A 72,089-nucleotide genomic window follows, 5' to 3' on the forward strand; every position below is an offset into this window, starting at 1 on the left:
GGATGCGGGGGCTCATGCCGAATCTTTTCAGTCTCCTGAGAAAGAAGAGGCGCTGCTGCGCCTTCTTCACTGTTTTGTTTGTGTGTACTGACCACGTAAGATCCTCAGCCAGATGTACTCCAAGGAACCGGAAGCTGCTCACTCTCTCCACAGCAGTGCCGTTGATGGTGATGGGGGTGTGTACTTCTCTGCACCTCCGGAAGTCCACTATCAACTCCTTTGTCTTTGCGACGTTGAGGGTGAGATGGTTGTCTTGACACCAGTGGGTCAGGGCGCTGACCTCCTCCCTGTAAGCCGTCTCATCACCGTTGGTGATAAGACCCACCACTGTAGTGTCGTCCGCAAACTTCACAATGATGTTGGAGTTGTTAGTGGCTGTGCAGTCGTAGGTGTAGAGTGAGTACAGGAGAGGGCTCAGTACACACCCCTGTGGAGCACCAGTGTTCAGTGTGACGGGGGATGAGGTGATGCTGCCCAGTCTGACCACCTGGCGTCTGTCAGACAGGAAGCTAAGGATCCAGCTGCAGAGGGAGCTGCTCAGTCCTAGATCCTGCAGTTTCCTGTCCAGCTTCGAGGGAACGATGGTATTGAATGCTGAGCTGTAATCTACAAACAGCATCCTCACATACGTGTCTCTCTTCTCCAGGTGTGACAGGGCAGTGTGTAGTGTCAGGGCTATGGCATCATCAGTGGACCTGTTGTGGCGGTATGCAAACTGTAGAGGGTCCAGTGAGTCGGGTAGTGCAGAGCAGATGAAGTCCCTGACCAGCTTCTCGAAGCATTTGCTTACGATGGGGGTCAGGGCTACAGGTCGCCAGTCGTTCAATAAGGAGATGGTGGAGGATTTGGGTACAGGGACGATGGTGGCCATTTTGAAGCAGGCTGGGACTACAGACAGAGAGAGGGAAAGGTTGAAGATGTGCGTGAACACTCCAGCCAGCTGAGCCGCGCATGACTTGAGGACGCGGCCGGGAATCCCGTATATATGTTATATATATATATATATATACATCGCGATGATGTTATTTATTACATTGCTCTCTTCTTTTGCTTGTTTTGCTTCTTCAGCTTCTTCCACCAGGCCATCAGACTGCTGAACACGTCATAGACACCTCAGCTTCACTACTGGAACTTTAACATTATGCACTCCATACTGTACAGTAATGCCACTGTTTTGCACATGTCTCAACTCTGTATATTTTTATATATTTTATTTATTGTTTACTCTATTTAATTTGTAAAATATGTGTACACACACACACACACACACGTAGAAAAATATTTAGTATACAAATCCAGAAATGCATATACTATTATATATTGTACATATATTTATTAGTTTCAGATGTAGCCATTCTTGTATTTTGCTTGTTTACATTATTGTATTTTGCACAACTCTGTTGCTTGTGAAGCTCGCACACAAGAATTTCACTCACATGTGCTGATACTAAACGCAATGTACCTGCACATGTGATGTGACAATAAAAGTGATTTGATTTGATCTTCTTTTTTCGCTCTCTCTACAGATGATCCAGGTGATTGATATATATATATCTATATATCTATATATATATCTATATATCTATATATATCTCTATCTATCTAGATAGATATATATATATATATATCTATATATATCTCTAGACTATCTATATAGTATATATCTATATAGATATCTATCTATCGGATATATATATATATCTATATATGCTCATATCTATCCTATCATCTATCTATATATAATATATATATATATATATATATATATATATATATATATATATATATATATATGATGTTATAATAAATAACATCATCGCGATAATCTATGTGTATATAACAGTAAATACTAAATATTGCTAGCGGAGCGCTGCTGACTTCGACTGAGAAAAATTTGGGCGGTGGAAGGAATACTTCGAGGACCTCCTTAATCCTACTGACACATCTTCCAAGGAGGAAGCAGAGTCTGGGGATGAGGGGGATGACCCGCCAATTTCCAGGGGTGAGGTCACTGAAGCAGTTAAACAGCTCCTTGATGGCAGAGCCCCTGGTGTGGATGAGGTCCGCCCCGAGTTCCTGAAGGCTCTGGACGTTGTAGGGCTGTCCTGGTTGACACGCCTCTACAAAGTTGCGTGGAGATCAGGGGCAGTAGCCCTGGACTGGCACACCGGGGTGGTGGTCCCCATCTTTAAGAAGGGGGACCGGAGGGTGTGTTCTAACTACAGGGGGATCACACTCCTCAGCCTCCCTGGGAAAGTCTATGCCAGGGTGCTGGAAAGGAGAGTGCGTCTGTTAGTCGAACCTTGGATAAAGGAGGAACAATGCAGTTTTTGTCCTGTCGTGGAACACTGGACCAGCTCTTTATCCTCTTGAGGATACTTGAGGGTGCATCGGAGTTTGCCCAACCAGTCTACATGTGTTTTGTGGACTTGGAGAAGGCATTCGACTGTGTCCCTCAGGGTGTCCTGTGGGAGGTGCTGTGGGAGTATGGGGTGTCTGGCCAATTGCTATTTCACTGAGGGAAAAGGGAAAGAATGTTAGCCAATGGAAGAGGAAAGGGATCAAACTTAGTAGATATAATGTAATAAAAAGTTCAAAACATATAGTTTATTTATGATGTTTCACTTAGTGATGGTGACATGGCAACAGATTGAGATATAAGGTATCAAGACAGTTTCAACCCAATAAGATGAAGAAAATGCATATGGAATTATTATAGTAAATAAGTAACACGTGAAGGTAAGATGTGCAGTGGAATTGTTAGATTTTCCTTTTAGGGGGAAAGAAGTTGAATTAGGTGCAAGTATTCTCTTCAATAAAGTTAATGTCCACAGGGCATGGTCCAGTGCTATTTTGCTAACACAGGTGTACAAGTGTGTGCAGTGGCGGTCCTAGCCTGTTTGGCGCCCTGGGCGAACCCCCCCCCCCCCCCACACACACACACACACACACAAAACATATTAAGGATTGTACATTAACAAAAAACTGTTGTACACACACACACATGTGAAGAGAGAGAGTGTATGCATAGTATGCAAATGGACACCAAACAAACAGCCATCATAATTCGTCATACAATTAGAACAGGGCAAATCAACAATTAACAATGACTAATTAATATTAAAATCTGTAATATAATGTATTGTTTGGAGTTTAGTCTGTTACTGTTGCTATTTTTACCATTTCTTCTTGGAGCAACTGTAACCCACATAATTTCCTTAGGGATTAATAAAGTATTCTGATTCTGATTGTTTCAGGATGACCTGCCATTATCCAATGACACATCTGCTTACCTGTATCTTTTGCTCGTTTCTCCTCCTCTTCTTTTCTCTTTTTTCTAAACTGAGCATCTGATGGCTTTGAACTTTTCTTGTCCATCTTCCATTGGTTTTAATTTTGCACTCCAGTATGAACACCCATCCCTCAACCCGAGGATCACCACAACATGACCTAATAGACCTACACCTTAGTTCACAGATTCACTTTGTCTAGGGTTTATTTCTGGGTTTTCACACAACCCAAGGTTCAAATCATGAATACATAATGGGCTTGGATTTACAACATTATAAATGAAATGTGCTCTATTTGGAAGCAGCAGGTCTCCTTCCCCTTTCGACTGGTTGTGTGTGAGACTTTAAATCATCAAACTGTAAATTTTAAATTGTTATTGATCCCTTTACCCCGAGTCATAAAGTGTATATTTATTTTCTTACTCTTCTTATATATATTATTTGTTTACTTGCACTGCTGTAACTGGAGCCTCGTCGTCTCGTCTCTCTATATACTGGACTGTATGTAGCGAACAATAAAGTTTACTTTGACTTCAGCAGCAAGCAGGCGCACAGAGAGTTTTCGCGCTCACTTTTTGTGTACAGGATTTCGAAAAAACATCGGTGCAAATTATAAGTCTGTATTATAATGTCTGGTGTTTTCGTGTTTGTTGGTTTGTTTTTATTTTGCGAGTTGATTATTATTAGATGCTGCTCCAACCAGCCAGAGAATCCCCCGCCGCCCCGCCCTCTCCTCCCCGTGCCGGAAGCAGCAGGAGGGCGCCCTTACCCCCAGTAAATGGGTGATAGAAAACCGATCGGTGCCTGTGCTGACGTCGGGGCAGCATGAGTTCGAGCATTTTTTTTTTTTGCCGATGCCCGTGATGCCACCCCCCACCACGATGCCGCCCCGGGCAACCGCCCGTGTCTAAAACCGCTACTGAGTGTGTGCTCTGGATTCAGGAACAGAAGTATAGAGCTTTACTCCTCCATTCAACAATTGGTATGCCGATTACATCGAGAGGGAGAGGTCCCCGTAGTCTGCAAGCCAGTGAAGTAACCATTCCAGGCCAGAAGGTGGCGCTTGTCAAAGGTGTCTGGCACTCATGCTATGAAACGGTGTACTCTTGGGGCATGCAAGAGGCATACGCTTGTTTTTCTTTTATTGTTCTTCTGTGAACCATAGCGGAGACATGGATGTTAGTGTAAATTCCTATTGTACCGTGTTGGATAAAACAAGCCAATCTAAATTCCTTTGTTACACTCGCAGGAAAGACGGAATGCTTAGTGTCTGGTGAGTCAGATGATGTTATTAGCCGGAGTTCATTTGAAATTTAAATCTTTTTTATTCGGAAAAATACGTTTGTGCTTGGACATAAGCTAGGAAATGGAAGTATTAGTAGTTTGTTGATGTTACGGCCTTTCTCCCGGTGGTATAAAATTTAGTTTTAACTGACAGTGAAAGTCTGACGGTGAGCGCATTAGTTTAGGCACACATGCGCACTAAAACATCGTGTGCTGTAGTCTGACAGATGCTGCAAATGTCTGGAGTGTGGAGTACACTAAGGACAGTCTGAAGCACCTTGTAAGTATTCTGGGTTTCTTCTCATTCACTCAGTATACTGTCATAATTTCTGTCTTCCCTGTGTGTTCAGGGGCAGCGGTTTGCCTTAAAATCTACAGAGGATTATGTCTTAAAACTCAGGTGAGACCACACTGTCAACTCCTGCATGCATCACTTCTTGCATGGGACTATAAAAAGCTGTGGTCAGGTAAGTGAGGCTGAATATATCTCTATTTTCCTCAGGGCATCCTGCAATAGTGGAGATGTGTCTGTTTCCGTGCATGAGGTTGGTGCAGAGCTGCGTTTGGGATCCAGTCCAGGAGACCTGAGTGTAACCCTGTCCAGACTGGAAGGTCCACAGGCCACAGACAAGTTGAGGGAGCTGCTGTTCACAATGGCTGACAGCCTCACACAGCTTGACAGTGAATTCACTTTGTAGTTGTGACTCTCATTTTATGCAGAATTAAAACTAACTTCCTTTTAGATCAGTACTGACTGTAACATGTCCCCTCACAGGTGGGCCCTCAAGTGGACCCCCCTCAGCCAGTCCAGTGAAAAATTTCCAAAGACGGCCCACAGGTATACATTTGTGAAATGGCTCCTGGCTTCAAATAACCACCATGACATTGGCCAAACTCCAATACCAAGGATTCAAAATCTGAATGTGATGTCACACTGGCTGTGGCCAACTTTTCTATACAACCTAATGGATGTTTGCTCATAAATGATTCCATTGATGCATGCTTTCAGTCAGGAATGTAAAGCAGGACACTCTGCAGGTTAGAAACATGATTAAACCACAACAGAGGCTTCCCGTATGTGTAATCCAGTATGGTTATGGTAGCAGAAGTTGGCTTGGATCAGGAGATGCTGCTCTTCATTTTCATGTGTAAAATTAAATTACAAGAGGCTGTACAACAGATCATGTTGTGATCTGTTGTGAAATCCATAATAATTTTTTGCTGCAACCAAAATACCTGGGAAATGTCAAATGGGTATATCTTTTGTAAAGACAATGGAAATTACCAGAAGGAAAGTAAGATTTTGGGGCTACAGGTGTACCTGTTAATAGTGGATCATATTGGAAGTTTCCCTTGTTCTCCATCATGAATAAGAAAAGCTTTATTCATCCCAAAGGAAAACTCATATGATGAGGAAGAAGTAAGGGGAAAAAAAATAAAACAAAACCAAATAAACGATGGTTGCCGTGGACATCTGTAAACAGTTTCAAACACTCAGTTTGACTGTACTACAAATATTTATTCGCCATTATGCCTTGACTGGAGTGGTTGTTCTGCATGTTTTGTGAAACTGGCCCACTGGTACAGAACCCCAACACATAGATGTGGTTCTGCAAGTGTGGACTACCAGTCACAATAAACTTTAATCTTGAAAGAGGCTCAAATTTTCTTTAACATCATAATAAATGATAATAAATTTGCTTTTATTTTCAGCTGTAATGCAATCTCTTCTAAATATATTAAAACTGTTTTAAGTGATTTTAAAATGGGATTTTCTTAGTGTTGGGTAATTTTGAGGTAAGTACTGAATACAATAATGATCTTATATCCGGTGCTTATATGTACATTGAAGTATTCCATCTTTTTCAGTAAAAGGAGACATGTAAATGTCATGCTTAAAAAGGTAATTGGGCAAATAAACGTTTTCATTAATGCAGAACTGTTCTCCTTTAGAGTTTGAGCCCTGGCAGCAGCAGAGCAGCGCTCCAGCAATGACCATGAAGAGAAGACTTCCGGGGTCCTCGCTCATCAACCCTGGGGTTAAAAAGTATGGTGTCTCTTACAGGACTTCAATAGAGCAGTGATGCTACTAATGTGAGTGAAAACAAGCCACTGTCCATGTGTGTTTGCAGAAAGCAGCAAGCGACTGGCGTTGCCTTTGATGATGCAGATGAAGACTGATCTTCCTCCTTGTACTCATAGTCCTGCTGCGCAGCCAGAGATGAATGATCTTTTAATCCACTAACAGAACATGAAAACCTCAGTGCATATTTATGGGATCAAAGCTTAAACTTTAACTGCTTTTTATTAAACACTGACTTTTAATGCTATATAATGGTTGTCTCCAATAAATGATTGAATGATAATTTGTAATAAAATGACATAGGAAACACATTTGCACACTTTTAATTCCCCCCCCCCCCCCTTTTTCAGGACTTGTTCTTATATTGTGCTTTTCTACTCTGAGAACAGCACTTTACACAACTTGCCTTATTCTCACAAGTACTTGTTTTGCTGTGCAAGTGCTTCTAGCATTCACACTCAAATGCATTGGAGAGCAACTTGGGGTTAGTATCATGCCCAAAGGATGGAGATAGGGGGTCAAATCAAATCAAATCAAATCACTTTTATTGTCACATCACATGTGCAGGCACACTGGCACAGCACATGCGAGTGAAATTCTTGTGTGCGAGCCCCACAAGAAACAGAGATGTGCAAACACAACAACACAAACGAGCAAAATACAAGAATGGCCGACCTGAAACTAATAAATATATGTACAATATATAATAGTGTATGCATTTCTGGATGTGTATACTAAATATTTTCCTACGTGTGTGTGTGTGTGTGTGTGTGTACACATTTTTACAAATTAAATAGTAAAAAAATAAAAATAATAATAAAATATATAAAATATACAGAGTTGAATATGTGCAAAACAAGTGGCATTTATATACAGTGTGGAGTGCATAATGTTGAAGTTCCAGTAGTGAAGCTGAGGTGTCTATGACGTGTTCAGCAGTCTGATGGCCTGATGGAAAAAGCTGTCTCTCAGTCTGCTGGTACGGGACCGGATGCTGCAGAACCTCCTTCCTGATGGAAGTAGTCTGAACAGTTTATGGCTGGGGTGACTGGAGTCCTTGATGATCCTCCCCGCTTTCCTCAGGCAGTGCTTCCTGTAGATGTCTTGGAGGGAGGGAAACTCACCTCCAATTATCCGTTCAGAACACCGCACTACTCGCTGGAGAGCTTTGCAGTTGTAGGCGGTGCTGTTGCCATACCAGGTGGTGATGCATCCAGTGAGGATGCTCTCAATGGCACAGTGATAGAAGGTCCTGAGGATGCGGGGGCTCATGCCGAATCTTTTCAGTCTCCTGAGAAAGAAGAAGAGGCGCTGCTGCGCCTTCTTCACTGTTTTGTTTGTGTGTACTGACCACGTAAGATCCTCAGCCAGATGTACTCCAAGGAACCGGAAGCTGCTCACTCTCTCCACAGCAGCGCCGTTGATGGTGATGGGGGTGTGTACTTCTCAAACCACCAGCCTTCAATTTAATAGGTGATCTGCTCTACTTCCTGAGCTACTGCCAGCCAAAATATGGCCTGTATTTGTATAGGCTTTACTAATCACTAAGGACCCCAAAGCGCTTTACATATCCACCCATTTACACACTGGTAAAGCTGCAAGCTACATTGTAGCCACAGCCACCCTGGGGTGCACTGAGAAGCGAGGCTGCCGGACACTGGCGTCACCGGGCCCTCTGACCACCACCAGTAGGCAACGGGTGAAGTGTCTTGCCCAAGGACACAACGACCGAGACTGTCCAAGCCGGGGCTCGAACCAGCAACCTTCCGATTACAAGGCGAACTACCAACTCTTGAGCCACGATCGCCCCCGAGCTGCTTTCTTGTCCACTTTGTTTGATAAGATGTAGCATTGAACTCGATTTAAGTTATTGCTGTTTGTGCTGGGTGTTATCTAGGGAGGAAAGTTCCCAGTAGATGTCCTATTGAGAGTGCTGTAACTAAGATTAAGAATATAATTAATCCAGTGTTATTATCTTTGTGGAGAGAAAGCTACCTGAACTACTCCCACATAAATCGATTGTCTTTTTAATAGGATTTACACTGCATATTACTCTGGATAAGGTCGCTCTCCTGAAAAAGCCTTAAATCAGAAGTACTTGACATCCTGGAAATAACTCTCTAATGCACATCTTAAAGCAGATGATGTGTAAGCTGCAGAGGAAATGGCATCTTGCTGATTTAGAAGATTTCCATTTAGCCTCAAAAAAAAAATAGTTTGTAGCATTAACAAAAAATCCATCACTTGACCCAGGTGTCCTACGTACAGTTATGTACAACATAACAGTGTGTTAAAAACAGAGGAAAAGGTCCATGTTGTGCTATGCAAATTCACTCTCAAATGAAATCATGAACAATTATTTCTTTTCTTTATTTTTACTAAAAAATGAAGAAAAAGAATATTAGGTTGTTCAAAAAAAAACAAAAAACAAAAAAAAAAAAAAACAGTGTATTTTCATTTACAAACTGGAATATTTACAGTCAACTAGCATTTGACACCTTCAAACAGAAGTTGCAGCCCAGGCTAACTGGACCACATTCCACAGATTTTCTGTATTCTTGGGTTTTGCGTCAAAAACAGAATTTTTGAGGTCACACCACAAATTTTCAATCAGATTGAGGTCCAGGGATTGGGCTGGGCTCTTTTTGGTCTGCAACCAGGATGTTACCTGCTTGCTGGTGTGTTTGGGGTCATTGTTCTGCTGAAACACCCATTTTAGGGGCATTTCTTTCTCTGCGTAAGGCAAAAAACAAAACAACCCAACAAATTATATTAAGTTTGAAAAATATGTTAAAAGTTTCGATCAAGTACCTAAAAATACTGGAAGAGTATTTTTAGGTACTGAAACTGGTCCATGGTGCCTGTTATGTGATAAATGGACCCAACTCCAAAGTATGCGAAACATCCCCAAACCATTATGCTTGCACCTCCTTGTTTTACGGTCTTCACAGTGTACTGTGGCTTGTATTCAGTGTTTGGGGGTCGTCTCACAAACTGTCTGCAATCTTCAGACCCAATAAGAACAATCTTGCTTTCATCAGTCCATAGAATATTGTGCCACTTCTCTTTGGGCCAGTCAATGTGTTCTTTGGCAAACTGTAACCTTTTCAATACTTTTTACGAGGTTTCTTGGAAATAATTTGGCTTCACATAGGCATCCTCTCCTCTGATTGTTAAAGTACTCACAGGTAAATGGAGATCTTCTTTGATCTCTCTGGAGCTGATCACTGGATGCTTCTTTTCCATTCTTGTTATTCTATCATCTAGGCAGATGGTAGTATTCCTTTTTCTTTCCCATTTCAAAACATTTGAAATCTTTTTAGCTGAGCAGCCAATTATTTCCCCCTCTCCAATCAACTTTTGATTAAAGTTCTTTCTCCCCCAGTGCAATGTCTGGAACAACTCATTTTACTCACTGAGTAAGGGCTAAAACCAGCAGGTACAACAGCTGCTGCCTTCCTTCCTTAAATAAGGGCCTTAATTGACACCCATTTCTTCACAGATTGAATGACCTGAAATCCACACTGCTATTAATTTGAACACACCCCTTTCATTGAATCAGTCAATTACCCCCAATTAGCAGAATGCATCTCATGTGTGTTAAGTCTGTTGGTTGGCCATTACTCTGCTACACCTAGTCATGAATTTGTTCCCATGTTGTATCATCATTTTGCCGAAAGCAGTACTTAAACACATTAGTAATGTAAGACTGCTATAATTTTATTCTGTAATTATACCTTCCTTTTATGTGAAAAATTCTTCAAAGAGGAAAATCTGCAGTGAAATAGTTTAAATGAAGATCAAGTAATTAAACTACATGTAAAATAAACTTTTTCACAATTGTTTTGGAGAATGCTGATTAAATAATGACAAAATGTTAGCCTGTTTACAATGCCAGTAGCAGTTTATAAAAAGTTAAAATTAATATTGAGATGAATTTAGTTAATCTCATTGGTGCAGCCTGGTTCTGCTGGAGGTTTCTTCCTTTTAAAAGGGAGTTTTTCTTCTTTCGCCAAAAGCATTTCCTCATAGGAGTGGTGTTTTCTCTGTACAATACTCTATATTGTTGGGAAAAGGCCCTACAATACTACAAAGTGCCTTTAGGTGATTGTTGTTGTGGTGGCTTTAAGTGTGAATAATAGATAAAAAGTGCATAGAATAAAGTCATGTGTCTTTTAGGTGCTTAGTAACAATGACAAATGGTTCTAGTTCTTATATAGTGCTTTTTTAACTTTACCTGACCACTCAAAGCACTTAACAAAATGGGAAAAAATGATTTAAAAAAAAAAAAAAAAACCATTTGTTGTGTATTTATGGGGCGATCGTGGGCTCAAGACTTGGTAGTTCATGTTGTAATCGAAAGGTTGCCGGTTCGAGCCCCGGCTCCGACAGTCTCGGTCGTTGTGTCCTTGGGCAAGACACTTCACCCGTTGCCTACTGGTGGTGGTCAGAGGGCCCGGTGGCGCTAGTATCCGGCAGCCTCGCCTCTGTCAGTGCGCCCCAGGGCAGCTGTGGCTACAATGTAGCTTGCCATCACCAGTGTGTGAATGTGTGTGTGAATGGGTGGATGACTGAAAGTAGTGTAAAGTGCTTTGGGTTCAATAGAGACTAAGTAAAGCGCTATACAAATACAGGCCATTTACCATATTTAGATTCATTATCAGAAGAAAACCAGTTCATGTAATGACATGCAAAAGGACAATATACACACAGAAACTATACAAAATAAGCAGCTAGGGCAGCCATTTTATCTTTAGGTTTTTTAGCATTGCCACGACGTCCACGTCCACGTCCACGTCCTCCTCTTCTCCCACCCCCACCACGGTACATGGAATGCCGCATGGTGGCATGCTTGAGCTCCACCAAATCCTGAAACACTGGATCACAAAAAACACAGCCAGTGTGTTGGGTCTCACTGGCAGGAAGAGGAGTGCGAGTCTTGTTAAAGTCCACTGCAACCAGAGAGGCATCACAGACATCACAGCTCTCCTGAGCAACCTGAGAAAAAAGCATTAACAAAAATAAATAAATCAAGGAACTGGGGTACTGTTTCATACTTTCTTCGGTTTCAGTAATGCTATAGATCAAAGATGCTTGTATGGAAAAAACTGAAAATATTTCAGTTTGACCTCTCTGTGAGCAGGTTACATGCTCTCTGTACTTAAAATGGGCTTTCTCCCACAGACAAACAACATGGGTATTACGAAATGACGATTCTACCTTGGCATTAGGTGAAGATGCAACGGCAATAAAGAGTGTAAGTGCATAGAATGAAGTGCTGTATGAATATGTGAGAAAGGTTGAACGTTACTGTAGTATAGAGTGTGGTCAGTTTGAAAACATCTAGTACATGCCAGTCCATAATAGACAATAATAAAGTAAGACAATAGGTAGGTAAGACAATCATTTTCTTACCTGCACTTTGTGTGCATGTTCAAAGAAGTGCACCACCACATTGCATTTATTACAGGCCATCCTCCACTTTGGTCCAGATGTGGGGTCCAACACTAAAACTCCACTATCACACTCCACACATTGTCCAATGCCCAACGAGTTGAGAGAGTGCTGACATGATGGATGGGTACATTCATTGCATCCCATACCTGAGAAAAGCAGACAGCGCCACAGTGTCAGAGGGGCCCATGAGACCAGAAAGCACAAAGAAACAGGGTCGCTTTTCCTAAGACAGTAGTGGGTGTATTGTATGTATTGTGTTGTGTGTATTGAGCTCCTTCAATTATTCATTCATTACACAGTCAACTTCAGTTCCAATGAAGGGATAACCAGCATGTAAATATCTTGTAGTTTCCTCACTTTCTCTCAGTTTCCCTTTGATTCTGTGGTTTCATTGGAGCATGCTAGAAGAGTTGACACACTGTCCTCAAACATGCCTAAAACATTGATTAACTATTTAACACAGCAATCTTACAGAGGCAGCTGTTGTTAAGACAGTGTTGGTACAATCTTAGAAATATCATATGTCTGAGATTTTAGGGCCAAGTACAATAACCTCAGTTTTATGTGACTTTAGAAGAAGAAAATTAGAGATCATACAGGTCTTTATGTCTTTAAGACAATCCTACAGTCTAATTGGTGAGTGTTATCTGGCTTCATGGATAGATAATATAAGTGTAATGTGCTTGAGTTCAGCTGAACCACCCCCAGACCCACCTCAAGAAGAGGACCAGGGCACAGTATGCTTAAATAGAACTAGGCAGTAATCCTACTACTATAGTACAGATCACCTAGTTTAAGTACTCTGGAATAGAGCAGGGCGATATGACCAAAAATATTTATCACAATATACATTTGAAAATTTGCGATAACGATATAATTGACACTAGACAAAATACTTTACAACTCCACAACTTTATTAGTGCAAAGAAACCCAAACAAACCATCAATGTATTTTCACTTAAACAAGCAGCTGTTTTTTTATGTGCATTAAAGTTAAAGGCATTTTCAGTGGAAATTGGCCGACAAATCCTCAGCATAACCATGTATAATATCCACAAAACTTAAAAAGAGGTTATACACACACAATACGGTAGTATTATGTTGAAGCACAGTACGTATCACTCAGTGAGGCTCCTGACCACAGTAGCCGTAATGCTCCTACAATCCATCAAGCAGTGCGGCTTCGTAGCTTAGCAAAGTCGTGCTAAAACATTTGACAGATTTTCGAGCACCGTGTACCACATACAATCGTTTCGAGGTCAGTAAACACAACCAGAATTCATACATAAGGCACACAGGATTATAAGGGGCACTGTTGATTTTCAGAAAAATCAAAGGATTGATTTTAAGTGTGCCGTATTTTCTAAAAGAAAAAAACAAAAAACACGGGAATAACAACGGCCCGCTAGCATGCTCTACCAAAAATAGTGCTTTGTCATGTATCTGACAAAAGCTTAACCAATTCCACACCACTGGAGTTGCAACATTTTTACAAACCAATTCTGGTTCATCCGTTTCATTCAACGATCCGCTTTCGCCCTTCTCATTCTCTGTCGCCGCCATGCTTTTCCCGCCATGTGCGTATGAAAACAAAGGCACTGCACATGCGCGTTTTACCCATATTCTATCGCGATATTTCATTTCCTTATCGTTGCCCAACATTATACAGGTATTACCGTGAACAGTATGATATGGCCCAGCCCTACTCTGGACCTCCATTTTCAAAAAGGTATTTCTGCGAAATGAAACACTCTTACAAACTACTTTCCGCTGCTCACAAGGGGCTGCCACAGCAGGTGGCTCTGCATGTTTTATTTGCCACATTTTTAACATGGATGCCCTTCCTAACACCCCCAGGATCGAACCGATAAGCTCTTGCATTTTTAGGTGAATGTGTAAATACCGTGAACAAAGGTTTAAAAAATACTATTAAAAAACTTTCAGAGCTCAGTTGATTTCAGCGCCAGTGGAAGTGTAATTGATAAGCAGAATCAATGGGCAAGCAGACTGAAATAATGGGAACCAGTTCTCTACAACATCTGGTTCTTAGTTCCCTTCCCTAACCTTCACTGTGGCTCCCTGATGCCCCGTCTTTCTCGGCTTTTTTGACCATACCTGATTGACCATGCTAACCTTTTAGTGTTAAAAGAAAGAAGCAACTCTGTATTTTTGAATTGTTTAAAGTTGAGCATTGTCCATCTTGATTAAATGATTTTCAGGTTGAATGTAGCTCAGGAGGTAGAGCAGGTCTTCCACTGATCAGAAGGATGGTGGTTTGATCCCTGGCTCCCCCAGTCTGCATGCCAAATATCCTTGGACAAGATACTAACCCCAAGTTGCTCTCCGATGCTGCATGAATGTTACCTAGGAAGCACTTAATGTATAGAAGTATAGAAGTGCTTGTGTGAATAGGTGTATGTGGCATGTTGTATAAAGCTCTGTGAGTGCTCCAGGAGAGTAGAAAAGCGTTATATAAAAGAATCAGTCCAGTACCAGAAAATTATATTACGGATTAGTTTGATTCTTAGAGGGTTTCAAGGCTCATGCTAGTTAACTATGGTTGGTGGGCAGTGGTTAACATAACATTCCCATTCTGCCTTACCTTTCTTCATGTCCCTGAATGGCGGGTTGCTGAAGCAGTAGGGGCACAGGGGGTAGCTCTTTCCCCGCGCCCCTGAAGTCCAAAGCACAAGCTCAAAGTCATCCAGTGGACACCGGAGCTCCTTGTAAAGCTTGATGGCTCCATTCTGGGGAAGACTATAGGTCTCGTCACAGTGAGAGCAGTGGAGTCTGCTGGGCTTGGCCTGCATGCACATGTTTGGTTCATTTCATTTAAGAATCACTCACTGCCACTCATGGGCAGTTACACATTTTACCATAAAGTGGCTAAAGGCCACTTCAGATCAATATCATCATCAAGTCTGAAAACACACATCTATGTCTTCGCCGCTTCAAGCTAATATATATATATATATTAGGGGTGCAACGATACACAAAATTCACGGTTCGGTTCGGTTCGATACTTTGGTGTCACGGTTCGATATTTTTTCGATACAAAAAAATGTTCATGCCTTTTTAATTTGTCATTTATTAAAATTATAAATATATATTTTAACTCAAAGGTACAGTTTTTAAATTTAACCCTAACCCTTGTGCGTGTTTTTTATTTTGACAGCGAATGCGCACCTGCGGACCACTTATGTGCAGCCCTGGTTATTTAGCTCGTCATATTGCAGCCACAGAAATTATTTTGTCCATGAAACCATAAAGCTGCACTTTCTTTTTGCCTTATAGTCTGATTTGTCATAACTTCTCCGTTTTGTGGTAAGCTTTTCTTTGGCTGTCACTTCTTCACCCTGACCTGTCTTATTTGGCTCAGCAGAACTAAAATATATATGCTGCTGGTTTTACACACGCACTCACATAAGCTCAGCGATTCTCTGTGCGATCAACCTCTCACATGTTCAAGCTTGCTGCGGGAGATTTCACTTGTCATGTTTGCATAGTAAGCTAACTAATCGTTAGTTAGCTTCAAATTCCACTAATTCCTCTGACGATGTCAGAGGAATTGGTGCACAAATTATCATCACTCACAGATCAGTGCTGTCGCTCTCTATACACAGTTCGCACGATTGCAAAGTGAAAGCAAAAAACAAGCGCAAATTCAAACGCGATTTCAATATGTCACATATTGACAGTGGCTCACCGATGCCAATGACATAATTACCCAGCTACATTTCTGAAAGAATGCAAAAGCATTGACATATATTTTTCCTTCCTACAATAGCCCGACGGGCAGGGAAGAGATAGATTTTGGTAGCCCGACTGAAAAAATCGCTAGCTCCAGGACGTCGGGCTAGCGATATTGCAAGCCCTGTATCTGATTGAGGAATCACTCATCTTTGGAAAAGAGAGTTTATTACAGAGAAATGTCTCTTTCCAAAATAAAAGCTATACTATCCGCTTCTTCTGGGCTATATTCTCAGCAGCATAAGGAGAATCATGTGCTAACAGCTGTCTAAATGACTCGGCTAAAGTTAGTAGCATGCTTGTTGTTTTTGTCTTTGCACTAGGATGATGTCGGCGTAAATGTGCAGTCATATTCGTTGTGTTCCCACTAGTGCTGTCAGGTTAATCTTGTTGAAATGACCTTAACGCCACAACACGGCAAATCTCCGTTAACGAGCTACCGCCGATCGCCCCGTGCATGGGGCTAGACGGCCAACACGTTAACGAGCTAACTGCGCTAACACACTAGTTCCCACCCATGTAATTGAGCATTGCATGGCACATCCAACATACTGTTTTACTTTAGTCCATGACTGGCTTACCTTCAGGGTCATACGTCACATGAAAACCAAAATAATTCCAAACGCCAGATCTGAATGAGAGTGGGGGAGGTCCATGTTGCAAGGAGAGCTTAACTTCTGTCTTGCTGGCTTGCCCTGCGCTCTTCCTTCTGACTATGCTGTCTGTGTTGAGCGCTCAGTGGATCTGCGCTCGACAGTGCAGCCTAGGCGGAGTAGTCGAACGCAGATTCACTGAGCGCTCAACACAGACAGCATCGTCAGAAGGAAAGTTGATAAAATAAATTACAAATGTTGTATTGTTCGATACATATGTGTACCGAACCGAAAGCACTGTATCGAACGGTTCAATATCGATACGAATATCGTTGCACCCCTAATATATATATATGAGTCCTCTTCAGTCTTGTGTGGAACATACAGATCAAGTATTGAATGACTCTAGTGTGTAAGAAATAACACCATCAACACAAAGCAGCAGCCTCTGTGCAGTGCACAATGATAACATTGATCATACGTTTCAGTATAAAAGCTGCTTAACTGTTGTGCACCATGTTTACTGCCCTATGAAAAATAGAATTATACCAATGTGTCCTGATGTGTTTTTTTCCCCCAACAGTAAAAGTAAAAGACACACTAAAGGCATTTTCTAAACTCCAAAGAAGACAAAAATACAAAAACAAAATTTTGTTCACTTGCTCGTTCCTGGAGAAAAAAAGCTAATGAAGACCACTGTGTTGGTACATTGCTCATATATCTCATACAGTGATAATTAGCAGAACTGCAGCTTCATGATTCATTCATGAACTTAAAAGTCCTTCCATCATCGGATAGAGATGGTAATAAAGGAAGCACATGAGCTTAATTCTCAAGGCCACAGTGAGTGGTCCACACAGGATAAATAAATGGTCATTTATTACTTTAAATGACAAAAGCACAGAGTGCAAACTCACGTGTCTAAATCCCAGCCATGTGGCTGTGAATTAGAATTGCAATGGTTAATTTCTTAGATGATTCAAAAATGCCACAATATATCAAAAAAGGCAGAATTTCCAAAGTCCTTGTCCTTAAACGCAGACAATAATATTTTAGGCTGTGAATCATGTTGAAAGAATTTGAACTGCAGAGAAATTTTTGCATTTTACATCTACAGATCTTGAGCACTATAGTGTTAGGATTTTCTTTTACAATCATGCTCCAACAGTCTTGATAATTCAATCTGTCTTCAAACGCTTCAGACGGGGTTTAGTGGCTTTGACTGCTCACCTGGATGTACTTCATGAAGCGGTGGCATTTGCCACAGCGGGACAGCGGCTTCCCAGTAGCAGCAATGGGAGAAAAGGAGACCTCCATCAACTCATCCATGTCTGGAAAAAATAACACACAAAGTCTGAGCTTCAGCTGCATACAAGAAACTGGAACCTGTAGTGTGCTTTAATAATATGTCTCCTCTGCATTCACAGGTCACATGTTTCTTGTTGATGTAAAACTGTAATTACAGCACTGTTACCCAGTCCCTGCCATGTTCGACCCATTTAGCAGAAATCAGCCTGTTTAAAGCTCTGAGATCTTTTCCATCTGACTTAAAACAGTTTTAATGGCACGGTTTTCTTACTCAAAGATTCAATGTGAGGTCACTAGCCACTTCACCATTTCCTCAGATTAGCAAACAACCTGTTCTGAGCCACAGCTACCAATAATAATCCCAATAATAATAATCAATAATCCCTTTAAGGAACTTGTGACACTGCGTTCCTGTGGTTTCACTGGACTTACTGGTAATGGAGTCAACAAAGTAGTGAAACTTCCTCTTGAAGATATCCAGGGCGTGCTGTAGGACCTGATGGTAGTTGGCCTTACCCTGCGCAATAAGGTTAAGCTGCTTTTCTACAGCACTGCGTATAGTGGGAAGCACCAGTTCTGCATCTGAAAAACACACAATTAAATTTGCATTAATAATAATCTTGTATTTTATTAGCTCTATAAACCACTCTGTCTGGTCCTATATCCTGCAGGTATTTGGTTATATTCAAGTACCTGCATTAGTTGCCATAGCATCCAAAGATAAATCAGTTATGTTCCAGAAACCCTCCACTACTGACCAAGCACAAATTCATTACAAGAGTAAGAGAATACAAAGGTAACTTAAGCAAATGACCTATCTTGTAGTAGCCATGTACCAGGACTATGCCTAAGTTGGTTGGTTTCAGCTTGCGTCCACTCTCAACTGTCACATAGTTCCTCTGGCAGATGTTATTGATGTGGACTGGGATACTAGCATCAGTACCTGGGGGGAGGACAAAGACCAACATCTATAAAACTGTTTTCAGAATTTACAGCCAAAGAACTGCTGTCATGCATGAAGTCCTCAAAGGTTGTCCTCAAAGATATAATAAACATGTGTAATGAGCAGAAAGATTAATGAATCATCCATGCAATAGAGATGACAGACTGGGTGACTGGCATCTGCAATCCGTTTCTGCCTTGCTTCCCAAATACCACACAATTAAAATATGACCAGACATGAAGTGATAACCCACAGCAGGTCCATTTCCTGGACACAGACCAGCTTTCCATCTAAGCGAACAGCTGAGTTTAAATTAAACAATGTGCACAGGCAGCTTGTTGCTTAAATTATTTAAAAAGTATTTAAGTATACCAATGCCATGTTTCTCCATGAGGGTGATGAGTTCAGCCTCAGTCAGGTAGTCTGGTGGGCTGGTTTGCTTTTCTATCAGCTTGATCTCATCTACTGAGAAAGTGTCTCCACGCTCACATACTGGTATGGACTCTTCCAGAGGGATGCCCTGCCATGGCATTACAGTCGTGTAACCTGAAAACAAAATGCACATTTAGCAAGGATTAGCTTGCTGCAGGCGTGGTAATTCTTTAATGTTCACAAATCTCTTCACTACGGGTGGGCGATATAAACGATATACGATAGAAACGATATAAATTTGGCCAACGATATCGGTACCGCGATAGCGCATGATGATGATGTCATCAAGCTGCGCCTGTTTTGGTCGGAAGCATCGCAGCTGCTACAACCATTATCATCTACAAATTATGCCGGGCGACAGTCATAGCAAAGAGATGAAGCACTTTTTGAAATATGGGGAAAGCCAAAAACTGTGCTTCCTCCACTTCCGTAACATTGATTCATTAATGTTGAATTCTCTCGCAGCTGTTCTATTCCCATATTGTTGCAGTATATTAATAACTAACCTTGTATTGTGGATAAATAATCTCAGTTGTTCTCCTGACTGAAGTTTGCCCCGTGTATAGCATCCTGCTATGCAATTGCATTTGTCCCTGACCACCAGAATCCGTCACGTTAACATTTATTGAGTGGGAAAAAAGTTAATAAATGTTAACGTGGGAAAAAAAGTTATCGTTCATCCTCCAGCTTCACTGTGCTAATGTTATGCTAATATAGCTGTGTCACTAGCAATCACGTAGCACAACATTATATACCAGGCAGTCCAACTTCAGTAACCCTGCAAACGCCCTTGCTGTTTAGTTTTCTGTCTTCATTTATGTCGGAAGTGGTAGCAGAGCTGTACGTTTTAATTCGTTTCAAAAGTCTCTCAGTCAGAACATGGTATGTTATGTTTAGCTGTAAACTAGTGAGCTAACTTCCTGTTAACTTCTAACTCCGTTAAATTTAATAAATTCTGTTTTCATGGATGCATGGATGTTAAACTTAATTGTTACACCTGGTAAAGCAGCAACGCTGATGATTTTATTAAAGATTAAAGAATTTAGACCGTGTTTAACTCTCAGTGTTCGTTTGACTTAGGGACCTGAAGAGACGGAGTTTTGGACCCAGATTACTCCGCGAAGCTCCTCACTACGGCAGCCGTAATGCTCTGACAATCCATCAAGCAATGCGGCTTACCAAAGTTGTACTAAAACATTTTTTAACAGATTTCTGCACGCCAAAATCGATTCGAGGTCAGTAAGCACAACCAGAATTCATACATAAGGCACACTCTCAATTTTTGAGAAAATTAAAGGATTTTAAGTGTGCCTTACAGTGTTGGTCAAGTTACTTGAAAAAAGTAATCAGTAACTAATTACTGATTACTTCCCCAAAAAGTAATCCCGTTACTTTACTGATTACTTATTTTCAAAAGTAATTAATTACTTAGTTACTTTTTAAAAACCCGATTTACAACCTGAATAGGTGATAAAGCGATAGATCTTTCAGCCCAATTCTACTTTTTCTGCATAATCCATCATACAAAATGTAATCAAATGGAAAAGTCTCTTTTTTTTAAACTTGTTTTTATCAGTTTTAATCTTTTAACTTTATGCATCAAGCGAAAAATTTAATTATATGCACCATTCTCTGACTTGAAGAAATTAGTTTAACATTTAAACCTATTTTCTGCACATTCCAGCACATAAAATAACATTTTTTTGTGTTTACACTTTCAAATAGATGCAAGTAAAACACAGCAGAAAATAAATAAAATCAAAGACTAGCGGTCCTGTTGCTCTATTTACACCTGTAAAGCAGGAGTGGGGTTGGCGGAGGTTTACCCTGGTCCAGGTGTGCCGCAGTGGTCAGTTGAAGAATCCGCGAGTTTCTCTGTGAATTTCCCATTACGTCGTTGCACACTCGGTGCTTGTTCACGCACATCTTCAACCTTTCCACACTCGGTGCTTCTTCACGCACATCTTCAACCTTTCCCTCTCTCTGTCTGTAGTCCCAGCCTGCTTCAAAATGGCCACCGTCGTCCCTGTACCCAAATCCTCCACCATCTCCTCACTGAACGACTGGCGACCTGTAGCCCTGACCCCCATCGTAAGCAAATGCTTCGAGAAGCTGGTCAGGGACTTCATCTGCTCTGCACTACCCGACTCACTGGACCCTCTACAGTTCGCATACCGCCACAACAGGTCCACTGATGATGCCATAGCCCTGACACTACATACTGCCCTGTCACACCTGGAGAAGAGAGACACGTATGTGAGAATGCTGTTTGTAGATTACAGCTCAGCATTCAATACCATCGTTCCCTCGAAGCTGGACAGGAAACTGCAGGATCTAGGACTGAGCAGCTCCCTCTGCAGCTGGATCCTTAGCTTCCTGTCTGACAGACGCCAAGTGGTCAGACTGGGCAGCATCACCTCATCCCCCATCACACTGAACACTGGTGCTCCACAGGGGTGTGTACTGAGCCCTCTCCTATACTCACTCTACACCTACGACTGCACAGCCACTAACAACTCCAACATCATTGTGAAGTTTGCGGACGACACTACAGTGGTGGGTCTTATCACCAACGGTGATGAGACGGCTTACAGGGAGGAGGTCAGCGCCCTGACCCACTGGTGTCAAGACAACCATCTCACCCTCAACGTCGCAAAGACAAAGGAGTTGATAGTGGACTTCCGGAGGTGCAGAGAAGTACACACCCCCATCACCATCAACGGCGCTGCTGTGGAGAGAGTGAGCAGCTTCCGGTTCCTTGGTGTACATCTGGCTGAGGATCTTACGTGGTCAGTACACACAAACAAAACAGTGAAGAAGGCGCAGCAGCGCCTCTTCTTTCTCAGGAGACTGAAAAGATTCGGCATGAGCCCCCGCATCCTCAGGACCTTCTATCACTGTGCCATTGAGAGCATCCTCACTGGATGCATCACCACCTGGTATGGCAACAGCACTGCCTACAACTGCAAAGCTCTCCAGCGAGTAGTGCGGTGCTCTGAACGGATAATTGGAGGTGAGCTTCCCTCCCTCCAAGACATCTATAGGAAGCTGTGCCTGAGGAAAGCGGGGAGGATCATCAAGGACTCCAGTCACCCCAGCCATAAACTGTTCAGGCTACTTCCATCAGGAAGGAGGTTCTGCAGCATCCGGTCCCGTACCAGCAGACTGAGAGACAGCTTCTTCCACCAGGCCATCAGACTGCTGAACACGTCATAGACACCTCAGCTTCACTACTGGAACTTTAACATTATGCACTCCATACTGTACAGTAATGCCACTGTTTTGCACATGTCTCAACTCTGTATATTTTTATATATTTTATTTATTGCTTACTCTATTTAATTTGTAAAATATGTGTACACACACACACACACACACACACACACACGTAGAAAAATATTTAGTATACACATCCAGAAATGCACATACTATTATATATTGTACATATATTTATTAGTTTCAGATGTAGCCATTCTTGTATTTTGCTTGTTTACATTATTGTATTTTGCACAACTCTGTTGCTTGTGAAGCTCGCACACAAGAATTTCACTCACATGTGCTGTACCAATGTACCTGCACATGTGATGTGACAATAAAAGTGATTTGATTTGATTTGATTTGATTTTCTTCCCACGCACAATGGACACAAATGTTTTTGTCACTTTTTATGGACTCAAACTCAAAATAAGGTCAGTACTTCCACGCTTTAAATGCTGCATGCTCATACTCTCTCCCGCACTCGATATATTATCCATTGTTGATCTGCACACAGCTGTTGTCACGAACGTCGCACTCGCTTACGTCATTGTCATGAGACATTCTCGCAAAAAAAAAATAAAAAATAAAAAAAATCACGGTTTAAGTAACGCAGTGTTCCTACGGGAAAGTAACGGTAATCTAATTATCGTTTTTGCAATAGTAATCCCTTACTTTACTCGTTACTTGAAAAAAGTAATCAGATTACAGTAACGTGTTACGTGTTACTGCCCATCTCTGGTTCCTTAAAGTGTGGAAAATACGTTATACAGAAGAAAAGAATATATCGCGATATATATCGTTACCGCACATGCTTCAAATTATACCGCGATATGGATTTTAGGCCATATTGCCCAGCCCTACTCTGCACTGAAGATCTAAGCCATAATCTGATTGTTACACAAGTCAGAGGAGTAGACAAATAGATCCTTTCTTAATGTAAAGATCTATTAAGGTTTGATCTTCCCAAGACATGTTTAAAGGAAGTGTACACAACATTAACAAAAAACATTTCTGCAGGATTCTTGTCACTCATCATATCAGCAAAGCGACTAGACTATGGGGGAACAAAGTACTGCTCTGCAAAAAGAACACTCAAGCCTGAGATGCATAGACTCATGTAAATTTTTCTTCCACATGACTGCACGTTTAAATGATAAAAATTTTGTTGGAAGAAAGGGAAATACTGTTGCGGTTTGGGCCTGTTTTCCTGCATCTGGGTAAGAAGTATGGGTGAGACTATGTTTAATGAAGCAGTAAATTCTTAATCAAGCAGCTCTAAAGCACAATGTCAGGCCATCGTTCACGGACTCAAAAAGCTGATTAAGGACTCACTGCTGACATTATTTGCAGCTGTATTCTAAAATAGTTATGAAGAACCACAAAATATAGAATCCTAAAAACTCCATCTGAATAGTGCCACCATGTGGTCTGTATCATGTCTACACCAAAAGGGCATGCAATCACAGAGTCTGGCTATAAGCAAAGTTTATGATGTCATAAGGCACCTTTGACAGCTACATAGTCACAAGCAATTACTCCATATACTAAGCAAACAATGATGTTAATACAATGCAATGGTTTACTGCAGGTAAGTACTGCAAAATTCTGCAAAACAATCATCTATGTTTACCTGGTGATATAAGGGTTCTTCCACTACATGAGAAAGCCTCTGTGCCAATGCTGAACTCTATAGTGGTTTGTAGGTACTTGCAGTCTTGACTTACAGTGGCAATAAAATGCCGGGTAATGTACTCATATAGCCGCCAGCCATCACTTCCTGTGGGAAGAAAAGAACACATTTGGGTATACATAGTTATTGATGTACTATTCTAATATTCTACAGGTAAGTCACTGTAATAACTTCACACTGTTAGATGTTGGGTTATTCAATTTCAAATAATTTTTAGAACAGTGTGTCTTGTGCCATATTAGCACAGTAATGTATTGACAGAGCAGTGCAATTAAAACAAGTGACCAGAGTAGTATACACAGTAGTGAAGCAGCATGATCAGTGTAGCAGCATGTAACATAAAAATGAATCAGATACAATATGAAATATGACCATGAAAGTTCTGTGACAAGAATACAATATAAGGTCCTGTTTCAGTCACTTATGGATACTGTGAGGGGAGTGGGGGCACATTCTGATTTAGGACCAGAGGACAGAAGCTACTAGAGTCTCGTGATTTTTGCCCCCATGGTGCGGAACCTTCTGCCTCATTGCAGAAGTTGAAACAGTTTGTTACTGGGATGGGACGAGTCCTTTAATATACCTGCTTCAGTACCACATGGAAGCTCCTGTCAAGCATCATGGTGGCTAAGATGAAAAGGCACATGGCTCAGTACGTGAGTAGGACACAGAAAGGAAACACCAGAGGGGCAAAACACCAGCTCCTGGTAGAAAGAGCAGTTGCCTGAGACTGTAAGACCAGACTGACCAACCTGTGCACTACCTGGATTGACTACAAGGAAAGCCTATGACTCAGTGCCTTCCACATGGATCTTGGAATGCCTAGAAATATACAAGATCAACAGGACCCTAAGATTCATCAGCGATTCAACAGGGACAACTTCAAATCAATAGCACAAGTCACCACCAAGTCCGGGATGTACCAAGGAGGTGCCTTGTCCCCACTGTTGTTCTGCATAACCTTGAACCCCCTCAGCCAGATCATTAACAAGACTGGCTTCTTCTGTCTGCCATGCTGGGGCCTGTCCTTCAATAATGGTTTCTCTTATTGCTCCCCTTCATCCTTGGGTTTCTGCTGTCTGTGGTATTCACCAAGCACATGATCAGCTGTGACCATTGTCAATAAGACAATGTGTCATTCACACCTGGCATCGATGGAGGCATTCATGGAGAGGAGGTGACTAATGAACGAAGAGGAGCAAGAAGTGAAACCATTATCAACGGACAGGCCCCTGCATGGTATGTACCACTGGCAGACAGAAGAAGTGGCTGATATTGAAAAATCCTACTAACACCTGGAGAAAGCTAAACTGAAACACAGAGGCACTAATGGTGGCAGCACAGTACACAATACAGCACAACTTAAAAGTGAAGCATGAAGTCGATAGAGGCTGGGGTCTACCACAGCAAGCAAGATGCCAGGTGCAGGCTGTGCAAAGATGCCTCTGAGACAATCACATAACAGCAGGGTCTAATATGCTAGCAGGTAGGGAATAGTGTGTATGTATATATTGAAAATAAAAATTCCTGTTTAATTAATTAATTTTTTAAAGGATAGCTGACCCACTTTCAGGACATTTTTTCACACAGTTATTGATTTTACTATGCCTGTTGCTCATTTTTGTTGAATATTTGTAACATCTAATCTTAATAGTAACAGTTTGTAAAAAGAACTGAGTTCAGCTTATTGGTGCTACCATCTACCAGTTAGTCATGCAGTGGCCCTGTGGGAAAATTAATTGCCCACCCCTGTGCTAGAGAGAATTTAAGAGTTCAAGTTAAATGGACTGATTCTTACATATAGCACTCCCCCAGAGCATTCAAAGCCATTTTTATACAACATTTCACCCACTCAAACAAGCACTTTCTTCTACTCTTTAAGTGCTTTCTATCAAAACATGCACACATTCATACTCTGTCAGATGCATCAGAGAGCAACTTGGGGCATGCAGACTGGGTCAAACCACCAAACTTAAGATTAGCAAGTGATCTGCTCTATCAACTGAACTACAGCCAACTGTGTGAAGTTTTCAACTACTATCATTTGTGAGATTTTAGAGCACCTAATGCTTCTAAATGATGACAAGCTTTGTGCACAGGTTGCTTTTGAAATCTGTTGACTCGCCTCAATAAAAATGCCCAAACCATCATTAATTTGTGACAAATTGCTTTTTTAAACCAAATTCACAAATTCCACAACAAAGGATATTTTTTATTTTAACTATAATAATATTTTAGCTATAATAACCATCAGACATCCTAACATGTTATATATAGGGCTTTGAATATTCAAACTCTTTATTAACCTAACATTTCCTAGATTGACTAACAGAAAATATGTCTACAATATTGCTCATTGCTCCTTGAAGGCATGCCCTATATAAATAGAGGTGTATCATAAAAAGAGGTGATATTGTTCAGTTATTTGCCTGTATTGCTCACCTAGTTCTGCTTCCGTGGCAGCACACATGGGAGTAATAGGTGGATGATCTCCAGCATCAGTGCCCTTCCTGGGTTGGTTTATTCCAGTTGAAAGCAGAGCTTTTACCTGATGAAAAATTAAAAAACCTTTTATCATTTTCAATCACATTAATTTCTAAGTGGCTCTTTCTTTGTACTACTGTAGGATTGCCTTGATGTGACTGTTGTTGCGATTTGGGGTTGTGTGAATAGAATTGAATTGAACTGAATTGAATGAATCACTTTATGTATACACATATAAGCAGCCTTGAATGAATGTACTCACCTCTTCTACCCAGAAGGGGTTGTTGGTCTGCTGCTTCAGTGTTCCCTTCAGGTCGAAGTTTGCTGGGTAGTGGGTCGTCTCGGTACGTGGGTAGCTGATGTAGCCCTGTGTATATAGGCGCTCAGCAATCTGCATAGTATGCTGGGGACCCATGCCTGAAACATAATATCACATCCTTTTTCTCTTTAATTCTTTCACATTTTTTCTTCCAGCAGACAGAGTACACCGATGAGGAAGGCTGGATGTGATTGGCTGCAAACTGGACACACTTGAAACTATGGCATAGAGGCTGTCACTAAACAAACTCTTATCCATCTATGTATAACCCAGATCACCATCTGCACCATTTACTGGACAGGCAGTGGAGCATCTTCTCTAACAGACTCATTCACCTGTGCTGCCACAAGGGCACACCCAGCAGTCTTTCATGCCACATATAATAAGTACAAAGAAATGCATCATCTAACAGAGAAATGCGTTGAGATATCTTATGTCACATAAGTAATGGGTGTGATGGTCAAACTCATTAAACATTAAAACAATAGAAAACCTGAGTCCATTCCTGTGAATACAAATTCCATTCAAAAGACTTTTTATGATAAGTTTAGATATAAGGTAAGAATAGAACAGAAGATACTCTCCAGTAAGTGACTGTTCCTCTCGATCGCAAAGGATAAAGTGTAAGGTGGGTTTTCCAGTACATGACCCTTACCTTTCATTGAAACAATATTAAAAGTACAAGGATCAAATATAAAGACAGTATCATTTTATTTTTGCAAACATAATAATCAAAGATCAGAACAACTGTCAGTGTTATAGCAGCCATATTCACAACCCGAATTCCGAAGAAGTTGGGACGCTGTGTAAAGCGGTGATTGGCAATAACAGTTTTATTTATAAAGCACATTTGGTTACACTTTAACTCACGGTGCGTAACACAGTAGCTAAAAGTAGTGGATACCCCTCAGCCTCCTAGTAGATACACCAAGGATATCCTATTCCGATCACTCAAAATACTTTACACTACACCACATATCCATAAAACACATCCTGCATCAACACATGCATCAATTTAGAATCACCAGGGAACCAAACGTGTTCAATTATATTTGAGTCAGTTTCATCTAATCAAGCTTAACATTCTTAGTTCAAACTTCATAAAGATTAAACAAACCAAAACAAGAAAAAAAACTATTGTTTTTCCTATCCATGACTCATGAAAAACCACAAACCCATCCCCTCAGTGTATTTCTATGCTCAGGAGAAATGACAGCTCATGAAAAAGTAAATATAAATAGCTGTAAATGTAAATATACATATGTAAATACCTAAGGCAGAACTAGCCACTCTCAACATCTCCACTGTGTTTAAGGCTTGAGGCCTCTGCTTGGTCTTCTCCTTCTTACTCACCAACTCCACCTGTGAGAGAGAGCAGACACCTGCTTAAGCAAGCTGACCTAAATTTATTATAATTCAGATTGACTGGAAAATGTTTTATAAAGCAGACGTTTGTCTTTGTAGTTAATTTAATATTTGGTGAAACAGGAAACGGAATAATAATCATGACCTTCATAATGTCAGACAGCACATGTACAATAAAAAAATATTATCTACAAACCACAAAGTCTGGTTTTTGCACTCACCTGCGCATCCCTGGATGTTTTCGCCAGGTTGACAAACATTTGACCCACCTCTCTGTCAAAGACCCTAACTCTGTTCCAGTCCAGTGTCAGTGGACTCTCCTTTCCTTTAAAAACCTGAACAAAGCACATAATTTCTGTCAATACCGCACACCACAAAGGAATCTTTGACAGTGTGGCAAGAAACTGAGGTCATGGTTTACCTTTGCCTGGATGACCCAGTAAGTCTCTGGTTTAAAGGACTGGATCTTGTCATGGCGTTCCACACAGAAGCCAAGTGTTGGGGTCTGGCACGGACCAAAGGAGATTAACGAAGAGTCTAGATTGCCATATTTCCCTTGAAAATACTTTGTTTGGAACCTGAAAATTAGTTTAGTCAAGAAAAAAACCTTAAATGAACAGTATAAATATCTTTGATCAGCTGTAATCAACCATGTTTTCAAAGATTCTGGAATTTCATAAACTTCTGACCAGATGAACTAAGCTTTGGATGGAGGTGAAATCACACAAAAACAGTGCTCTGTGGTATTTTGAGTTTGGGACCCTTTTTTTTTTTTAAATTAGTGCAGTTTGAAAGTGTGGTATTTAACTAACCTTCCTCTTCTGCTTGATTAATCACACAATTCTGAGCTTACGTGAGAAATCAAAGTCAAAGTCAAAGTAAACTTTATTGTCATCTCTGCTACATACAGTACAGTATATAGAGAGATGAGACAATGAGGCTCCAGTATCACCAGGGTATTTATTTGAATTGTAATTTTGAAACCTTCTACATCAGTAGACAGCTGTGTGTGGGTGAAGAGAGCAGTGTACCGGGTGAAGGCACAGCCAATACGCAGATCCAGCTCTTGCCGTGCATCTACTGACAGAGCTTCATTGTGATTGGGCTCTCCAAGGCGGTTCATAGCATTCCAGATGTCAGTGTCAGTAATGGAGCTGAATTTGGCACGGTAAACACTCCTGGCACTTCCCTTATTCATCACTGGCTGAATGGCATCCAGCACCTTGAAGAGAATTACAGGTGAGGCAGAACACAGAAACAAACAGCACAAAAAGATCAAGAACACGAACAGGACAAAACTAGAAAGAGCACACAAAAATTAAATGACAGCAGCTTGAGCATGTACCAGGTCACTAAAGGATGGCTGTAGGCCATCTGATACAGCTGCAACTATAAGTTTTATCAAAAAGTTTGAAAGCCTTATGTTAATAGAGAGTACTAATAAGAAACAGATGTGGTGACCAGCATTACCTCGAAACATATGTTCTCTCCTTCTTTGTCACAGTCCAACCACAAAACCACACAGTCACTGCCTCTGGCTTCAACCTGACATGATACCACAAACTTAGGGTTAACAATGCAGTGCAGTGAAAACATATTTGCACCCTCCCAAATTTGTTAGTATGCTGTGCAACTGTGACACGTTTCAAATCTTCAAAAGAATTATATTAGAAAGAGAAAACCTGAAATAAATACAAAGTGCAGTTTTAAAATGATGATTTCATTTATTAAGGGAACAAAATCTATCAAATATACCTGGCCCGTTTGTTGATAGTGAATTAAATGTGATTAACTACATTTTGGAAAGCTGAGTTTAATTTGATTAGCCAGATAGCCTGATTAGTGCCAGATCTACTGAATCAAGAGATCTTTTAAATAAAACCAAGTAGGCTAAAAGATCTCAAAAAGCAACACATAATGTTTTTTTTTTTTTATTGTGGCACCCAGAAACAAAGTCATTTCTCAGGCTCTGGGACTCAAGTGAACCACGGTGAGAGCTATTATCCACACATAGAAAAAAACCTACAACTGAACTCCAACTCCAAAACTTCAAAAGTATTGCTCAGTTGGGTTATTCCACAGGACAATGATCCAAAACCATTCAAGGCACTTTACATTAGGGAAAGACACTACATCAAGATCGATAACATAATAATACACCAGTAAGTCTACATCTGAACAGCTAAAAAAAAAAAAAAAAAAAGCCAAATAGGTTTTGGAGTGACTAATCAAAGTCCAGACTCTAATCTGATTAAAATAAGAAATCACATAATAACTAGTACCAATGTATTGTAAAGCCAATTAATGGGTCAACCTACCTGAAGAAACTTGACCATATTGAGTTTAGGGTTGGCCTCCTTCTTTTCAGTAGGAGCTTTACTAAAGAGTTCTGCAGGGTCTACTTTGTCCCAGTTGTTATATTTCCCTGGAAAATAAAGAAAAAGTGCAACATCCTTCACATTCACTACACTATTGCTGTGGACCGATATCAGCCATACAGTTCATATCACTTGATCACTGCAGTGTACTACAATACAATGATTGACACTTGGTTTTTTTATACAATGGTGCTTCACAGAAAATAACCCCTTCATTATCTGACACCAATAAGTTGTGGTGTTTTGAACTGTATTATTTTATAACACTGTCCCTAATAATCTGTTTTAATTACTCCTCCCATGTAAAATTAGGAAGTGAAAAAAAACAGTGAAAATTTAGATCAAGGCTGAGCAAGACCTAACATGGAGGATACCCACCAATAAAATCGAGACTCATCACATGCCCACAAACAGAAGTCATCTTAAAGTGTACAGTTTGGCCCTGGAAAATGCCGGTGTATTCGTGCACTGAGCATGCGCCATTGAGCCCCTTGCGACTTGTACAGTTTCCTAAAGAAAAAGGAGAGCAAATTAGGCATGAAAAAGGCTACACGGTTATCTTATTATAATTACAAACAGATAAGGTCATTCAAAACATTTCAATGTTCATGTTAAAAAACCAGAAGCCTTAATACAAATTTAACAGCTCAAACAGCAGATGAATTTTAATTGGCAAGTCAACACCTACACCGTCATTTTGCTGCTCCTTTTATGGAGATCCCATCTCATCCTATCTCTAGCATCCTCCTCTGTCACACCAACTCTCTGCATGTCCTCCACGACCCTGCATTCTGTTTTCTTCTATGGGCTTGGAGAGTTTGGAGGTATGGTCTTCACTCCAGACTGTATAGGAATTTCAAGACCATACCTCCAAACTCTCCAAGATCTTGTCCACCTGCTCCCCACTCTCACTACAGATCACAACGTGTTTGCAAACATCACAGTCCACAGACACTTCTGTCTGAGCTCATCTGTCAGTCTGTCCATCATCACTGCAAACAAGAAGTGGCTCAGAGCACTTCTCTGATGTAATCACCAATCTGCCCTCATACATATCTTGCACCACCCTTACCACCCATCCTCATGCAGTTCCATAGTTAGTCTGTCAGCATCTTCATCCACAAAGTGAAGTTCCTTCAGATCTACTCTATACTTCTTCATCAACACTTGAAAAGCCAACATCACATCTGCAGTGCTCTTTCTCCAACCAGGTGACAGCTTGGAGTGAGATGTGTCTGCACTGCCAGTCTAGCTGAAGTCATGAGATGAGGATCTTCTGCGACACTGTCAACTGTTTCTCTGTTCTGCTTTCTCCTCATTTTATCTGGCTCTTGACTTTTACTATTGATTTTCTTTCTTCTATACTCACACATGTATGTTATTCACTTCGTCCCGGTATATTTTCAACATGTACTGATGCTGTCTTGTAGTTCTATCTGGGATGTAGAGCCTGACTGATTTACTGACCATATTAGAAGATATTATGAAGAGTGTTTTAAACTCCACATGTCAATGTCTCCCCACACACCAAAATCTAAAACATAAAGAACAATCATGATTTAAATTGTTTTGAGATGCTCTAATACCTCTGATGTGACCATTTTCGTTCAGGGGTTTTGCAGGCACCATCTGAAATTGGCACTGTTTTCATTTTACCACTTTTTGTCGTTTGTTGTTGTTTAAAATTCCCAGCACATAAAGAGCAACGCAAATATTTTTGAGAAGGTCTGATACGTGTAACTGTTCTTAGTCAGTGGTTTTTAAAGTCACTATCTAGACTTTTGTTTATTTCATTTGATGTTATCACATTTTTTATTTTACAATTTTTACATGGTATAAGCACAAAATACCTTTTTTCACCACCACCCTAGGTGACCTCGGGACTTCCAGGTTATACTCGGCACAGATGTTTCTGTATAGTATGCCAGCCACTTGGTTATGGCATTCCATGTATGCCCTGCCTGCTAGCATCTTGCACCGTGCTATTATGTGCTGGATTGTCTCAGGGGCATCTTTACATAGCCCGCACCTGGGGTCTTGCCTGGTGTGATAGACCCCAGCCTCTATGGATCTTGTGCTCAGAGCTTGTTCCTGTGCTGCCATGATTAGTGCCTCCATGCTGTCTTTCAGTCCGGCTTTGTCCAGCCACTAGTAGGATTTCTGGATATCAGCCACCTCCACTATCTGCCAGTGGTACATACCGTGCAGGGGCTTGCCCTTCCATGGTGTTGCCTCCTCTTCCTCCTCATGTTCAGTGAGGATGTTCAGTGAATAGAGATATTCACTGAACACGCGGTCAGTTAGGGCCATCTTACTGATGTATTCGTGGATGTTCCTTGTCTCATCCTGGACTGTGGTGCTGACACTCACCAGTCCCGGCCCCCTTCCTTCTGCTTAGCGCACAGCCTCAGGGTGCTGGACTTGGGGTGAAACCCTCCATGCATGGTAAGGAGATTTCTTGTCTTGATGTCAGTGGCTTGGAGTGGAACTCCTCCTTTGGCCAGCCTATTACCCAAACAGGGTACCTGATCACGGGCAGGGCGTAGGTGTTGATAGCCCGGATCTTGTTCTTACTGTTCAGCTGACTCCTCAGGACTTGCCTGACCCTCTGCAGGTACTTGGTGGTTGCAGCTTTCCTAGCGGCCTCTTCATGGTTCCCATTCGCCTGCGGGATCCCCAGGTACTTGTAAATGTCCTCTATGTCTGCAATGTTGCCTTCTGGTAGTTTGATCTCCTCCGTTCTGACTACCTTCCCTCCCTTTGTTACCATCCGACTACACTTCTCCAGCCCGAACAACATTCCGATGTCATTGCTGTATATCCTGGTGGTGTGGATCAGTGAATTGATGTCTCGTTCACTCTTGGCATACAGCTTGATGTCATCCATGTACAGGAGGTGGCTGACAACTGCTCCATTCTGTAGTCGGTATCCGTAGCCAGTCTTGTCAATTATGTCACTGAGGGGGTTAAGGCCTATACAGAACAGTAGTGGGGACAGAGCATCTCCTTGGTAGATCCCGCACTTGATGGTGACTTGTGCTATGGGCTTGAGGTTGGCCACCAGTGTTGTCCACCACATCCCTGTTGAGTTCCTGATGAAGGCTCTCAGAGTCCTGTTGATCTTATATAGTTCTAGGCATTCCAGGATCCAGGTGTGGGGCATTGAGTCATAGGCCTTCTTATAATCAATCCAGGCAGTGCACAGGTTGGTCAGTCTGGTCCTGCAGTCTCGGCTGACTGCTTGGTCTGCCAGTAACTGGTGTTTTGTGCCTCTGGTATTCTTGCCCATCCCTTTCTGTGCCCCGCTCATGTATTGACCCATGTGCCTGTTCATCTTAGCCGCTATGATGCCTGACAGGAGCTTCCATGTGGTGCTGAGGCAGGTTATTGGTCAGTAGTTGGAGGGGACCGGTCCCTTCTGGGGGTCCTTGAGGATCAGGACTGTCCGGCCTTCAGTTAGCCATTCCGGGTGTCTCCCGTCAACTAGCAGCTGGTTCATTTGTGCTGCCAGGCGCTCGTGGAGTGCAGTCAGATTCTTCAGCCAGTAGGCGTAAACCATGTCAGGGCCTGGTGCTGTCCAACTCTTCATACTGGAGACACTTTCTTGGATATCTGCCACTGTGATGGTTACTGGACCCTGTTCGGGGAGGTCCCTGTGGTCTGCCCTCAGATCCACTAGCCACTGAGCATTGCCGTTATGGGTTGCGTCCTACTCCCATATGCTCTTCCAGTATTGTTCTGCCTCCAACCTTGGTGGTGCTGTTCTCATGTTGTTTTTCCCTTGCCACTGAGAGTACACCTTGGCTGGTTCCGTGGAGAACAGCTGGTTTATTCTCTTGCCTTCTATCTCTCTGGTGTACCTCCTCAAGCGGCTGGCCAAGGCTGTGAGTCTTTGCTTGGCAGTTTCCAAGGCCTCAGGTATAGACAGCTTCCTGTACTTCTTAGGCACCTTCCTCATCGCGCCTTTCTGCAACTCCGATAGTTGGCTAACCTACCTCCATGCTACTTTGATCTTAGCCTCTAGCCTCCTTCTCCATGGAGGGTACTGCCCCTTGTGGCTGTTCAACTTGTAGCCAAGCATCTCACTGATCACTGCTGCCGTATTGTAGATCAGCTTGTTAGTGTCGGTAATCGTGGCTGTAGGTATTGTCCGTAGTGCTGCATTAACATCATCTAGCAGACCTTCTGAGGGTACTTCACGTAATCTTGGTAACCGGCTACGGGGGGTCCAGGTTTCAAGCTTGGCCATGATCCTATCTTTCAGGTCAGTTCCTCTCGCACTCAACGATCCTTCTCCTATCGCACTTGGGGCTTGGTACCCAATCTCAGGTGGGGGAGATGATATCTCCCCCCTGACCTGGCGTCCTGGCTCCCCCTTGCTGTAGCATTTATGTTGTACCTCGTCAATCTCTAGCTGTGAGAGCAGTCCCTTCTTTCGAATGTTGGAACACTGAGCTACTAGTTGTTTCGCCGTCATTGTGGATGTTGGGTATCGAAGAATCTATCTATCTATCTCTCTCTATATATCTCTATTATATATATATATATATATCTCTCTATATCTATCTATCTATATTATATATATATATATCTCTATATATCTCTATATATATCTATATATATATATATATATATATATATATATAGCGCGAGAGACACAGAGAGAGACAGAGAGAGATATTTGTTCCCTAAATCCTTCATCAGCATATCATACCATATTTCAATTTAATGCCAATATTTATCTTCAGCAATACAGTTACTTGTCTTGATGTATTAGTTTGGGGTCTTTATGGTGTAAGGTCTACCTTACCACATAAAGTGCCTTGAGGTGACTGTTGTTGTGACTGGGTGCTGTATAAATAAAACTGAACTGAATTAATAAATGATTTGTTTTGCATTTTTTTCTACTGAGCATTTTACATTTAAAAATCGATTTAAAAATGAACTTCTGAATCACAGTCAAAAACTTTACAGAAAAGTTACTTCACTTTTTTGTTCTCTCATACTGTAGTCTAATTGCTGATGAGTCATAGAAGCAGCCATTAGCACGAGGCCAAAGTGGTCGTGAGCAAGCGTCCTCTCCCTGCTTACCTGAAATTTCTGGTACAGGCTGATGTCCTTATGAATAAAATGACTCTCTCAAGGCTGAATTATAATGACAGTACGCAAACTATTATGACAGTAACTAATATATTCCCCACCCCCTACACAGACACAGCTACCCCAGCCTCTTTGAGGTGAACAACCCAATCAACAATGCACACATACACAAGCAGAAATCCAGCCAAGAACAGGGCACATATATAGAGGTAGGTCCAGAAACAGTTCACAGATCGACTCCAAGCCAAAGAACAGAGTGACCACCAAAGAAAGGAAAAGAAGCTCCACTGCATCTAACTCCAGCCAAACAGTCAAGCCATGGAACAGCTCCAGGTAAGTATGCTGCCTTTTTGGTTTTTAGTAATGCCGACTGACATACAGCAACGTTAAACTCAGATGGGCTTTAAGGAACACACTGGTAGATTTATGGGTGTTTTCACATCTTTCAACTCTATTTAATTCAATCTGCAGTTTAGTAAAATTAAACAACATTCATTTTCTATTAGAGCCGGGTATCGTCACAGATTTCTATAACTGATTTGATTCGATTTTGACTCAGACAGTCAGAAATATTATAATTCTTATTACTTATCAGTACATATCCATATTTTTATATATGTATAAAAACAAAGCTGACAATTGTAAGACTTTAGAGGTGCAAGCATCACAGCAGATGCCTTTTTATCAAAGTGACTGAGGATAAAACACGGAAAAAAATAAAGTAGATTTTCCTGGCCTGGTTTTTATAGCAGATAACCCTTAAAAATATTCTGCAGTAGTTAAAAAACTGAAGAAAACCACAAGTCAGTATATGAACATTACCCAATGCTGCTGAATTGAAAATCAGAGCAAAGTTACAAAGGTTTTATAAGAGAAATAGCCAAGTGTTTTGCAACCTAGGCATATTTTGTAAAAGCTTAAATTTCTTTGGTATTGAACCGCAGAAATTAGGCTCTCTTATCGGAGGTCGGTTTGGGAAAAAAAAAAAAAAAAAAAAAAAGGCGGGTGACAGCGTGCAATCAACAGTATACTGGTGCGTAAAAAGCAAGCAAATAACGCAGAAAACAGAGATTATTGATGGTAAACTGGTACTCTGAGCACACTGTGAGAGAGCAGTGAAAATGTTTTTCAAACATGAAGCGTACTTTTGCTCTTCTTTTGCTGCTGGTTCAAACCAGCAGCTTCTAAATGTGTGAGATGTCAGCTTTGTCACCTGCTCTCAATTGCTGTTTTAGCCGTTTGGTGGTTGTTGGAATAGTTTTGTGAGGTTTAACCTGAGATTCTGGCGTTTCTGGCAAAATACATTTATATTTAAAAATCGATATTGCATTATTCAAACTAAAATCGATTTGAATTAGAAAATCAATTTTTAAAATCCCACCCCTATTTTCTACATACATACTTTATTAGACATCTATAGCGGTGTTCAAATATCTGCATATCCTGACTGCACAAGTTAAGTGTATGAATCTATTACAAAAAGAAAAACATTTGTATGCTGAACCCACTACAACATTTCTGTGAGTCCATTTTTTAAAGACCAGTACAGGAATGTTATTCACCTGATTGGCAATATCTACCAGTAGCTCAGAATAAGGAATTTGTACAATAGGAAGAGGTTATGCCAGATTTCCTAATATAATAGTAATTAAAAGCTGGGTCTCTGATAATGTAGGGAGTGTTGTTCAAGTAAAGTAAGTCAGTAAAAAAAGAAAAGAGCAACCCTGTAACATCGCTGTATGTGATCAATCTTGAGAGCCAGACAATGTAAGAGAGAGAACCTCAACAACCCACCATGAACAGGCACAGTGTAGTGGTGGTGAGGAAATCTTTTAACAGGAAGTGACTCCTAGCAGAACCAGGCTCAGTGTGGGACCCATTTACCTTCTGTGGACAAATTAGATAAAGGACCCAGTCACACCTGATGAACTGAACAGGGTGACCTTATCTACTTCAAACCAACTTCCAAAATTATGTCAAGGCAAAAGTAGCGCTGCGTGTTTTTTAACCTAGAGGTGACAGAATATTTGACACCTGTATAATATTTTTCCTTAAGAAATATGAGCATGGCTTCCGCTAAAATCTTTAATAAATGTAAGAAGCCAAAACTTACAAAGTAGGACAGGAAGTCTAAAGTCAAAAACTATCCCATCATAGGAGACCAGTATTACATTTGCCACCTTTAGAAGGTATAGAAACCTTGGTGATGTGTCTAGGTTCACTGATAAGAAACTCATCAATCCATCAAAACATAAACTCGCTGACTGTGTGTTCAGCAGCTGCGTGTCTTTCTGCTGTGTCTGCTGGCCCTTCATCAGTGCGTGGCCCTGTCACTGAGCAGCCAGTGTGTGGACGAATCTTTCTGCACGTACAGCCTGCAGGACTACCACAGCCAGCTGGTCAACCTGCCCACCCGCATCAACGAGCGCAGCATTGCGACCTGGAGCTACGTGTAAGTGCTGGAACCTGCAACGCAAACTCTTATGCTGATTCTGCTTGGCTGAGAGAATGTTGAATGGGATGGGTCTATCCAGCAATGTTAAGTCTAGTACTATGAAAAAGCATCTCTCCATATTGGAACTTTACAAATTAGCAGAAAAAGCTCCTTCATCAAAGCACAAACTTTGTGAAGAAAAGCAACTTTTGTAGCTTTTTGTTTCTCTGTTTGTTTTACACAGAGAAAAACCTCCAGTATGTCTGCAGAAGTTGAGGCTTTCGTAACATTTTTCAGATCGAAAGTGAAATAATACAAACTATTGTATTAATTAAATATCTTAATTTTTATAATTAAAATGTATATTTTTTAAAAACTCCACACTTTTCACAAGCCAATGAGCCATTACACTCTGAGCCATGAGCTGAGGGTTGTTAGGTTGGACAGTAATTAATATTAATAAAAATGCCTACACCATCATAACATCTGTTTTCAGCAGCACAACAACATTCCTCCAATTAACATCGGAAAGCCTTCCAAGAAGACAGAGTAAAGGCAGATTTTTTATGCCTTAATATATTGTATATTTTATTTTATTTGACTTTGACCTTTGTCTGTACTTGAGATTATTTACATATTTTTGCATTTAAGATTATGGTTTCTTTAAAAAAAAAAAAAAAAGATTTCAAATTTTTTTTAGAGATGTTGTATGCAGTTAAACCTTTAAACACTGCAATTCTAAAATGGAAACCAATGAGTAGTTCATTCTTAAAGACCTGTGTTTTTTTCTAATTTGAATATTTATTAATGCTCATTAATAACAAAAAAAGTTATTCTTATGTGATTAATCAATGGAATAATCGATAGATTACTCGAATATCCGATAGCTGCAGCCCTACAAATTAGAGCTCTGGATCTTTAAACTCGATCCATTTAATAATAAAACTCACTGGCTCACAGCCTAATACGGGAGACGTGGGCATCCCTCTTGTTTGTTGCAGATCAAGGTGTAACTAGAGAATGCATTTCCTGAAGAAAATGCAGTGTGAATGCTGACAGCTGAATGGTTTGAGCTGAAATGTAATAATTGCTGAATATTTAGTTAAAAAATCTTGAATGAGCTGAAATACACTGAATCATTCACCTGAAAGCAAAAGTGCAAAACTGTTGAAAGCTGAAGTTCACACAGAAGAAGTTTCAAAGTTGGAAAGTACCTGAACGTCTTTAAAGTTAAATTAGAAAAAGCTGATTAATGACAAAAGAAAATTTAGCATCAGAAAACTTCTGAATGAATAATGAAGTCCGGTATTCCTTAAATCCCTAGAAGAGTGGAATTACGTATTTTAAATGTCTAAACTCAAGAATAACAAATGAAAAAAACAAATATTTGCAAAAAAGCTGTTGCATGCGTATGTCTGTGAGTCTGAGTTACTGATGCTCAATGGGGAAACAAAGACATTAGACAAGGTTAAAAATCTTAACACCTTCCTACTCTTCCAGGGATGCTGATGCTATTTTCTGGAGAACTGATTGGCCAGTAGGTGGTGATTTCTAATCTGGAATTTAACCTGCTCTGGAGCAGGTTAGATTCACAGCATGAGTTACCATGGTGAATTACCTCAGTAAGAAGTGAACCACCTTTGTAGTACAGAAAATCCAGATAAGCCCAAATCCAGATTCATAGTATAGGCCTACTCTTCATCTCTCACCAGGGAAAACATCGACTTGAACCGGGTGCCTCAGGTCATCCATGAGGCCAGCTGCCACACCGGCCACTCCTGCAGGGGACTCGACAGTGAATTTGGTTTAGAGACCATCCCCGTATCCCTGAGGATGCCAGTCCTCAAGAAGAACCCCAGCTGCTTCCCCTCAGCCAGCTACTCTCTGGAGTTTGAGCTCATCACTGTGGCATGTATATGTGCCATCTCCAGACACAGCTGAACACAACAGAGCATGCTATGGTCAACTTGGGCCACTGGAAAACTTCACCAACATCCACTGTTTAGACAAAGTATAGTTTTCACATCAGTTTTACTGAGAAATAGCCCATTTCACTCATTGTGCTTGTTTTCCAGAAGACACTGAAAAGGTTATCAGTTATTACACACCTGTTAACAGCTCATTAAAGCAATCTGAGACACTTTACATTATACGGTGTCAATTCTGTGTCCATGTGTAGTGTTTTGACAGCCTTGTTATCACAACACTTTTCTGTTTAATTCGAGATCCAGTCTAAGAGTGTCTAAAAAAAAAAAAAAAAAAAAAAAAAAAAAAAAAAAAAAAGAGAGTACTGCTTTAACTATTGTATATACTATGTCATTTAGCAGTACAGGCAAACACAGGAAACAAACCATCAAGTCCAACACTGGGATCATCATTTGGATTACTCTAATTAAGACAAGCAGGCCAGCCAGGCTTATATATGCTGAGTGCCCAGATTTAAAAAATCCTTGTATTCTGAAAAAACAAAGAAAGAAACAACAAAAACAAAACAAAAACCAATCAAACGCCAAAAGGTCAGCCGATCAAAGCTAATCAAAAGCTAATTTCATTTCGGCTCCACCATACTTCCACTGCGTGCTGATCGACACAGCTTTTACTCTGTACCCACCTTTAGAAAGGATTTTGGCAATGGCCTGAGCCAAGGACGGCTTCTCCGCTACCATCAGCACACTTCTCATGATGAGCAGTTTCCCTCAGCTGTCGCTTACTGTCCCAATCTTGTCAAAAGGAAACACTGACCTGTGCTCTGCTTGTCACCGGCTAACAGGCTGTGTGAGAAACTACTGCAGTGGCCACGGCGCGTTCTACCATACGAGATCTACTTCCGGGTGAACGTCATGGCCTTTGTCTCCCATTTAATTAGTTTTAATGATTTTCTTTATCGTCTTCTCTGCTATTATTATTATTATTATTATTATTATTATTATTATTATTATTAAAAATTGGTAGTGACAAATAAGGTGACAAATTAAATACAGACTCGTAGCTCAGCTACCTCAACAAAACTAACAAAAATATATGCGTGAGGAGCGTAACATAATTTGAAAAGAATCTTACCAAATGGACAAACCCAAAAATCTGAAAGAAAATTTTTATTTTCAGGTAGCGCTGTCGTTTTCTTCCGTAATCTAAAGGTTTTAGATTTTGTTTAGGTTAACGTGAATTTAAAAAACAAAAGAGACAAAAAAAGCTATCATGTCTTTTTGTCTTTTCTTAATGCCGCGTTGTCGTTCTTGCGACAATAAAATGGCTCCACTGTGTGTGTGCGTGTGTGTGTGTGTGTGTGTGTCAATCAAAATTTGGACACAAGATGGCAGTAGACGACACGAAATAACCGGGTACGTCAGTCATTTTCTTCTACCCAAAGTGAGAAAACAGATCATCTCAGCAGAGCAGGTGTTTGTTTTTTTAAGAGTTTTACGTATATCTTTGTGTTTGGTTGGTTGTTTTTATTTACGTGTTTATTGTACTGATGAAGACCAGCCATGTGAATAATGGCAGCCTGGATTCTGTTAGGCCGAAAGCAAACAGTGACAATGATCAGAATAAGAAACAAAGATGTCATGCTGTCACTTCTATGATCCACCTTTTTTTTTTCTTTAAACACTGCTACACAGCTGTGTGTATGTAACGGAGCGGAAAGGCTAATTTTTATTTCCAAGATGTGGGTTTTGTGTGAAGGAAGAAAATCCTCCTCCAACCGGATTGAGCAGTGGAGCCGCCGAGGGAAAGCACACAATTTAAAACTGTATGATTAAAAATATAATTTATTATATTTAAATAGTTAAAAATGTAAAATGAATTAAAACAACCTTGGCCAAGGAGTAACACAATAAAACACAACATTAAAAGTCCAGTGGAATCCACCACGGCCTAAAAGTCACAGAAAAACTAAGAAATCCAGCGTAGTAATAAAAGAGGGAAACCCAGCCTTCCTCCTCGCATTCCACGTTCTGGTGCACTCAAGAAAGGGAGGGAGCGGCAGTCACCATTCTTAAATTCCACTGGAGGTTCGTCTTAGACGGGATGAATCGGGACTTACCCCAGATGGGCAGAGCTCCCAACTCCGCCCACCACTGTGTTGTGCTTCACACACGTAGCCATAGACTCGCCGTCCCGGGGACATAAGGCGCCATCCCGCTGCCTCTCTATCCCCTGCCGTGGGCGTCTCTCGGCGAGGAGCTACCTCCCGTCAACACCAACACAGACCTCTCCGCTCAGCTCCGATCACTCCCTCCAGTGCGCGGTCGTCCGCGATCTCTGGTCTCGTTCTCCTTTGCCGCACGCCTTGGCCAGCTGCCTATAGCCGGGCCTCTGTGCCGCTCTGCGCGGCCATCGCCCACACCGGTTACCATGCCATGTCTCTCCTCCTCTCAAGCCTTCTCTCAAGCTTTTTTTTTTCAGCTTCCTCTCAAGCCTTCTCTCAAGCCTTCTCTCCCCCTTTGCTCTATGGTCTGCCAGGCCCTCTTATTGGCCTCTCTGGGATCTCTCGCAGGTGTGATCAGTTTGCTATCAGGTAGGGGCGGAGTCTTTACAGGACAGGTGTTCAATTTAAATAAGATAAAAACATGCAATAAAGCTCATACAAACAAACCCAATATACAATATTAAAATATTAAAACAGATAAAACATTGCAAAACATGCACAATAAAAACTCTAAATAACTTGTCCCGTTTCACCCCGTGACATGTACATCCATCCATCTAGTACATAGTGTTCTTTGAGAACTGCGTGGGTCACTGGGGCAAAAGGGCAAGAGCTAGAAAAGATGCAGGGAGCTGAGGGGGGTGGGGAAGCTGGTCGTCTCTTCATCTTTGGGGAAGGTGATGGGATGCTGACCCCAGGCAGATGGTGATGAAAGAATTTTGTGTGTTGTTTCATTCACCCCCTCCGCTACACTTCAAACTAAGTCATCAATTAAATGCATCCTTACAACCGTTCCCTCCATGCTGCCCATTGAATAGGCAGATCTTCTGGGATCAGTCTGTGGCTCTACCATTTTCTCTTAAAGACAGTGTTGCTAACCAATAACCTTTGAATCAGGAAGCAGTTTTCTGCCTGAATGAACACTTATCTGGTTATTAAACTGGCTATGTTTTTATTCTAATAATCAGAACAGTCTTTGAGGATTCTGGAAATAAGTCTTTTTAACCTTTTATAATTTCCAAATATCTCTTGTGTATATTTTAGGAAAACAGTTTGTTACCTCTGTGCCATAAATCTTACTATGAGAAGCTACACACCTCCCTCTCCCAAGCCACCTCCTCCAGTTTGTCCGGGGAGACACAAAGGCATTCCTAGGCCAGCCAAGAGATATAATCTCTCCAGCATTTTCTGGGTCTGCTTCAGGGCCTCCTCCCAGTGGGACATGCCCGGGATACCTCACCCAGGAAGCGCCCAGGAGGCATCCTTGTCAAATGCCTGAACCACCTCAACTGGCTCCTTTCGATGTGAAGGAGCAGCAGCTCTACTCTGAGGCCCTCCCGGATGACCAAACTTCTAGCCCTATCTCTGGGAGAGGCCAGCCAGCCTTCGGAGGAAGCTTTTTCCACTGCTTGTATTCGCAGTGTTGTTCTTTCAGACACTACCCACAGCTTGTGACCATAGATGAGGGTAGAGACAAAAATTGACCGATAAATTGAGAGCTTCACTTTTATACTCAGCTCTATCTTCACCACTATGGACCTGTACAGTGTCAGCATCACTGCAGCCACAGCACCAATTGGTCTGTTGATCTCCTGCTCCCTTCTCCTGTCACTTGTGAACAAGACCCCGAGATACTTAAACTCCTCCACTTAGAGCAGGGACTCGTCCCTGAGTGGGCACTCCACCCTTCTTCTTCTTGAGGATCAGATTTCTAGGTGCTGATTGTCATTCCCACCGCTTCACCCTCAGCTGCAAACTATTCCAGTGCAAGCTGGAGGCCATCACCCAATGAAGCCAACAGAACCACATCATCTGCGAAAAGCAGAGATAAGATTCTGAGACCACATAAGTGAAAGCCTTCCACCACTTAGCTGTGCCTAGAAATTCTGTCCATAAAAATTACAAACAGAATTGGTACAAAGGGCAGCCCTGGCGGAGCCCATCACGCACCAGGAACGAGTCTGACTTATTGCCGGCTATGCGGACAAAGCTCTTGCAACAGTTCTATAAGTAGGGATGGGTATTGATAAGATTTTCATGATTCCGATTCCATTTTCGATTCTGTTTAACGATTCGATTCTTTATCGATTCTCTTATCGATTCTTTTTAAAAAAGGAGACCACTAAGGTTGATTAGCTTAGAACTTTGTTTTATATCTTCTCTTTGAACAAGATAGAAATTTAGGAGTAACATGGCCTTACAAACCCAACAGTGAGATCTTAAGAGATACGGCTCTTCAATGGGGTGTCACAGGGTCCCCAGGAAAAAAAAATTGTAAATGTAAAATAATAAAATAAATATTCTTCTGTAGCAATAACAAAGTATAACATAAATTGTTCAGTAGCAATTACACAAGAATATCCAGTAATGTCCCTGCCTACAATTAAACACATTCACTTACCGAAAATCGGGGGCATCTGCTGTGGCAAATGGGTTCAAGCCTTTGAACACAAACTTAGTCACTGCTCGGTGACATTCGTCATCCTGGCCTGAAAGGAGACGCTACCAGTAGACAGTGTTGGGGAGTAACGGAATACATGTACCGCCGTTACGTATTTAAAATACAAAATACGAGTAACTGTATTCCGTTACAGTTACCGTTTAAAAAGGTGGTATTCAGAATACAGTTACTTTGTTGAAATAAATGGATTACACTGCGGTACTTTCCTGTTTCATATTGTGGCGGGTCAGGACTGTTTGGGTTTTGTTTGACAGCTACGTTCTTTTGTTCCAGGCGGCAGTGTTACGGTTGCCATGGTTACAGGGCGACGCTCTCTCTCTCTCTCTGCGACTGTGTGTTTCCTGGGTGAGAGAGTGCCTTTTCGTTGTTGTTGTTGTTGTGCTAAGCTAACAGGCAGAATGCTACAAGCATAGCTCTAAAGAATGTAGCATCATGGGCAGTGTAGTCCGTGTTGCAGGGAGAATGGACTGCCATACACGTTATGTGTCTGTGAGCGCGAGGAGGGAGAAAAAGGGGAGTGGAAAAGTACGGGTTGTCATCGAGCAAAAACGGGAGCTGGAAGCATGTAAATATAATAATAACCACTGCAGCCAAGAAGAGTGCCTGACGAGCCCAGTTGTAAGTAAGCTATTAAGACTCGACTGTACGCTGTGTTCGTGTTTTCCTCCGAAACAATAAGTTCCGTTGGAGCAGCCTTTCAACGCCTCTCTCTGTCTCTCGCAAGAAAAGTTGACCCACACAACAAAGTAAAGCTATTTTTCGGCTACGAGCCGACAGGGACCCCGCCGTATTAGCCAGAGGTCCCTTTACTACAGTTCGGAGACGCGGACCTTCAGTAATAGTAATAAATCACACAGCAATAGTACATTCACGTTGTTGTAAAAAGCATGATAATATATTAAGTAATCCAAAGTATTCAGAATACGTTACTGTCATTGAGTACCGTAACGGAATACGTTACAGAATACATTTTGGGGCATGTAATCTGTATTCTGTAATGGAATACATTTTAAAAGTAACCTTCCCAACACTGCTGGTAGACTGCAGCAAGAACTGCCAGCATCTGAGCCAGCCAGACTCTGTCTGTCTCTCTCATCATGGTCACCTAAATGCAGCGCACAGTAATGGCAGGTTTTGTAATAAGGCAGATCGCACTAACATAATATGCACTGTTAGTTGATTATTTACCTGCCGCATTAACGGGAGAGGACGTGCAAATGTTACCGCTGCTGCTGGATTGAGATTCACGAGTCTGGAGCGGAATTAAAAACACGACATTCATTTAAGGTTATCGCATGTTTTGTGAGCAAATGCTTTTGCATATTCGTAGTGTTTCCTCCCTTAAATTAAATATCTACTTTGCAACTATTGCAAGTTGCCCTGTTGTCATCCGTTCTCGTAAAGTATAACCAAACTTTTGAGCGTTTGAGCCACTTAGGAGCCGTGTTTCCTGCCAGGTAAATGACGCTCCGCAACGTGGTGACGTCATTCGGGGCAACTGGAATTGATAAGGGAATCGTTTGCAAAAATGGCAAACAATTCCAAGGAATTGAAACAGTGGGAACCGGTTCTCAACAAGAACCGGTTTTCGATACCCATCCCTATCTATAAGGATCGAATGGCCCGTAGCAATGGGCCAGACACCCCATACTCCCGGAGCAACCCCCACAGTACACCCAGGGGGACACAGTTGAATGCCTTCTGCAAGTCCACAAAACACATGTAGACTGGTTGGGCAAACTCCCATCCACCCTCAAGTCTTCTTGACAGGTTAAACAGCTGGTCCAGTGTTCCACGACCCGGACAAAAACTGCATTGTTCCTCCTTTATCTGAGGTTCGACTAACAGACGAACTCTCCTTTCCAGCACCCTGGCATAGACTTTCCCAGGGGGGCTTAGGAGTGTGATCCCTGAACACACCTTCCGGTCCTATTTCTTAAAGATGTGAACCACCGCCCCGGTCTGCCAATCCAGAGGTACCGCTTCATGTTTCATTGCAATTTTGTAGAGGCGTGTCAACCAAAATAGCTCAGGGTGAACCTCATCCACCCCAGGGGTTCTGCCACCAAGGAGTGCCTTGGTGGCAGAACCCCTGCCTTAGTGACCTCACCTCAGCCAAGTTGTCCCCCTTGTCTCCAGTCTCTGTTTCCTACGAGGAAGACTTGCCAGTGGGATTAAGGAGGTCATCGAAGTATTCATTCCACCGCCTGACAATGTTCTCAGTCAAAGTAAGCAGCGCTCCACCCACACTACACACAGGGCAGGTAGAGCACCGCTTCCCCCTCCTAAGTAGCCTGACAGTTTACCAGAATCTCTTTGAGGCAATCTGCAAGTCTTTTTCCAGGGGTTACCACCACGACAGGCACCAACCACTTTGCAGCTGCAGCTCAGTGCAGCTGCTTTGGCAATGGAAGTGCTGAACATGATCCATTTGGACTTAATCTCCACAGTCTCCCTTAAGGACTCCCTATTAACAGGACAAGCCACTGTCAGGACCAGGCTCAGGAAGGGGTGGCCATCTGCCACAACTGCCTGGGGTGAGTGGAGGAAGATGAGATGAAGACATACTGTGGAAGAGAGCCAGAGATTATTAAGAATTGATGATTAATTGCAGATAGGTGTATAAACATATAGTGCGTGACAAAGGTCAGTGAAGACAAAACAGTCAGTGTATCATGGGAAGCCCTCAGAAGGCTTCCCTTCTAAAGGGGCAGGTAAAATGCATACTATTGTATAATACCAATTATGTAAGTGTTCTGATTAAAAAATAATTTAATTATCTTTGTTTTGATGATATATAGTTCCAATATCTAAAAATAAAGAAAATACAATACTGGTATTTTTGTCATTTGCCTCTTGAATGGGCCATCAACTGTACATAAGCCCAGAATGATCACTTAATAATCCGGTCAAAATTATCACCAATAGTAGAAGATTCCTTTAAAACTATGAAGTAGATGGCCCAGAGTAACATGTAACACGTTAAAAAAACAAACAAAAAAAACAAAATAATTATTCCAAGTATTGAGCCTTGGGGGACATCACATACGAGATAGATTAGTCCTTTTTCATCAGTACCTACTCAAGTCAGCTTGGTTCGACTTGAGTCGACTCAGTTTTTAGGGTGGTAGTATTTAATTAAGTGGTAATTAGGTGGTAGTACCTGGTATCAGGTACTTTTTTTAGTACCTACTCAGCTTAGGTTCCAAGCAACCTGAGGCGATACAAAAATGTATACAAAATACTCCAATCTCTGTTTGTTTAATACATCTCTACACAGATTTAAATACGTAAATGTGGCTTGAGTTACACATAAATGATTTTGCTACAATTGCCTGTAGTTTTGGGACAGGCACTTGGGGTAGACTAACTTGTGTCATCCTGTGGGTGGGTCGTTGGTGTTCACAGATATTATGGTTTTATATTTTGTTATTGTTTTTAGTATTAATTTCATTTCAATGTTTTATTTTCAGTTTAGTCTTAGTTTTGAAAATGTGTATGCTCATTTCAACTGAATTTTTGTTGTTTGAAAAGTATTTCACTTTATTTGAGTTTTGATTAGCTTTGTGATGTTTTCAGCCACAAGATTTATTACGTTTACAACAGGCTTTACGGTGCAAATGCTTTGTTACAGGGACATGCTAGACTCAGTAAATATATTAACCAAATGATGATAGGTATTTTATTTGTTTGTTTCACATTTGGTTTTTATTTTTATTCTACTTAGGCTTGTGACTACATAATCTTAACTCAGTTATGAAGCAATATTGTGAATGTTGCCAATTTTGTAAAAGCTCAGCAATCTGAGCACTGCACACAACACTGCTTAAGAGCATAGAGCTTAATATTGACCCTTTTGCTGTTCAGGTTTCCGATGGTCTTTGTGTCATTCCTGGTTTTCTTCCTCACATCTTCACTGCTTAACCAAAAGAGCTGCTGAATGTACAAAAGGGGGTCATCAATCAATTTTAAATCATGCTTTTTATTTGTTTTTGTTTCTAATGTCTCTGTAAAGCACTTTGAATCACCTTGTTGTTGAATTGTGCTATACAAATAAATTTGCCTTGCCTTGCCTTGCCTTGCCTTACATTAGCCTGCGCTGCTCCTCCCTCTCTCTATACCATTAGAATAGCTGTTGCAGGCTGTGTTGCTATGGTGACATACTCCCCTTTTCCTCTCCAATGTCGGATCCATTTGGAATGGTGCTTCGATAGCAAGTTCAAATCTGGGGCTGTAGAATAGAAATATTGTGGTATTGATCCCATGCAGACAGAACTGGGAAGCATTTCAAAACTGGTGCAGTGCAGACAGATGAACATTGATGTCAATGCAACATATACACATGAGATCTCATGTGTACCCATAAGGCTCTTTACAGCAAATAGGGAAAATGTACATCAGATAAATTTTATTTATATAGCATCAAATCCCAAGAGGCACTGTAAGGTAAAGACCCTAAAATAATACAGAGGAAACCCCTAACCCTAATCCCAACAATCAGATGACCCCCTTTTGAGCAAAGTACTTTGCAAGAATGGGAAGGGAAAAGTCACAGAGGAGGAAACAGGAAGGGGAGGAAGACAGGATAAAGACACGCTATGGAAGAGAGCCAGAGATTAATAATACCCAATGACTGAATTCAGATTGGTCTATGTGGTAAAAACACATAGTTGGGGAAAATTTTTAAAACAGTGAATGAATATGAACTTGTTCACGTTACCACATTCACAAAATCTTCAGAAAATCAGTGTGAGGGACCAAGCAGCCAAGGCATAAGGGACACAGGAAAAAAAAATGTCTTCAAAAAGGGTTTTTTCTGTTCTATTTAACCCTCAAAAAAGTTCAAAAGAGAAAATTCAAAAACATAATTAGCTGGCCCATAAAAGAGGTCAATTAAATATAACTTTACAAAAAGTAATGTCCAGAAACTTAAACAAAGTGGACACAACTCAAATTCAAATTCAAATTCAAATTTTATTTGTCACGTACACAGTCATACACAGTACGATATGCAGTGAAATGCTTGGACAACTGCTCGTGACCTAAAGAAAACAAAAAAGGAAAAGGCTATGAATAAGATAGGAAATAAATATGAAAAATTAAAAAGGGAAATAAATATGAAAATTTAAAAAGGGTAAATTTTACTAGGAAGGAATAAAATATAAATTAAGGTTAAAAATGAAATAACTGTACAACACAAATCAGAATGAAGGGTAAATTTAACTGAGAAAGAATAAGATAAAATATATAAATTGAAGTTGAAAATAAAATAACTGTACAACAAAATACACAATACACAATATAGAACTATATAAGAATGTATGAAGAAATATAAATAAATATATACACAATAACAGCAGCTGTACAAATATTAACTGGAACTATTACTGGAACTATTACTGGAACTAACAACTCACAAACTGACCTAATTAGGGTAGCTTTTATAGTGGTTTGTCCGCCGCACTATGAAGTCTGGGATATGTTGGGCCATGGAGGATACACGGACCCATCCTTAAAATTCAGGGACGCGTTTGAGGGCCGCATTTCGAGCAACCTTTGAATTGGGACAGCCTTTGTCGCGTTGCTGTGACGTAATCGGCCTTAAAATGCGGCCTTTAAGGCTGCAGACCCTGAATTGGGATACAGCCATAGACTCTTGGATGTGTCCAACAGATTGACAGATGGTGGGATATGGTGTATACTGGTGCAGTAAACTTAGAGTTTAAAACTTGTGATTTTAATACACCATGTTTCTAAGATGTTTGTACTGTACAATGACCTCAACTGAATCTAAAAGAAGGAAATTGGAGGTCATACAAGTTATTATGTCTTTAAGACATTCCAGTAGTTTAATTAATTGGTGTGTGTGTCATTTGACTTCATTGACAGATAAAGCTGGGTATCATCTGCATAAAAATGAAAATGTATGTACTGTGCCTTCTAATAATACTACCCTCAGGGAGCATGTATGAAGTACAGCATAATTCAGATAAAAATTCACTCACTTGTATTTCCTGTTTTTCATCAGCCTTTCCGTTCGTCCTGTTGGGAATAACTGAGGAAACAAGGAGCATGCACACTTTCACTTTCACAGATTGTGGAATGAAATATTTGAATAAAGGCTTTAAAATCTGATCCTACAGCAGAGCAGCTGTTTGTACTCGCTGACTTACATGGTATTTGTCATGAACTCAGTTACTCAGTCTCAAAGGTGGAGGCAGTTTTTTATGCTTTTATATACATTTGAAGAGCTCAGGTGGGTCTCAGGAGTTTTACCAGGATCGCTGATTTGAGAGACTTGACCTGAGAAAATGAGCTCAGCTGATCTGAGCTCAGTGAACTGGCTGAATAATAAACCAGGGGCGAAGACCTGTCAATCACATTGTAGCTAAATGTAGCTACATTTAGTTACAATGTAGCTGCAATTAGCTACACTGTAGCTACATTGTAGCTACAATGTAGCTACATTTAGTTACAATGTAGCTGCATTTAGCTACATTGTAGCTACAGTGTAGCTAAATGTAGCTGCATTTAGCTACAATGTAGCTACATTTAGCTACATTTAGCTCATGTTTATCAAAGAATCTGGAAAAATTGTGTATTTATGAACTTTACTCATAATTCAGCTGACAAAACTAAAAGAAATGAATCAATGTGAACCGAACGAGAGCTGCCACAGGACAGAGAAGTGCTGAACAGAGAATATGACAATAATATATCAATAATTTATCTCAATTACATCGCTGGAAGCCAAACTTGTTGTTTAAATTAAAATTCTAAACTCAAAGTAACAAAACGTCCAATTTACAGTGAACACCTCATCTGTATCTGACACAGGGCTGAAGATATACCACGGGCCTTGAATGCAGCAGAGCTCTCCTCATCAGGTAAGCACAGGAAGACACCTGGACTGTGTTTAATGTGGCGTCTGTATCGATGCTGCAGGAAGCAGAGAAGAATCTGAAAGGGTCACAACAAACTCAGAAAAGGTTTCAATTTTTTGTTCAACATCAGGAACCAGGAAGGCCAGGAAGAGCAAGTTCTAGTTCTGGGAAGCTCTTCCTCTGAGCAGGAGGAGCTAGTATCAAACAGATGCTCCAAGTTTCTCAGCTCAGTGAACCGACACAGATCTGCTCACCTCACAGGTTAACATGACGTCGACAAACAGATGCTGCGTTTGATGTTATTGATGCTTTTGGACCAACAAAACAGCTTTTTATACCTGCACTCGGAGCGATCTGATTGGTCAGTAGGTGATTTTGTTGATGCCTGGTCTTGAACAAGACCGTCTTCAGCGCAGGTTAGGCCTCGACAGCGAGTCGGCACAACGGTCTCCTGATAGGCGGGACTTCAGGACTTCTCAGCCTCTGTACGCCGCGCTGATGAGCCAACGCTCTGACGGCGGTTTCAGCAGAAACACTGAAACCTTAATAAATAGACTGTACGATGTGATGGCCGACCTGGTGCAGACATGAACTCCACCTGGTTCCTGTGAGCTGCAGGTAAACACGGTGGACAGGTGAGTGTGCTGTGCAGGTGCTAGCACTGATCATTATTAGTACAGCACCCTGTTGAACTCCATAATTAACCTTAGTGTGTGAAGAGGACTGTTTACTTGGAAAAGATTTGGAGTCTTTCAGAAAGATAGAATTAAAACCACAGGAGCTCAGTACCTTTAAAACCACATGACTTTCTGATCCTCCTCCTTTTACACATTGAAATCTACAGCAATGTCTGAACATATTTTCTTTAAAACTATGAAAGATTAAAGCCTGAAATTACCATCAGAATGAATTAGAATGGGATTTGTACAGCTTGTGGTATTTTCTAATTATCATTTGCCATCATGAAAGTGAAATGAAAATAGCATTTTCTTAATTTTTTGTGACTAAGAATTCAGCTATATTCTATTCAGAAATTGTCACTAGTTTTCTTTTTCCATTGGGAAGATTTTTATGGCTCTGTGCTCAAAAATGGGAGTTTACAGCCCTGCTTGAATTTTTTGTCATATTTTAATCAGACAATTTGCAAACATTTTTTGATGTATTTGTCTGAAATTACACATCCTGATTTATTTTTGATAGCAAGAAAAGAGAGTAAAATTCCAGGGTTTTATATTGAATAGTTTTTGATGTTCATGTTAAACATGATATTCATGTTTAAACATTGCCTCCAATTTCAATTTGCAAGAAAAATGGCGTGAAAGTGGGTCGACCGGCCTTTTTAACAATATAATAGATATCTGAAAAGGTAATTATATATATATATATATATATATATATATATATATAGCACAAATTAGAAGCATTCATCATTTGATAATTTTATGCTTGATATGCAACAATTGTACCATATTTTGTTTTAAAGCAAATAGGATATGGTTCAGCTGAAAATGTTTTACCTGGGAATAGAGTGACCCACGTCTTGAAAATGAAATAATCCAGTTATTTAACTATTTTCTGATTTATAATTAGAGTGCCATCTGGAAAATGCAGTATATTGCTTCAATTGTACCAGACAATCTACCAATATTTTTGTTTTTGTGATATTTATCTATTTTCTCAGTTGAATGAAAATGACACTTTCTTCATTTTTGTGACTAAAAATTTCATGCTAAAAAGCATTCCCCATGATTTATTTTGTAAAATTGTGTAATTCAACTATATACCATTCAGAAAATGTCACTATTTGTCTTGTGGAAGTTGCAATTTTTTTATATTGAAAAGCCAATTTAGGAATATTTAATAGTATTTAATTTCTCTGATTTCAATGTGAAAAAAAAAGTCTGGAAGTGTGTCGAGGGACCATTTAAAAAACAAAACAAAAACAAAAATATGTATTGTGAAAAGTATTTGATATATGACACTAAACCTCCACAACAACCATTATACATTTTCTGATTTTCTAACATGCTTTTTTAGGTAAATAGGAAACAGTTGAGCAGAGGGTTTTTTAGATGGAAAAAGTTCCAAAGTACGCTGCAATGAGGTCTAGCAGGACTAGCAAATTAGATGAGTCCACTGTTAGAGGCCATAAGAAAATCATTAAAACTTATCACTAAAGCTGTTTTTGTACTTTAGATTAGCTTTCTGCTATAGCCCACCTGCTATAGGGCAAGAGGTGGGCAAATAGCAGCGAATAACTACATCAAAGACTCATGTATCCTTCTTATCACAGAATCCTGGCTACATCAATCCATTCTTGATTCTGCTATTGAGCTAGCAGGCTACACCACACAGCGACATGACCGAACAGTGGATTCCGGTAAGTGCAAAGGAGGGGGGCTCTGTATGTATGTGAACAACAGCTGGTGTACAAACACAGCGATAATAGACCGTCACTCTTCACCGGACAAAGAATATCTTACTGTCAAATGCAGGCCCATCTGCCTACCAAGGGAGTTCACTGTTGTCATAATACCAGCTGTTTATATTCCACCAGATGCTAATGCTAACTAGGCGATCGCACTTCTGCACACAAACATCAATAATAAACAGAGTATTTACCCTGGCGCTGTACATATCGTAGCAGGGGACTTTAATCATGCAGACTTAAAAGCAGCAATCCCCAAATTCCACCAGCACGTCAAGTGTGCCACTAGGGGTGACAAGATTCTGGACAAAGTGGGCTACAAAATGGGCTACAGGGCCAGACCTCTGCCATCTGGGTCAGTCTGACCATTGTCACTGTTTCTAATACCTGCATATGCCCCCCTCAAGAAAGCTGCTCCCACCATCACAAAGACTATTACCATATGGCCAAAGGGGTGCCTCTCAGCAGCTGCAGGACTGTTTTGACAGGACTAACTGGGACATCTTTGAACATCAGGACCTGAAAATGTTCACAGACAGCGTTCTCTGCCACATAAAACACTGCATAGACACTGTTACAGTAGACAAATGTATCCAGGCTTAACCCAACTAAAAGCCTTGGATGACCCGGGAGGTCAAGCAGCTGCTGGAGGAGAGGAACATCGCGTTCAGTTCTGGCAACAGGGGCCACTATACCACAGACCAATCCAACCTGAAGAGATGAATCAGAGAGGCGAAGGGGGACTATAGGAGGATTGAGGATTCCAAGATGGCGGCGCGTGAACAACGCGAGGCTCAGTGTCTCTCCAGAATCTGCTATTTAGCGGTTTTTTATCTACTTTTAACCGGATTATTCGTCCAGAATTGCTGTGCGTTGCTGACCTACAGCAGACAAGAGCTTCTGGACATCTGGACTCACAACTCCAACAGTTTTATCGCCGATCTCCGACTCATCCCAGAGATCTCCAGAACACCGGAGGCTGCCCACTCTCCCCGGCCGGGCGGAAGTGCACGCAGACGGCGCCGAGATCGTAAACAAAGGCGAGGTAGGCGCGGAGGGCTACGGGCTAAGCTAAAGCTAACACCACACCGGCTGCCTTTACCCAGTATTTTTCTCGCCAATGTCCGTTCTCTGGCAAACAAAATGGATGAGATACGGCTCTCCATCACTAACAACAGACGGATTATGGACTCAAATGTCATGTTTTTCACCGAAACATGGCTGAACAACAGCTGCCCGGACAATGCTATCGAGTTAGCAGGACGCCACACACACCGAGCCGACAGGCTAGCAGATGACTCCGGCAAGACCAGAGGTGGAGGTTTGTGCATTTATATTAACAATGCTTGGTGCATGAACTCCACTACTACTGAGAGTCACTGCTCACCTAATGCGGAGTTTTTAATGGTCAAATGCAGACCTTATTATCTCCCCAGAGAACTCACTTCGATCATACTCACTGCCGTGTATATACCCCCCGACGCTAATGCTAGGTTGGCCATGAAAGAACTTTCTGCAGCCATTAACAAACACCAGAATAAACACCCCGAGGCTGCTTTTATTGTTGCTGGCGACTTCAACCACACCAACTTAAAGACAGTCCTCCCCAGATTCCACCAACAGGTCTCCTGCCACACCAGAGGAGACAAGACTTTAGACCATGTGTATTCCAACCTGGCTGGAGCCTACAAAGCCACACCCCTCCCCCACATTGGACAATCGGACCATCTCTCCTTGTTCCTCACACCTAGGTATTCACCACTCATCCAACGTGTGAAACCTCCTGTGAGGACAATTAAAGTGTGGCCAGAGGGGACAGACGCAGTGCTCCAAGACAGATTTAAAAACACAGACTGGAATATGTTCACCCACACAGACCTGGACCAGTACGCCTCATCTGTACTGGATTACATCTCCGAAACCACAGACAGTGTCACCACCCAGAAACGGATCACCATGTACCCCAACCAGAAGCCTTGGATGAACCGGGATGTTCGTCTCCTCCTGAAGGCCCGCAACACCGCCTTTAGGTCAGGAGATGCACACGCCTACAGCACAGCCAGGGCTAATCTAAAGAAGGGCATCAAAAAAGCCAAACACCATTACAAAAAGAAGGTAGAAGAACACTTCTCCAACTCCAACCCCCGACGCATGTGGCAAGGACTCCAGACCATTACAGACTACAGGACCGCCAAATCCTCCCCCGCATCCTCTGATGTCTCCTTCCTCAACGAGCTCAACAACTTTTATGCTCGTTTTGAGCAAGGGAACCCCACAACCACAACCAAAGCAGACATGACGCCAGACCACCAACCTCTGACTCTCTCCCCCACCGATGTAGGAGCGGTGCTGAGCAGGATCAATGTCCACAAGGCTGCAGGCCCTGATGGCATCCCCGGGCGTGTTCTCAGAGCGTGTTCTGGGGAGCTTGCAGGAGTGCTGACAGACATATTCAATCTGTCCTTGGCCCACGCTGTGGTACCGGCCTGCTTCAAATCCACCTCCATCGTCCCGATACCCAAAAACTCCAACCCATCTTGCCTCAATGATTACCGCCCAGTAGCACTCACCCCCATCATCACTAAGTGCTTAGAGCAGCTGGTCCTAGCACACTTCAAATCCTGTCTCCCCCCCACCCTGGACCCCCACCAATTCGCATACCACCAGAACAGGAGCACAGAGGATGCAGTCTCCATCGCACTGCACTCTGTCCTCTTACACCTGGACAACAACAACACCTACGCCAGAATGCTGTTTATAGACTTCAGTTCAGCATTCAATACAATCCACCCCTCACAACTCATCAGGAAACTGACAGACCTGGGCATCAGTTCCCTCATCTGCAAATGGTTACTGGACTTCCTGACCAACCGCCCCCAACATGTCCGGCTGGATAACCGCTGCTCATCTACAATCACGATGAACACCGGTGTACCACAAGGCTGTGTGATGAGCCCTTTCCTCTACTCCCTCTTCACCCACTACTGCAGACCTGCTGATGGTTCCAACACCATCATTAAGTTTGCAGATGACACCACGGTGATTGGCCTCATCAGTGACAACGATGAGGCCGCCTACAGGGAGGAGGTGGATCGTCTGGCTGAGTGGTGCGACAGAAACAACCTGCTGCTTAACACCAAGAAGACCAAGGAGCTCATCGTGGACTACAGGAGGAATGCTGACCCACATCCACCCATCCACATTAAGGGGACGGCTGTGGAGCGTGTGAGCAGCTTCAAGTTCCTGGGAGTCCACATCTCCGAGGATCTCACCTGGACGACCAACTGCTCCAAGCTGGTCAAGAAGGCTCACCAGCGCCTCTTCTTCTTGAGGACTCTGAGGAAGAACCACCTGTCCTCAGACATCCTGGTGAACTTCTATCGTTGCACCATCGAGAGCATCCTGACCAACTGTATAACAGTCTGGTATGGGAACTGCTCTGCCTCGGACCGGAAGGAGTTGCAGAGGGTCGTGAAAACTGCCCAGCGCATCGCCGGAGCACCACTTCCTGCCATAAAAGACATCTACAGGAAGCGGTGTCTGAAAAGGGCTGGGAAAATCATCAAAGACCCCAGTCACCCATCACATGGACTCTTCACCCTCCTGCCCTCTGGGAGGCGCCACAGGAGCCTCCGGACTAAGACCACCAGGTACCGGAACAGCTTCTTCCCCACAGCTGTCAGACTCCTGAACTCTGCCTCCTGACATCTGACCCACGTTAAACTCATGGACTGAACATACACACACCCACAATGGACAACTGTACCCTCAAACACACAATAATAACATGGACTGAACCACCACTCACAACCACTAGCACTTTATATAGCCTCTGTAGAAACTATCTACACCCTCACTTATCTTAACTGCACTACTGTATAGCTCTGTGTAAATAATCATTCTGTACATTCGATAATCTTTAATCCTACAACTGTTTACAACTTGCATAGTTCCCATTTCTGTATAGCTGTATATCTCAGATTCTGTAAAGTTATTTATTTCATATTCTGTATAGTTTTTCATATTTATATCCTGTTCACAGCCTGTACATAGCTTGTACTCACTACAGCCTGTACATACTTATAGTTATAGAATATTCACAACATACTTCATACCGTGTACATTATAACATACCATAATAGACCCATTTCTGTAATATACTCACATATCTATATTATTGCTAATATATATTGTAATATATCTATATCACTAAAGCACTTCTGGATGGATGCAAACTGCATTTCGTTGCCCTGTACCTGTGCATGTGCAATGACAATAAAGTTGAATTCTATTCTATTCTAATTCTATTCTATTCTATTGAGTACCATCTGGAGAGTAACCACAGCCATTTGCCTACGGGCATCCAGCATCTAACCAACTATAAGATCAACCTTGGAGCTGCGGAAGGTGACCTGGCGTTGGCGGAGGAGCTAAATATCTTCTTCGCCCACTTTGAGGCCATGGTACCGGAGGTATTGGAGCCACAGCAGCAACACGTGGCCCACAGCAGCACCACCCTCAGCGAAGCTCTCAATTTACCGGTCGATCTACGTCCCTACCCTCACCTATGGCCACGAGCTGTGGGTAGTGACCGAAAGAACGAGATCGCGGATACAAGCGGCAGAAATGAGCTTCCTCCGAAGGGTGGCTGGCCTCTCCCTTAGAGATAGGGTGAGAAGTTCGGCCATCCGGGAGGGGCTCAGAGTAGAGCAGCTGCTGCTCCACATCGAAAGGAGCCAGCTGAGGTGGTTCGGGCATCTGACAAGGATGCCCCCTGGGCGCCTCCTGGGTGAGGTGTTCCAGGCATGTCTCACCGGGAGGAGGCCCCGGGGCAGACCCAGGACACGCTGGAGAGATTATATCTCTCGGCTGGCCTGGGAACGCCTTGGTATTCCCCCGGATAAGCTGGAGGAGGTGGCTGGGGAGAGGGAGGTCTGGGCCTCTTTGCTTAGGCTGCTGCCCCCGCGACCCGGCCTCGGATAAAGCGGATGAAGATGGATGGATGGATGGTTGTTCTACGTGAAAATATGAGGAAGTAGTTAAGTTTCAAAAACAAGCAAATTTTAGCAGAATTGCAGAAGTTTCCCATTCATTTCAAATTAAAGGAAAAAATCTTAATATTTTAAAAAGTATAATAGTGAAAAATACCAAAAGACATAGCCGTCATTAGCAGAAATAGCAGAATAGTTTAAAATTTGAACGGTGAAAATCGGCTGAAAATTGTGGAAGTAGATCCACGGCGAAAAGTGTACGGAAACACCAAGAAGGAACTCAATAGTGTGGATGCTTAAAGCATCCACACAATTAAAGGAATTTGGAATGTACATTGTGCTTTGGTTTAGAGTGTCTGGAAGAGAGTCCTGTCTCAGTCAATTATAGATGATGTGAGAGGGCGGGTGTGTGTGTTTAGGGCCCGGATGGCTTGGGGATAGAAGCTCCTCTTGATTCTCTCTGTCCTTTCCCGGATGATGCGGAACCTTCTACCAGATTGCAGGAGTTGGAACAGTTTGTTGCCAGGATGGGACGGGTCCTTCAGTATCTGTGCTGCTCTAGTCCGGCATCTCCTGGTGTAGGTGTCCTGAAGCGGGGGGAGAGCAATCCTGCAGCAGCATTCTGCTGTACGGATCACTCTCTGGAGAGCTTTTTGGTCCTTCACACAGCTGTTCCCAAACCACGATGTCATGTTCTGTGTGAGGATGCTATACCTGTATAGAAAATCCTGAGGATCTTTGGAGAGACCCTGAACTTCCTCAGTTGTCGTACGTGATACAGGCGCTGCCTAGCCTTTTTGGTCTGGGCCTGAATGTGGGCAGCCCATGTCAGGTCTGAGGAGATGTGGAGATTGGCTGGAGTGGTTATTATTATATTTACATGCTTCTATCTCCCCTTTCTGCTCAGTGACAGCTCGTACTTTTCAATTCTCCTTTTTCTCACTCCCTGGCACTAACAGAAACATAAGGGGCATGGCAGTCCATTCTCCCTCCAGCACGGATTACACTGCCCATGAGGCTACATTCTTTAGGGCTATGCCTGTAACACTCTGCCTATTGCCTTCATATTAAATTATTTTTTTAAATATTTCTTCACGTCATTATGTGGGCCGCATGTTTGGGTTTCCACTGGTGTGGAATTACCAAAAATAGAGAGGGCATAGCCTAACATATGAAACAGGAGAAGACCACCGTGTAATCCATTTATTTCAACAAAGTAACTGTATTCTGAATACCACCCTTTAAAACGGTAACTGTAACGGAATACTCATATTTGTATTTTAAATATGTAACGGCAGTACATGTATTCTGTTACTCCCCAACACGGACAAAAGGGACAAGATAGGAAAGAGCAGAAAGGAGAGCCGGAAGGGGGGCGCCCCATCTGGCTTCCCACACCTCCCCACCGGATCAGGCTGTAAGCTCTGCCTCCCCACTGCCTCCCAGAAAAGGGAAGAAGAGCAGAAGGAAGAAGAGTTGAATATTTTCTTTTCTTTCACAGTTAGCTGACTGCCTTAGCTACCCAAGTGATGTCAGTCCTTTTTAACCATAGCCAGTGACTGGTCCTCTCAGCAGTGTTAGCTAATTTTCTTATAGCCTGCCGTTGCACCTGTCCTCTGATCCCAATCTCTCTAAGCAGTTTTGCTGTTGTACTGGCAACAAAGCAGCCTCTGTCCTCTGCCTCAGCTGCCAAGTTGGCATACCGCAGCTTCTTACGTCCTAATGTTTCCTCAATTGCTTCCTCCTGTGGTACCGTCAGCTCAATGACATGCGCATGTTTTTGGGAGTTATACCAAAGGACAAGGTCTGGTCGTGGTCGCAGAGTAGTTGTTACGATCTCTGTGGGAAGAATTAGCCTCTGATCCAAGTCCACTTGCATCTGCCAATCCCAAAGGACAAGGTCCTCCCATGGTACCATCAGCTCAATGACGTACACAAGTTTTGGGGAGTTAGACCAAAGGACGAGGTCTGGTCGCAGAGCAGTTGTTACGATCTCTGTGGGTCCATGACCACTTTAATTCACAATAAACTAGAGCCTTCCTTAATACTTTCATGCTGATTTACCCATGTTTATTACGCCAAAAGTGAACTATACCAAGATGGTATCATGCAGTACATTTAAAAAGTATAAACATTTTAATTTAAATGGCACCCTCTTCCCACACTTCTGTTTAATGTCACTCCAGATCCAAACCAAATATTAGTTACAGTTCACAAATAAAGAAGCACTATTTTGTTATGCTTTACTGTTTATTGTGTTGATTTTCTATTCTTATTTGCTCTTAAATCTTTAATAGCTCATGTCTCATGAAACCTAGTTACTTTAAAACAACACTGAAATTTGTTACTGCACAATACACATAGTACACACCTGTAAACCTCTATTTATACTTTCTATTCAGTTTAAAGAATTATTTTCAACAACTTATAGCTCATTTCTTTTTTTTTTTTTCTTTTTTTTGCATAAGACATGTTTCTTTCTTGTTCTTTTTATAACCCATCACTTGGAAGTTAAAGTATTTCCTCAATCACTAGTCTGATTGTTTCTGTGGGATCTTCACTGTATTAACCATGGTTCTCCCTACTTCTCAGACTCCCCAGTGTCATCCAGCCTGCTCATCAGCCATCTACTGACCGCCACTGATACTTTCATCATCCTTCATGACCAAGTACCTAGCTGCTTGCCCACTGCCTTCCAAGCCCCATTCCCTGTTCTTTCACATGCTTTCCTGTTATCCTTCATTCACCTCTCTTAGTTTTAAAATACAAATAAATGTAAACATAAATCTACAACAACATCTGTCATCAGAGGGAAGATAATCTAAAGCCTTACTTTTGCATTGCTCTTGTACATTTAGTCCACAGTTACTTTACAATTGACCCTGTGCACGAGAAAATGCTAACTTCCTGGTTTGAGACCGGATGTGGGGTTGTACATTTCCGGTAACTTTACTTTGCAGTCAATCGCTACTGCGACGATATACTCCAAAATCATGTCCAAAACTCGAAAACGGAAAGATCGCGTTAAGTTACAAAGAGCAGAACGTGGGAACACTCACCACTGTTGTGTCATAAAAAATCTAATGATCAATTTTGACGTTTAAAGAGTTTAGATCGATCAGTTGTTTACATCACTCAACACAAGCAGAACTGCATTACTGCAGCAGAAGACACATCGTCTACATTCAGAAGCACATCTCTGTATAGTGACTGGTCTTATGATTTAAACAGGCAAATGTTCAGCATTCAAACTACAGGTGAAGAATAGTCAAACCAGATGTTTCCCCCGTTATGTCGAGATCAGCTAGTCAAGTACACACCTACACAGCATGTTAACAAACCATGAAAAAAGCCACACAAAAAATGAATGATTGCTGGTAAGGGTTTCTATACATTAGTATTTACGAAGAGTATGTTGTGACTTACCTTAAAAATTACAGCGGTCCCTCGCTAATAATGCGGTTAACCTTTCACCTCGCTGTTTCGCAGATTTTTTAGTGCAAGTTTGCATGCTTATTTTTTTTTACGTCACATTGTGTCCTGCGTCCTGATCGCTGCAGACGATCTCCTCCGTGACGTCTCTCCTGTACAGTACACAATCGCTGCATCGATCGCTAGCAGTGTGACTCTGAAGTGCGGTACTGTATGTCCACGATGTCCACGAAACGTTTTGCACCGTCAAAAAATAAAATTGGCTACTTGATTTCACCTATCGCTGGTTATTTTTAGAACATAACACCCGCGATAAACGAGGGACAGCCGAGAAATATAACATTTGAATCCCTTTTCTCTTTTGCCCTGAGGTGCAGGGAAAAAATATCGACAAGTCGATGAACATCATTTACAGATATATTGGGTAAATGCCCAAGACATCTATAGAAATATAAATCGCCGCTTGATTCATTCATTTGCTTAACTTGTTTTGGACCATAAACCAGGCGCGAATAGGACACCGGAAACAAAGCTCCCCACAGGAGTTTCCGCACCGGAAGTAGCATATGCTAACGTGCACACAGTCAATATCTGTTTCATTTTATGAAATAAGATGAGTGACAAATTAAAGGTGTTGAGCCACCACATTCTGCCAGTACAGATTAAGTGAGCCTTACAAATAATTTTGTAATTCTCTGGAACTCTGTTGGAGGAATGATATACCGTTCTTCCAAAATATATTCAATATATTCATTTGGTCTTTTGATTATGGTAATGGAGAGCGCTGTCCTGCTGTCTATTGTAAATAAATAATAGTAGTAACAAATAAACTATTCAAAAACCTCAATTAAAGAAAACAATCTCAAGCAGCTAACACGTGATATGCATATATACCAAATTATTTTGGACACTTTTTTTGAGTTTTTACACATTTTTTTTTATATATTTTATTCCAGTTTTGAATGCAGGACTTTAACATTTTTTATGTTCTTTTAATTTCACTGTCTTTATAAAAAAACGAGTGCACATAATGTCATGGGATTTTCACGTTTGTGAAATGTAATCGTATTTGCTCAGCTACATTTAGCTAAGGGCTCGAGTTACTGTTACATCTTCACTGACCATGATAAGTACCCGAACAGTAATCCATAATTCCTGTGTGCTATGAGAATGTAGGATTTTTGGCTTCTGAAAATTCTTTTCCGGAGTCTTGACAATCAGAGGAGTGACATTAAAAAGTAATTTTATTAATTTAACGATTTCTTCCTACAAAACACATAAGCTGACTGAAAACCAGACTGAATCCTGTAATCACTTCAGATAGGAAACAAATGTCCACTACATAAAGCCTGATGACAAACAAATACTGTTCAAAATGTGTGCTCATGCAGAATTAAAGATTACATACATGCAGTACTTTTAGTGGAGAAAAATGAGTGAAGGACAAATAAGACATGGTACAGATGAAAACAATTTAGTTCAATCAAAGTCCTACTGAGTTTATGTTTTTTTTGTAATAGAATATATTAGTTAGTCCTTTTTTTGCAGTGCCATGGATAAGGGAGCAAATGCGATCTTCAGGGTGCAGCTTCACAATGACATGACTGCTAAACAATTACCACAAATAAACTAAAATGTACTGTCACAGTATATCTGAAGCAGCAGCTGTTGTGATTTGGAGCTATATAAATAAAATGGAGTCAACAATTTGTGAGATGATTCATTTCAATCAAGAATCATTTGCTCTGCTTTATTCTTTAACTTATTGACACAGGCAATATTAACAACATTGCTCTCACTCATCATTTCTTTCTTTTTTTCCCCAAACACCAGAAGATTCAATAAAATTAAATTAATTAATAGACCATTTATTTAGTGCTGGTGGGCCTGAAATACACTGTGTTGGACATGCAGGCCTCGGAGAAACTGTTCCCCCAAAACAATTATTTGTGGTGTTTGAGAGAACAACCAGGGACAGAGAGGTGTTCATTTCAAAGAGTTAACCCTACACAACCTCTGTGATTAAGTCCTGGAAGCGGCTGTGAGAGGAGAGTCCGGAAAAAACGAATGACGTTTGATTTATTTACCTACAGAGGTTCCAAACAGCAGGCCTAACATCAGAAAAATATCTAAATAATTTGGAGCAGCCTCCTGGCGCGTTGAATTTCGTTAAAGATAATTGTCCCGGACACGCTGACACTAAAATCCCCCGCTGAGGAAGCTGCATAGGAATTATTTTTGACCTTTTATGGTTTCATTCATTGCGTTAATCCTTGTCAACTCCATTAGTTTGGCCTGTCCTTGACTAAATGGAGCTCCGGTTGATCTAAACTGGTTAGGTCAGTACTCAGCTTCTTCCAACATGTGTGGTCCAGCAGTTCCCCGCTTTAACCCTTTCACTGGTGGCGTGTGCTGCGGCTCCGTCAGGAAGTCTGTTTTCTTTTCTCTCGCTTTAACACAACACGCGGACGAAAACCGCTCCAGTTGGTTAATAACTGTGCGACATTAAAGGTGCCGGTGCTGGCTGTGCCAAGTGCCTCGAGAAACCATGAAGCGTAGGAAGAGCATTCGAATCCCGACGTTGCTTTAGCTTTCCACTCCGCCGGAAAACATAGTTCCTCAGCAGTACACGGTTCACGTTGGCATGTTGCTATGGTTACGAACTCCTATACGTCTGTAACAAAACTAGAATGTACACAGCGCGGACTGATATGTGTGCGTGGGGAGTGGGGTTGCATTTAGGTCCTTGTAAATTGACGCTGTGTTCACGTAATTTAGGATTTTTATTGTAAAGACGCCGCAGAAATGTTGTAGTAAGAACTATGAAAATGGACACCATTAACAAAGAGTGGTTTAGGTTTGCTGAAGGTTTATTGATATTTATTTCAGGAGAATAGGGCTGAGCCAGTCACGAACAGAGATTAACAAATGCGGGATATCATGTATTCGAGTATTCGGCCATTTTACTATTTAAAAACTCCGATTGCTGGCTTGTCTGATTATACCTGTGATTATTCCTCTTCAGCGAATTAAAGTTTAACCTATTACCAAATTACTAAGTACAAAGCTGGAAGTAACAGTATGTTTTTGTAGATCTATTTTCAAAACACAAACCCTCATAAATCCTTACACAATTTTCTCCTCTGCTCTGTTCAGAAATATTAGTCAGGACTCAGACTATATGTATTATTGTAGAATATAAAGCGCCTTGAGGCGACTGTTATTATAATTCGGCGGTGTATAAATAAAACTGAATTAAATAGAGTGGCTCCTGCTTTTTCTAGGCTCCTGTATTTCCTACCTTTCGTTACAACGTGAATGCAGCATGGTGTTACCACGATTAGGCTCCAGTCCTCGGAATGCCAGGAGGCCAAACCCCGCCCCTCGCGAAATTTTTTTTATTCAGAACACACCCCTGCGCGACTGCATGGAGGGGGGGAGGGGGGATTTGGGGCACAGGATGTTTGAACTATTTTATTCACAGATGTAGTAGTATACAGATGATTATCAGGACCCATAAAACATACAAAAAACACCCGTGAATGTTTTTTAATTCCCTGTTCTGCATACAACCATATCAAACAACATGGTTTGCTGGTCTGCACATGTTTTCATAATCAGAGATTTTGTTGGGTTTTTTTTTTATTTAATTTTAATTTTTTTTTTTTTTTTTTTTTTTTTTTACCAGTGTTGTGGACAACAAACAGTGGCATAGTCTAGAAGTCAAATGATGTTCACTCTCCTTTCATTAATAAAAATGTAATAATAAACACAGCAACTAAACAGGATCAGGTATGATGTACTGTTGCCTCTTTAAATAGAACCTAGGTTAAAGTTGTCATAGCTCCGTCACTAGAGCATCAAAATGAATGACACGTTGTAAAGTTACACTCATTTTGTACCCTCAAGTATGAAATGAATGAAATTTCTGTTTTTTCTCTTAGAAATTGTTTTCTACATTTATATAAAAAAAAATCAACTGATGCGTTAAATTATACATTATAACCTTGCTATCTTCTTTCCTAAATCTTTATTTATTTCTGTACCCCTACAGTTGTTTTGTGACCCAATTCAGGTGCAGTAACTATGGAACTATTGCTTTTTTTTTTTTACTCAACTTATGCTATTTACACAATAATGCATCAGTCTCAGCATTTTGTTTTACACACAAACACACACATAAAAATTATTTTCATGCTGAATAACCTACAGGCCCTGAAGACAAGTTTCTCCACTATACCTCATCATGAAATTAAATTCTTTAATTAAAGGTGTAAGAGACCATGCTCAAATGAATTAATTGTTTAATAAGACCAAAGTTATAAATAAACACACTTTTTTTTCCAGAGTAATTAGTTTATACCACAAAACCCAATTTTCAGCTTTTCATGTATTTTGCACCTGGGATTTTTGCAGAGTTGAAATGCACATGTGCCTGTCTCTAAACACTTTGGGTTAGCTTCTGTTGGGCTGTAAATAAAATAGATGTGACAGTCAACAACAAAAGGTTCAGACATTGTTCATAGTGCATGTTTGAGGTACATTTTTCATTAAATAATGAACACAATTCAGTGGGCTCCATAGAAGATATAAACAAAGTATTGATCCTATTGTGCTATCTGATTGCAATAGCAGCATACTGCTTTACACAAAGCACTAAGAGTTACAGAGAATGAGGTCATGTTGACCCAGAAATCAGAAAATCAGATAAATGAACCACAAATACAACAACCTTGTCAGTGTCTTCAAACTAACCTATGATGACAAAAACTAACCGGGTTATTGTCATGTCATGGCAGCAGATGTACATTGACTTATGACTATCATAACACAGAAAACAGCAGAACCCTCAAACACCAGCACACAGAACACCCAAATGAAAGAGCACATCCAGATATCTGTAATGATAAACATGAAACGATACTTGGTTTCTCACTTTCTCTTATAGTATTTTAAGATATTTCTTAAATGTTCGCTAACTGTTTTTTCCAAGCATTAATACTCTTGTTGTGTTACATCAGTCCCAGAGCCAGCATTTATGGTCATATTTAAGCACTTGGTCACAAAATACAATCTTATACTACTCTCCCATAAAAAGTATGCTGCTTTTATTTTATGCTACTATGTGAAAGTTCAAGCTTCCAAACACTATAACGTACCTACACTGAGCATCATTACACCTAGCTGCAAAGCTAAAATGCTGCATATTTCTAAACACAGAATTATAAAATTACAGCTATATAGATTTCAAATACTAGCCATATTTTTCCATTTGCCTTAAGTAGCAATTTGCAATGCAAGCTTTTTATTTTATTAAATCTATTTTATTAAAGTAATAGACACAATTGACATGAGTCATTTATAGATTTTCAGCATAAAAGCAACAAAGTAAATCAGAAAACTTGTTTTATGGAAAAGGTTTAGTGTGTTATTTTAATCAGTCCAAAAGGATTAATTTTCCTTTTTGTATTATAGCAGTAAAGTGCAATGGAATACACAAATACAAATACAATAAATACTACTGCTAAATATTGCATTTGTAAGTAGGAAAAAGCATGGGACATAAATCACAAAAGTCGCAATGCAAAAATATTCTAATGGAATCCCTTTAAATAATAATGATCCACACATCAGCATGTCTGACTGCTTTCACAACGGCTTTTTGTTCTGACTCTGCTGCACGCTTAATTCTTAGGATCTAAGTGTCTTACTCGAAGTCACCTGAGCAGCAGTGAGATGGCTACTGTAAGTCTGAGTTAGGACAGCCCGTCACTACCGCTGTGGGCTTTCACATGCAGATGTGACTTTTTGAAACGCTTGGATTCATGAGTTGATGAAATCACACCTTTTCCATGTTGCAGGCTTGCATTTCCACATGACTAAGCAAACATTGCCTACGTTGTTTTCCTGACAGAGCCAGAGTTGTGTCCTGCTGCTACTGCCCCTGACTGATCACATGATCTGTACATGGGCGGAGCTAGAACACACACAGGGGCTGATGAATTCTTGCAACTGTGATTGGCTCAGAGTCACAATGTGACACATTGATGCCTGGCAGTCAATACTGTTAAGGGGTGTTCTTTTTCTTGAAGGCCACAAAAGCACAAATGCTCAGTGGGACAGCATGTACTTTGTATGGAGACGAAGCCAGACTGCAGTCGGCCTGATGCCACACCAACACAGGATTATGAAATTGTGACATTGATTTTTTGAACATGAAAATACGACTCTCGCTCTCTTGCTAAAGTCTTCCCCGGTAAAGTGTTGGATAAAAACTTTTTGTCTTAGTTTAGGACCTGTCCCTGTCTGGGGGATCTGGCTGTATGTGTTTTGGCTAAACTGAAGCTTATCTGCAGCCCTCAGAAGAAATGTCACATGTGATTAAAAGAACGGCTTTCCAACACGTTGTTACATCAGCCAGTTTGATTAAAGATACTCTATCAACACCAGGCTGGATGCAAAGCTCTGTTACACCACACTAATGAATTATAAAAAGAAAATCAACTCACAAGAGATAATGCTCCGTTTGGCTCCATTGGATGCACTGAAATCAAGTTGTTGTTGTTGTTGTTGTTGTTGTTTTTAAGGTAAGTCCCATGAGAGCGGGCTGATATGTATGGTTCTTGTCTTTTATCCTTCAGCAGCACTGTTGGCAAAGAAAAGGGTGAGCTGTTATTTAGGATGCTGCCAGTTCTTTTATTTCCTATGAAAATGAAGGGCAGGGATCCCTTCAGAGTGTGGCAACCTTTCATTAAAGTAAGCTTGGCCTAAATCTTTCTGTGACTGCAAAAGTGTTTTTGGAAAACTCTTTGTGCTGTTACAGATCAATGAAAACTGAACAGTTCCCGAAACATAACTCCTGTTATTTCTGTCATCTTGTGTCCAGCAGCTACTTTCACTGCTGAGAAGACTCTGAAACCCCTCACAGAGATGCATTCAGGAAGTGGAGCTATTTGAGCTGCTGACGTGCTTATTTTACACAGAAATGTTGAAAAATACTCACTGAGCTAAAACCAGAGCACATTACCACACGGAATATCTGTAACTTTGTGCCATCTGTTGTACAATGTTTAGTAAAAGCTAAACTGACAAACACGGGCCATGCACCCAGAGCAAACTGCTGCTTATCTGCTCAGATTTTTATCACCATATTTTTAATGTGACTCCAAGCAGCTCAACACATAATGACTTTAGTGCTGAACAGCTATTCTGGCATGTCTTCTCAGTTTTTTAGTCAGAACACTATTCCATCTTTAAAAAATATGCTTTACGTGTTTCTCATTTCATATTCCTCTCACATTCACTCTGGTGTTTGTTATTTGGTATTCTTTCTTTCTTATTTGTGTATTTTTAGATTTTCTTTTTAGATTTAGATTCCCCCCCCAGTTTAATTACAAGTGAAATTTCAGTTCTGTGTCCATGAGGATGGTTTGGCCAAACACTTTGTGTTTCATCAAATAGGAAACTGCACAGATTTAACAATGCATTATATTCATCACAAAGAAATTCACTCGCAGCCAGAATTTGAGAGTGAGGCTCACAGCTGGAGGTTGTTTGTGGATATTTTTCCAAGGAACAAAGAAAAACAAGAAAACACAAGTGTGAACTTTGATTTGAACACAGCCCAGATGTGTGTGGACCCGAACGGCGGTCGTCACCACTAAATATGGGCATGGAACTTCCTGCGAACCCACACACCTCCCAGACTGTCAAGCAGAGGCGAAAGTGAGTGCGCGTTTCTCACATACCATCTACTGCACGTCATGGCACACAGATCCGTGCAGAAAAGAAAGGCAGTGTCATATTTATAATGCGTGACTTATGTGTCACAGTCAGGGATCACATTGGTTTAAAGTGACAGGAAGTGGGAAACACCGGCTTGCAATTCATCATGAGAAAATATCGACGGGCACGTGTTCTCGCCGTGATATTTAGCGCAAGGCAGCACCGTCCCAGCACTTGTCCCTGTACGGAGGCGGGTCTTTTCCTCCGGACAATGGCATTATTTGGGCTCCATTGGTCAGGAATGGCACATTTCACAGGCTGTTGCCCTCCTCCGAGCGTCGACACAGCGCCTCCAGTGAGCCCAGCCGCCTTTAACCTTTTCCCACCCCAACCGTTACCCGCCCACACCACACCGACACATGCTACCGGGACCCTCGGTGCAGCCATACGTGTCTGTGCCCACCGAGGCCCGAGAGTCTGGGAACCACTTATGTCCACGCTGCAGGAATACACATTCCACACTTCCTCGGCTGTTATTGCACCCGCATGTGTTTGAAGTGAGGGTGGTCCCGCTGCGAACACCATACTCTAGTCCACCGTCAGCTGCCATTTTCTGGGACACTGATGGAACAAGTTGCTGACTGCGGCTCTAAGTCGTCATTCCTCGCAAGCACCATAACACGATGTAGCACCTCACAGGCGGGTAATGAAAAATTTGTGAATGAATAAGAGAATTTGTGCTCATTGTTAAAATTAAACTATACAATGACGTTCCATTGGTATGTGACCAATCCCGAACGTGATGAGATAATATTTCCACCAATAAGAACACAGATAGGCACAGAAACGTACCAATTGGAAGCTGGCATGCAAATAAGGAATTTGTCTCGGCAAGAGCTGAATGTCAACTAGTCAAAGATGGAGTCCGGATCTGGGAGGCCGTGAGGTTGCCAATGGACGAAACAGCCTTGTTTTAACCGAGGAGCCGTTACGCCGGTGGAAACGGATGTGTGCGTGGGAGATAGATGGTGACGGCTCGGACGGTTTTCCCACTGAAGTGCTTCAACTTGGTTCCGTTGTGCTTCTTCAGTGTGTTAAGGACCGGCCCTGCCTCCGTCAGGTACCGTTGTCTGCGGGGGGAGAGAATCCAGCCACTGCTGCAGGCGGGGTAGCGTGGAGCTCGCAAACAGACGTGGATGTCGGTGGGTGTGATTGGCCGTGGAGAGGTTTTACCGCCTCTCCTAGCTTAAAACTGTCGAGCACTTATTGTACGTTTGTGTGCGTGTGTATGAGAGGGGGGGGGAGATTGCGGGCAAAGTGAGAACACGCGTCTTAGAGAGCGTGATTAACAGGCGGGTGCAAGTAATCTTTGCCAACTGAGATATGAAAACTAAGTAGTTACTATCACTGGAGCTAGTCTGCAGCCTTCAGAAGAGCTACGGGGACACCCGGTAGTTCGCCACGGCTGTCAGCGGGGCCCAGCCCGGCCGCAAAGCAACCGTTAGTGCGAGTCCAGCTGAAGTTGTAGTAGTAGACTGCTACAATACACACCTCCAACTTTAGAACGACCGAAGCTTCGCGCAATTTTTCCAGACAAGTTTGTGGATGACTGGGCTTTGGTTATGTAGGCAGACAACATGCAGGACCTGAAGAAACGTGTGTGAGATGGATATAGATGTATATCACACAAATTACACACAGGACGGAATGTCCTGTGTGTAATTTTATTTTGGTTTTCTTATTTTGGTTAAAATAAGTTAAGAGGCGTCGTTGCGTTTTTGCCGTTAAAGCAGACATGTAGCGTTTCTTTGGGGGCGTTTAAGTTTTTCAGCAGCAGAAGGAGAGCCGCG

The 72,089-nt window shown here is 41.5% G+C and overlaps 2 protein-coding genes and 1 long non-coding RNA gene across 6 annotated transcripts in view; 2 read left to right on the forward strand and 1 right to left on the reverse strand.

Annotated features, from left to right (window-relative positions):
* The first annotated feature begins 4,170 nt into the window (after nucleotides 1–4,170).
* paxx (PAXX non-homologous end joining factor) lies at nucleotides 4,171–6,968 on the forward strand. Its single transcript, XM_040050076.1, has 7 exons — nucleotides 4,171–4,563; nucleotides 4,794–4,854; nucleotides 4,925–4,974; nucleotides 5,077–5,255; nucleotides 5,350–5,412; nucleotides 6,528–6,621; nucleotides 6,707–6,968. The coding sequence occupies exons 1-7, from the start codon at nucleotides 4,463–4,465 to the stop codon at nucleotides 6,753–6,755; spliced, it is 597 nt and encodes a 198-aa protein (XP_039906010.1). The 5' UTR covers nucleotides 4,171–4,462; the 3' UTR covers nucleotides 6,756–6,968.
* A 4,312-nt stretch (nucleotides 6,969–11,280) lies between these two features.
* On the reverse strand, nucleotides 11,281–41,341 carry top3b (DNA topoisomerase III beta). 4 transcript variants are annotated; one of them, XM_040050074.1, is made up of 18 exons: nucleotides 41,229–41,341; nucleotides 31,013–31,144; nucleotides 30,575–30,681; nucleotides 29,727–29,801; nucleotides 29,288–29,478; nucleotides 28,678–28,834; nucleotides 28,478–28,591; nucleotides 28,163–28,253; nucleotides 26,835–26,989; nucleotides 26,531–26,636; nucleotides 24,029–24,175; nucleotides 19,081–19,254; nucleotides 18,580–18,708; nucleotides 18,198–18,347; nucleotides 17,688–17,788; nucleotides 14,717–14,918; nucleotides 12,073–12,260; nucleotides 11,281–11,655 (listed from the first exon to the last, which is right to left on the reverse strand). In XM_040050074.1, the coding sequence occupies exons 2-18, from the start codon at nucleotides 31,053–31,055 to the stop codon at nucleotides 11,374–11,376; spliced, it is 2,412 nt and encodes an 803-aa protein (XP_039906008.1). In that variant the 5' UTR covers nucleotides 31,056–31,144; nucleotides 41,229–41,341; the 3' UTR covers nucleotides 11,281–11,373. The 4 variants fall into 4 exon arrangements, with proteins under 4 accessions (XP_039906008.1, XP_039906006.1, XP_039906007.1 ...); XM_040050072.1 differs by lacking the exon at nucleotides 41,229–41,341 and adding an exon at nucleotides 40,780–40,997; XM_040050073.1 differs by lacking the exon at nucleotides 41,229–41,341 and adding an exon at nucleotides 39,878–39,990.
* A 29,999-nt stretch (nucleotides 41,342–71,340) lies between these two features.
* The window catches only part of LOC120745351, a 5,762-nt gene continuing 5,013 nt past the window's right edge, over nucleotides 71,341–72,089 (forward strand). Inside the window, exon 1 of the long non-coding RNA XR_005698614.1 lies at nucleotides 71,341–71,441. This is a non-coding gene — a long non-coding RNA (uncharacterized LOC120745351). The remainder of the gene's footprint in view (nucleotides 71,442–72,089) is intronic.

Source organism: Simochromis diagramma, unplaced genomic scaffold, assembly GCF_900408965.1.
Source record: "Simochromis diagramma unplaced genomic scaffold, fSimDia1.1 OVJJ01000159.1, whole genome shotgun sequence".
NCBI classification, from domain to species: Eukaryota; Metazoa; Chordata; class Actinopteri; order Cichliformes; family Cichlidae; genus Simochromis; species Simochromis diagramma.

Excerpts from the sequence above, each read along its gene's own strand:
- top3b (XM_040050072.1), bottom strand. The coding sequence starts at position 40,849 with ATGAGAAGTGTGCTGATGGTAGCGGAGAAGCCGTCCTTGGCTCAGGCC. Across the intron at positions 28,592-28,677 it reads ACTGGGTCATCCAGGCAAAG|GTTTTTAAAGGAAAGGAGAG; the intron begins GTAAACCATGAC and ends TGCTTTGTTCAG. Across the intron at positions 19,255-24,028 it reads AAGAACCCTTATATCACCAG|GTTACACGACTGTAATGCCA; the intron begins GTAAACATAGAT and ends TTTTGTTTTCAG.
- paxx (XM_040050076.1), top strand. The coding sequence starts at position 4,463 with ATGGATGTTAGTGTAAATTCCTATTGTACCGTGTTGGATAAAACAAGC. Across the intron at positions 5,413-6,527 it reads TTTCCAAAGACGGCCCACAG|AGTTTGAGCCCTGGCAGCAG; the intron begins GTATACATTTGT and ends GTTCTCCTTTAG. Across the intron at positions 6,622-6,706 it reads ATCAACCCTGGGGTTAAAAA|AAAGCAGCAAGCGACTGGCG; the intron begins GTATGGTGTCTC and ends GTGTGTTTGCAG.